This window comes from Lissotriton vulgaris, chromosome 2_1 (assembly GCF_964263255.1).
Source record: "Lissotriton vulgaris chromosome 2_1, aLisVul1.2, whole genome shotgun sequence".
In the NCBI taxonomy this organism is placed as follows: domain Eukaryota; kingdom Metazoa; phylum Chordata; class Amphibia; order Caudata; family Salamandridae; genus Lissotriton; species Lissotriton vulgaris.
This window is the reverse complement of record NC_141687.1, coordinates 677,374,339-677,446,427: the sequence shown is the minus strand read 5'-3', so window position 1 is coordinate 677,446,427 and position 72,089 is coordinate 677,374,339.

Sequence of the window (72,089 nt, the reverse complement as noted above, 5' to 3'; positions counted from 1 at the left end):
GAAATGAAATTGTACATAATATGAAACTGTTATTTTAATGTTTTAATTTTGTTTCATATTTTAATAAATACGGCCGGGAGGGTCACTCCCTCCCGTCTTCCAAAAGTTCAGAACCGTTTCCGGTTTCCCATTCCTTGGGGATTGTGTTGAGAGGGGGTGGCGGGTATCTCAGCCATATGGCCCTAGCGCCACGGCACATGCTTCAGTAATGCAAGCAACTGCCTGATGAAGAGGGCAGGCTCCTCTGCACCTTGTTGAATACATTGTGCTCCATCTTGCCCCATGCTCTGCTATCTCTCTGAGGCCTAAGCTCAGATGTCTCCCTTTAATTTTCCCCTCTCTTGGAACGCTGGTCCAAGGCCCAAAGCAACATTTGCACAGCAGTGGTGCAGTGGGTCCTAATGTAAGCAAGGAAGGAGATTAAAACCATCCTAATTGGGGTTTTGAAGGCACCTCACCCCCCTGGGCCATCTCTATGATACTATCCATGGACAGGGAACTTAAGATGAATCACGCTTCTTACCAGGGTAATTAGGATAAATGGGTGCAATTGGTTAATCGCCAAATGTAAAGGCTACCTGGAACTGAGTAAGGACTTTTATTTATGGATTTACTAGAAGCTTCACGTGACAAAGATGCATTCTTTGTTAGAGATGATATAGGGATGTTAAGTTTTGGAAAGCATCCTCTTAATGGGCTAATAAAAATGGTTGCCCTATGTACAGTGTATTACCCATTACCTAAAGATATTCTTTGAAAGCACTTGTTTTATCTCAAAAACTCAATCCTTTTGAGCAGCCTACCTTATACTCAGTACCAACGGAAATAAGCGATTTTGGGGCTGCAGAATTTTCCACATGACCATGGATTTGCCGCATAATCCACCATCTGCTGTATAATCTACAGATTTTAGCAAAAAATGTGTTTGTAGCTCAAACGGATAAAAAGTTACTTAAAACAAAACTATACATGTTGCTTGCTGCGCAGTAAAACGCCCATTGCAAAGTTTGACTGGTCACCTTGCAGTTGATTATTGTTATATTTGAGTGAGTGCTAAACTGGTACTAATGAGGAAAAACCTTTGCCCAGACAGTGTTAGCATGCATAACACGGACAAAATAATGACGTAATACCATTTCAAAAAGAGCCACATTAAGCACCATGTTTTGCCTTTTTTTGATGAATAATTTATTCAGACATGCTGCATAATTTAGTTCTACTATGCCGCATAATTACAGTGGCCATGCTGAAACTGAATGCAGTACAATTTTTAAATAATGATGTGCATATTCGCAGTGCTTTGTGTGACAAGCTAGGACTTCATAGCATATATACAAACCATTATTACGCACTGCGCTAACCATGATTCAATTGTGTAACTCTCTGGTCATAAAAATTAGGCATCTGCAATGGTCACAATAACCAACTGAGGTTTCACAGAGTAAAATAAAGTGTTCCCAATGATTAGTTTAATTTGCATTTATTTTTAATTTACGGTGTGTGCATTATTTTAGATGCAGTTGGCTAAAGGTAAATAAAAATATTTACATTTTATTCTTTTTAGCCACTTAGCCATATCTTTGACCCTGTCACCAGGGCTCCAAGAATCACAGCTGCCGTACATTTTTATGTACTTCAACTGCTTTATTTCGATTAATAGAGCCTGTAAACGCTAAATAAAGAAAGCAGCGCTTCCAGGCTATCTTCATTTACAAATAGTTACAAAGACACTTGCGCCCCCCTGGGAACACAGCCACGGACCCCCAGGGGGGTGCGCCCCACAGTTTGAAGACATCTGCTCTAAGGGGACTGAATCCATGCACCTGCTTAAAGCTGTCACTGTAGTAGGCTGTGCACTTCTGCCCTACTCTCAAATACATCTTCCCATTGGTCAGGATCCTATTGCTATCTTCACTTCCAAGCCCACTTAGCATTCTGCTATGATCATTCAATGGTTACATATTTCGCTCTTCTCTTGAACATTAACTATATGTTCTTAACTAATCCATTCAAACTCACTTTTTTTTAGAGCAAGACATCCATTGCACTCTGCGCTGTACAAGGGGATCTGGGGATGTCCATGCACATTTAATATTTTCCATGATTGTTTAGTCACCCAATATCTATTCAACATGGAATACTTTCAAGCTCCGATCCTACCTGCTTCCGATTGCCAGAGTTTACTGCTCCTGGGAGTGAAAATAAGGCCCCTCACTATCCCCAACAGTGACGCCCTTTACACTCTCAAAAAGTACCTTTCATAGTGTGCTCAAAGTAAATATTCACCTTGCATGAACTTCTCAAACGTGATTTTATCACCGCGAGTGCATGACATGAGGATATGAGGCAAGCGGTCTTTTACCAACAACCCTAGCCACACCCCTTCGCATGTGCTTTTCCTCTGCAAACAGGAAGTTGGGCCATCAGTTGTGTGTCCTTGACTGTTCCTTAAACATGGGCCTTTTCAAGGTACTACAAAATGACAAAGGGGACAGGCTTCCCATTGCCAAATTCATCCTACCCTACCACCTACTACTTACATAACAACAGCTTCATTCTTGTCTCCTAAATCTAAATTAGGCACAGACAAACGTACGCGCTTACACACACACACACACACACACGGACGCCCGCTCACACTCAAACACAAACACCTACCACCAATAGTGTCCATCCCCAAACCCAGGGAATTGCTCTTCCATTTTTAAAAACATTCCGTTATAATTATCCTGCTTGCCACTTCCATGCGCAGTCATAGTTCAATTACTACCTGAACCTACCAGTAGAGCTAGCATTTCTGTTAATAAAAAAGGAGCTATTTAATCCGCAGGGGATATTCTAATGATTATTCTTTTTTATATATCCTTTGCATTGTAAGCAGTCCCACACCGTGTATTTTCTACCCATGCTGTTTTTCATTAAACCTTTTCTCTCCTAGATCACTAATGTGACATTTTATTATCAGCTGCCTATGGCTTTTGAGTTGTATTTACATATTTATTTCTGGAACTTGTGATAATTAAATATAAGAAAACAACTGAAGCAGTGTGAATATTCAGAGGAATGCAAGGTGTGAAATGTATTCAAGTTCATAAAAAGATGAGAGCATATAAATATTTGGATATTTTTATGTTACGAGAAAGAATGCTTCAATTCATCATTCCCTTTCATACAACATAAAGCAGAAACAACGTATATGCAAAGAAGCGCCGTAAAAACTGACCACGCTGCCTTTTCCATGGGATTTATACTCTTTCAGCTTGTCGCAAGGAACCAACGCAGTAGGGGGGGGGGGGGGCAAGGCATTTTCCTATCTTACGACAAAGCTTGATAACTCGCTGTCTATAGATGTTAGATTCACTGTAAGCCCTGCTGCCTTCTGGAACTTTTTAAAGACCTACACTCTCTCTGTCCTGCTGACTGGGTGCTTGTTTAAGGCTCCTAGCACCAAGATGCCTTTGGCTAGTAGTGCGTTCCTTATGTTTTTTTCAATTCATTTAAGGTATATCTGGGGCATCTAATTTAGATCCAGCAATATTAAATCCATGCATTTGTATGATATCCACATAAGGTTAATGAACATTGCCTTCACTCGAAATCTGTCAGGGATCACGCCCTCTTGGACCCTTTATGGACTCTACTGACATAAAGAGTTCACAGTAAGCATATGCTAGTATATAATGTTATTTGTTGCCAGATTGTGTTGGTGATAAATGTTTTTGTAATGTTCCAGAATAAAACATGTTTTGTAGTTCAAGAAAACTGTACTGCAACTGCAAGTACACATGTTGTCCATTTACTTTCATTACAACCTCAGCCACCACCATGCCAGAAAATTGAACCGACCATTGTTATATAAAAAGCTGGAGTGATGGGTAAAGAAGTTCGTTTTTAAATCTGAGTCAATTGTGAAGTAGGCAACAGTAGAAACATCTTAGCAACTGCTTATTCAACTGGTGCTAGTGTATTAAGTCCCAGTCAAATCTCATCTTTTATATGATGTCCATTTTTGAAAGCCATGTATTCAGCAAGCTAAAGAATTCTTTGAGGCAGTGTGAGCATATGTCCCTTTTTTGAGTGGCCACCCCTGTTTTGCTGCTGAATTTTATTGTTGGTTTTTAGACTCCGTATACTTGTGTGCTTCTGTACAGTGACAATGTTTGTGCTCTTACTCCTAAAAAGTGTACAAATTTGCATATTTGCCTCTCCTATTAGACCATTGTAGGTGGTGTAGAACTACACCAATGGCATGGAATGTCACCTGTAGACTGCAGCACATATTTTGCAATCCACTAGTGTGACAATAAAAACATAGGTACCGGCCTACCAATGTAATCTGACTGTTGCAGTTTAAATCTGCAGTCCAACAAGTCAAAACAATCCATTTGACAGGGTAAAAACCTTCTTTTAAAATATTAATAAGCCAACCCCTTGTAGGCCACAAGGTCGCGTATCTTGTATCTAAAAGTGTGACATTTAATATTGAAATGCTGACATGTTCTATTTTACTCTGAATGGTTTTGGATGTTCTATGAGTAAAACTAGAGTGCAGATTCATATTTTCATTTTACAGTCTTGAATTTGGTACAAGAAAGAGAAATTATTTAATCGCTACTTTCAATATGTATTAAACATCTAATTCAATCTTCAATATTAAGCCAGTTTTTCAATAGGTGTTTAGGAAAAGTAACTTTTAGAAAAATAACTTTTCACTGCGTATGGCTCCTGGAGGCTAATTTGCAGTTGTCCCTGCTGGATCTTAATGAGGTGTGAAAACTGCTCACAGAGCAGGACAATGGCTTAGGCCTATTGAATAGGAAGGGGTGAGATTGATGACATCAGTCAGCCCAGGAAGAGCAGATAGGAGGGCTCAGTGTGTCAATTTATTTTACAATGGGTTAGGATGTGTACACATTCACATTTAAATGTAAGAGACCTGAGGAAGAGAAGGCCTTTCTTCGGTAGGTCCTCTAAAGCCAGTTGGGAACCAGCCACCTCACCACCAGCTGCTCAGAACACTTTCTAGACCTGCAGAAGAATAGAAGAAGGACTAAACCTGTTTTCTGAGACCTCTAAGGAGACCAGAAGATTTGGATCTGCTCCCATGTGTACAGAGGAGAAAAAAAGGGAGCTCCAAGGGTCAGTTGGCTGACCTTTTTGTGGCTACAGAGACATCTAAAGCTGCAAGTGAGCTGGAGTAACCAGTGACCAGTTGTAACTGGAAGAGGACTGGACCCTTATGGTGCCTCTGGTGGGTGATTTCTGACCCCTAAGTGTTATCATTGAGGTCTGGGGAGCCTTAGTGGTGTTCATGGTGACTTATTCTGAAATGGCTGAAAAATCCGGCCGTAGACATTTTTTAGACTTCTAGACCTCTAATGACTGGGACTAATCCCTCAAGGCGTGAACTCACTGAGTAGGAAATCAACTTAGTCCCTTTCAAAGCATTTTGCTACCTACAAATTCAGTTTAGCAGACCCCGTCAGTAAGCCTATCCAACTTAGTGGCAACCTTTCTGGAAATAGCCTGTTGCCTTGCCCTGCTGAAGGAATCCGATCATCAAAAATGCCTTAAGTCTGAAGGAAGAAATCTTGACCGGCTAAGGTGCAAAAAGTAATTGCAGTATTCTCCTATTTCTATTACCTCTTACGTTAACTTGCTCCTAGCTGCTCAGCCTGTGTGAATGTTCTGAGTGGAATGTTGGTGTGTGGGCTGAGTGTGGAATGCTTGGATGACTGGAGCATAGTGACAGTTGGATGGATGGGGCTGAGCAACTAGCAGGCTGCTCCCGGTGGGACTGTTAATGATTACTTGGGACTGTGGAGAGACCCTAATACCTGCTTTACCTACTATTCAATAAAGCTACGTTGACTTCATCATACCTGTGTAGTCCTGATTACTACACATATTTTTGGCGATGATTTGGAGAAGTACCTACGTTCAACAGAGGGTGAACCCGGCCTGAGAAACCTCATCATGCCTTCTACAATATGCTGGAGACTAGATACCACAAGTAACGGATGACTGGTCAAAGCAGAAGGGCCAAGGTGTTTCAGAAATGATGTTCAAGAGGCCTTCCAGGTACCTTTCTTTAAAGAAATTAAGCTTAAAATGAAACAAAAGAAACTAGCACAAAGACACAGGACATTGGGTTTAAGTCCATCTCGTCCACATCCACATATTTGTTGTCCCCTGTTTAGGGTGGCAGCAGGAAATTGGGTATAAGTCCCTCTCATCTACATCCACATATTCGCTGTCCCTATCATCCACATTTTATATACACGTTGGTTGTCCACTGTTCAGACTAGGGGCAGGAATTTGGGTATACAGTCCCTCTTTCCACACCTTTACATGGAGCCTTCCCTACATGGGATTATATACATTTTTGTCATCAATTTATTGCCTTTATTAAGAGAGGGAGATGGGTATTTGGTATTTTATATATTCACCTTTTTCCCTTCTTTTTTTTATTGCGTAGTCGCTATCCCTCTCGTGATGGCGTTTCTGTCATCCCTGGGTTACTGACTGCTACTCATCTTTTGATGTTGTGTTTACAGTCTTAACATGTTTGTTACATGTATATAAACTTATCTTTTGCTGGTATAGTTACAGTTTTAAGATGTTCGGTGTATGTATATAGCTTATACACTTATGCATGTAGTTTTAAGATTTTATTATTTATCTTATCTTCCATTTTTTGGTCTATTGTTTTAAGACGTTTAGTTTCGTCTTTAATTTAAAAGGAAAGAGATATATAGTATTCTCCTATTTCTATTACCTCTTATGTTACTTTGCTCCTAACTGCTCAGCCTGTGTGAATGTTCTGAGTGGACTGTTGGTGTGTGGGCTGAGTGTGGAATTCTTGGATGACTATAGCAAAGTGATAGTTGGATGAATGGGGCTGAGCAGCTCGCAGGCTGCTCCCGGTGGGACTGTTAATGGATACTTGGTACTGTGGAGAGACCTTAATACCTGCTTTACCTCCTCTTCAATAAAGCTACGTTGACTTCATCATACCTGTGTTGTCCTGATTACTACAGTAATCATATGCAATTTTGAAAGGACCTCACCAGATTCTGCCTAGTGCCTTTTCCCTGAAGTATTCTGACTTCCATTTCTGGGACTTAGAGTCTGATTTAGAGTTTGGAGGATGGGTGTCTTCGGTTACATTAGCCAGATGCATGAGATCATTGTTGGCAGAAGCCGGTATTGAAATATCTGCTTTTGGTGCTCATTCCGCCAGGGGAGCCATGGTATCCATGCCACATGCTTTAGGTCCTCACATAGAGGCCATTATGAGAGCTGCAGACTGGTCTTTAGAATCTATATTTCTGAAGTTTTACCATGAGCCTATTGTTTATGTTGCATCTGTAGTGCATCCTAAATTTTTCATTCTATTAAGGACAGGGAGACGAGGATTGACGAGTCATTAGATGCAATTTCTTCAGTTCATTTGTACACTTTGGAAATTGTCTTTTTTTTTCTTTTTTTTTATTGACCAGATAAAGGCACCAAAATGTGAACCAGCAAAATACATACAAACAGATAACCATTTGATATAATATTTTCAAGAAAAAACTTAAAAATAAAAAAGGAGCATAAAAATACAGCTAAATAAAGAGTAAATGGAGAGTTTTTACCTTTTTCTGCCTAATGGTTTTTAGCAGTCTGCATTTTTATTCAAAAGTATGTCCTTATATTGCCATACATTAGGTCATAGACCGAGTCCCTCTCGACCCAGAGAGTTCCATATCGTAAATCTGCCTCACTAAGAGCCACCACTCTGTCACAGTTGGAGGTTTCAGGGATGTCCACCCCCTAGCAATTGTTAATCTTGCTGCTACTAGTAAGATGGTGACCAATATATTACAATTTAAATTTCTATAACTATATCCCAACATAACCTCAGACATCTGTAAAGGTACTCCTAACTCTAATTTTTGGTATGGAATATCCCCAACTTTTTGCCAAAATGTTGTTAATTCTGGACACATCAAAAACCTATGCTTAATATCTGCTGCTTATAACTCGCATTTTGGACATTTAATCCGTTCGTTTTAGGTTAGAATTATTACCCAGTGACCATTTTACAATACTATCCAGAGTATCATATAACAGACAGATCATACGGTGCTGCTGCAATCTCAAATTAGTCTCATGTACAGCCTTATCTATGGTGTTAAGAGCCTGAGAGATCGTACCAGCCGTTCCAGGTGTCCCTAATATCCCACTCCACCTTTCCGCCAATCTATCACAGTCATCGGGTCTCCCAATGCTAAGCCATTTGTAAGCTCTGCTTATCAAAGATTTTGATCCCCCAGCATTGAGAAGGCCCCATATCTCAGAGTCATTTGTATTCTACAACTTTAGGTGTTTCACAAAAAAATCTCGAATCTGATAATACTTAAAAAGCATGAACCCTGGTAGCTTATGTTTTTCCTGTAACCTCTCAAATGAAACAAAACCGTTATAATCATATAGGTCTCCCATACAAGTGACTCCACTGCTATCCAATTTCTTACCAGCCAAATCGTGGAATATCTCGGGTAATCCAGGGTTCTGCCAAAGAGGTAGCTCCTCATGATAACATGAGATATCTTTGCTTAACACAATTGAGCGCCAGGTAAAAACCTCCTCTCATATGGTCTTCAATGTAACCCTTTTAAAGTAGTTGGGATAATTAAGTCTGTACAAAAACATGTGGCTCTCTGCCCGAAAAATAAACTTATGACCAAAAATAGTATTGGCTGGATTAATGAGACTGCGAGTGAAACAGGCTGACCAAAAGTATGTTTTGAAATCCGGGAACTCTAAACCGCCTTGGCTAAAGGGAAGTTTTAGCTGATCTATCGCTCGCCTTTCCTTCCTATATCCCCAAATAAAACTACTTAATACTCCTTCCAATTTTTTGAAGAATGTATTTGGGACGCAGAGAGGAATGGCTCGAAAAAGGTAACGAAATTTAGGCAGAATTTTCATTTTAATAATATTAACTCTACCAATTATCCCAATCGGTAGTGTGTGCAATTTATTTAAAGACCTGCTCGTCTCTTTTAATAATTCATTGTAGTTTAGTGTTAGTATTTGATCAATCCTTGCTGTTATTTTAACCCCTAGATAGGTGACAATCGGGCAAGTGCCATGTACAAGCCTCTCTGGTTTATGGTTAAGGAGAACTTGTTTCTTATTGACGTTTAGTTCGTAGCCAGGTATGAATCCAAACTGTTCCGCCGCTTCTGGTATTATATTTAATGCCTCCCCTGGTTCTGTTGAAAAGACCACAATGTTGTCTGCATAGGTGACTACCCTCAAAGAGTTTGCCCCTGATTGAAAATCCCTTATTCACAAGTCGTTTTGCAACGCAGATATAAAAGGCTCTATGTATAAGGCAAATAATAAGGGTGACAAAGGGCATCCCTGACGGGTGCCACATAATACTGGGAAATTAGATGACTGAAGATCAAGCAAGCCAATTTAGCACAGGGCTTTTCATAAAGTGCTTGTATCTGTAGCAAAAATTGTCCCTTAATTCTAAAAGCTGTCAACGTAGCCCACAGAAATTCCCACCCCACTCGATCGAACGCCTTTTCTGCGTCTAATAAAGACATACCGAGTGGGGTGGGATTCATATTAGCAAGATCAAATGCACTTACTGCCGTGTTTATATGCGAGGTAGTGTCCCTCCCTTGAATGAACCCATGTTGATGGGGGTAGACTAAGTTGGGCATTATTGGGACCAGACGATTGACCATAATTTGAGCGTATATTTTTGCATCCACGTTTATCAGTGAAATTGGTCTAAATGACCCACATTCCTCTGCTGGTTTGCCTTTCTTATGGAAAAATATTATTTTGGTCATATGCCATGAATCAGGCGTTTTCCCTTTAATTCCAATTTCCTTTCTCACTTGGCTAAACAGCTCCATCATAAAATCATTAAATACATATATAGAATTCTAATTGTATAGCATCTTCTCCCACGGCCCTCCCTGAAGGTGGCCCACCCATTGCTAATTCTATCTCACTATCTGAAATATTTTCTTCCAAAAAATCAGATTCCTCACCCCCAGCTTTTTAACAGGTTTATCTTGAATATAATTATAAATATCCTCTTGTGTAGGCTGTATCGTAGAAGTGTAGAGTGTTCTATAGTAAAGAGCAATTTGTTCTAAAATCTGTAGTGGTTGCTTGTATTTTTCACCATCTAGCCTCCTTATTTCTTTAATATAAGCCTTAGCCCGGTCATCTGCAACCTTAAATGCAAGTATTTTGCCTATGCTTTCCCCAATTTCGTACTATGTTACCCGATCTTTATTGTATCTGTTGACACTTTTTTCTCTTTATGTTTTCTTTAAAGCTGATCGTAATTCTATTAGCTTAAAATCTAACTGTTCAATATCCCCTAAGCTGGGTAAATCCTCTAATGACTGCCTTACAAGTATCCCACACCACTATAGGGGCAGCAGTTCCTACATTTTTCCTGAAACAAAGTCTCCATTTGGCCCCTGGCCACATTCACATACTCCTGATCTGTCAGAAGATATCTAGGAAATGAAAATGGTCTCATAATCCTGCTCTCGTCTGAGATTTTAATTATGAGAAGTATGGGGCTATGATCGGAGGTCACCTTTGGGCAGATTTCCATATCACTAGACCATACAATGGAGTCAGAAGCCCAGGCCATATCGATGCAGGATTATAACCTATGTGGAGCTGATTAATAAGTGTTTCCTGGTATAGTAGGGTATAACGCTCTCCAGACATACCTAAGACCCTGCAGCCGCCCTAATTCCCTTATTACCGCTCTCGTCTTTCTCATTCTCTGAAAGGCCCCCATCTCATTGTATCAATATTATAATCCATGATACAAATAAAATCTCCCATCACAACCCTCTTCCCCTCCCAATTTAACATTTCTGCATTTATTGTCTCGAAGATAGAAGGCTCGTCCATGTTTAGGCCCTACACTACACAAAATATGTAACTCCTTCCTTTTATCATCATCTGTGCCATTGCCCACCTACCACCCTTATCTGCCTTTGTATTACCTGTTACCCCCTCCACCCTTTTATAGCTCAGAATAGCAACCCCTCTAATAGAGACACTTTGTGTAGTACTGTAGTGTAGTTCCTAGTTTCCCACTAGGCCCTGCGCATTGGAATAACATAAACAGTAGTATCGACGTGGAACTGCTTATATTCCAGGGCTCCACTGACTATGCTAACCTTAATTGGGTTGTGTTACCAACTAGCTCAGAGGTCACTGGAAACTTTCTTCTCTGCATAGGAAGTGATCAGCTTCCTTGGCACAGACAAGAAGGGATTCAGCTTTCCAACAACCGTGCAACATGACAACTTTGCTCCTCAGATCAAGAGTCGATCTCTAGGGTCGTGTGAAACAATAGACATGTATTTCACTCAGTCAGTCTAGTGCAGTTTACTTTCACGGTATGTAGAGAATAGAGAGACGGGCGTTTGTCAATAAAGGGGTAACATTTATTGAACAGTCTTTCTTCTCGTACAAGAGAAATGTATTGCCACAATTGCAATAATTGTTATTATAAAAAGTACGTACAGTAAGATAAGTATTGCGAAATAGAACTGTAAAAGCATTGATATGGTTTCTTAGCCATACAATGGTTTAAAAGTAATAAAACATATATACAGTCATATATACATTAGGCTAACATACTCAACTGGTGCTTCTAACTAAGCCTACCCCAGTGTGCCTGACCTAAGCCTAACACGTGAAAGGGGAGTAAGTAAGTAGCTTTAAGTTAAGTTGGTTTTGCCAAGGTTTGTTTCAAGAATTCTCATCTAAGGGTTTAGTCAACACCATACCTCTGAATAGAATGATGGAGGATTGGTATCTCCTTCAGGGGTCTCTCTCGATATCCCAGTCACCCGCGAGGGTAAACCGGAAGCGCCGGGACTGGATTTCTCTGCACGAGAAATGCAGCGGCTTCTCTCAGCGCGTCGAGGAAGGAGGGGTGACAGCGTCCGCGGGCAGCTGGGCTGGATGTCTTCGCAGAGGACGGCTGCACGGCTCCTCAAGCGTACTGCACCATAGGTCGCGCTGTAGCGGCGATAATGGTAATCAGCAGCTTCACCACCACAGGATAGCAGGCTGCAGCGACAGAGTGCTAGTTTTTACCAACACAGGGTCATGCAGGCAGCTGGCATCAGCAACAGGGAACAAACTCGCAGTTCGTATCTCTCTCAGCTCACATTGCTTAAGGCAATGTTGGTAATATTTATACCTGACAGGTGCCGGGTTTGACGCAAGTTTGCTGGACATAAGACGTCAATTAAAGATGTCACTAGGAAGTGACAGTTATCAGTTGCTCATTAGAGTTCTATTACTAATCAAAACATAGCAAGCGGGGATTTCCAGGTTTGCTAAGTTTTTATCTTGTTGAAGAACTCGGAGTGTTATCTAGGAATATCAGATAGTGACTGCTGCACTGTCATTGCACTAATTGGTCGCAAAGGAAGTAGCAGAGAGTCATGCTGGAATGTGGCTCTGTTCGTGTGAGGCCAGAGATGACTTTTCAGAAAATCGCACTTGAACGGTTATGCCAATATAGGGAATAAATGGATTTATAGCCGAATAGGGGCATAAGGTCACAGTATCGATCAGGAACCTAGATAAGCACGCAACACCCACTCCACGTTTACATGTCCATCAAAATTACTAAAACTAAGCAATAAGATGCATGTGTAACATTGCCCACCCCAAAATACATAAATGCATTCGAAATAGGCGTACTTGTAATACATGGAATTTAGGTACTGTACGTTTTTTTAAAACATAGTAATCATTCAAAAAATTATTGCATATGAAATCAATGAACGATTATGCAAAAGGAAAGGAATTACACATGAAGTATCTCTGACAGAAGAAATGCGAGATAAATCATCACATAAAAATGCATTGTAATAACATGTGTGCTAGAGGCTGGTGTTATGTTGTTATGTCTCTAGATGTGTTCAGAAATAGAAGTGTGAAGCTTCTGTTCTCTAAGAATAGTTTTTACGTTAAGCAAAGAATTGTTCGTGCCAAAAAGGGTCAATATTAAAAAAATTGTCCAATTCAAAGAAAATAGATTTCCAAAGCTCTTGGCAGTTTTTGTTGATCAAAACTGAAGGCCGAATTCAGAGTTCATGGGAACGCTGTGTGTCGGAAAGCTTCTAAAAGTTATTGTTTCTCTGTGGGTGAGAACATCGTATCAGACAGGCTCTCAAAGAATTGGTCTACAAATTCAGGTGATAGTTCAACCAAATTAGATAGCGCTGTAACTTGGCAAGTGTGAGAATGATTGCTGTCATCGAAGGCAGGACCAGCAATGCTCACAGAACGTTATACCTGGATGATGTTGCTTTTGTCACTCGCTCCACTGTTACCACTTGCTTGTAGCACAGGAGTCTCCACGAATGCCGTCATCAGGATTGGTAGCCGCTGGGGACAACACAATGCGTGAGCCGTTATTGGACTGAGCAAAGTATCGACGTCCATTGGTACTGCTGATGGAAGTGAAAGACAGATGTCCAACACGCATTCATCGCCGCAAAGCATACACCGTAGCACAGGTAAAATGCAATTTTGCCATATCGGTCTGAATGAAAGGAACCAGGTCATGTTTAGATCTCTCAGCCTGGCCAATCCGAGGACGTTAGTTATCCTGTCCCGGTAGCGCATTGCTAGGATTGTCTCTTCCATTCCCATGGGAGCTATGTCTGAGCCGAGGCTTGCCATATCGTAGCAGGATGGTCAAAAATAGAATCCCTGCGATGAGTCCCAAAAATAGTGGTATGCCGCCAAAGATGGAGTGCACAAAATTAGGAAAGATTCCCAAAATTGCCTGGAAGGGTGTTAGCAGTCCCGTAAAGACTGTCTTAAATATGCCTGGGATGCTTGTAGCACTAGACATGTTAAGGAGTTGGCTGAACATTTCTACGAAATGCACGGGGCAATTTGTTGATAAAAGGTCATGGACTTCAGTAGCCGTCCTTGCGACTAGAAGATCATACGTCTCTTTAGATGACGTTATAGGCACTGTTGTCTGTAAAAGCACAGATTTCATTTTGCTTAATGTATCAATTCGTATAGAATAGAGATTCAGACGAGGCCAGAGAGGAGTCACTATGTCTGGAGGCCCGCTCGGGAACAATGCTTGCATACAACATTTGACCATGGACGTTACTTGTACTAGATAACTTTTCCCGGGCGCGAGGCCACAGCACCTGTGATCCGTTCTAAGAATGTAACTCCCGTTTGCGAGTTGCATAAAGAAGGGCTCTATCTGAGTTGCAGGTGTGACTAGCTGGTGGCATGAAAGGTTGTTTGAATTTCCATCACATGCTCCGTGTAAATTAATACCCTGACACAAAAGTATACCGCTTAGTGAGTGTTTACAGTTGTCACCACTAAGAAATACATTTTTGTCGCTGTCACTATAGCAAGAATGAGTGTATGGTAATTTCCATTCGGATTTTACATATCCCTTACCCAATTGTTCATATTGGCCAGCAGGTATGTACTCAAGGCATTTATGAAATCGGAAAGTTGTTATCGGAATTGTGATAATTCCGTGTATTATCCATTCAATGACAGGACTCTCTGACATTGTCAATGATAATCTCTCGAGTTTTTCGATGCTCAGGATTGTATAGTCTGCTCCTTTCTGTGCCAAACTGATCTGTTTATCAGTAAGGTTAAAAATGGAAAATAATGACGTTGTGTTGATTAAACGCCAAGGCACATAGCCTGAACGAAGATTTTGCAGCGTCCAGCCTAATTCTATAATAGAGCGTAATTGAGACTGGCCATGTTGTAACATTAGCAAATCTCTGTCTATCACATCAAAGGCAGAGGATACAATATTGTCCAAAGAATATATTCTGGAAGACAGAGTCATTAACCCATTATCTACCACAGAAAGTGATTTCTCCAAATTAATACGATCAATTTCTCGTATTTTTTCAGCAGTTTCAATTTGCTTTACTTTCCAAGCCTCGTTGTAAGCAGCATAGATACTGGTCGCTATGAAACGCTTTTGACGCTGTTTGCGTGGTCCAAGAATGAAATCGCGCAAATCAGCACCATCTTTTAGTAAAGACAAGTGTTGCTTAATTTCAGCCAGTGTGGATGTAGTTAGCCATTCTAGGCAGAGTTTCCCTACACTGTATGTTGTTATAATCCCTGGATGTTGTCTCTGGGAGTATCTAGGGTCTAATCTGGTCATTTTTAAACCCTGTGTTTTATTCAGGAACCTATCTTGACAGCTATTTGTGTCTGTAGGCCAGATTAACCACTTTTTCCAATCAGGATGTGTTCTGTTGAAATGTAAAATTTGTGACACGTCTAACTCAATATCTGTGGTTGTATTCTCAGCTATTGGCTTTGGTATGGACGGTGTTTTAAGGTCTTTATTCTTAGCTAGGCCAAGACAAGATGTTTGGTGTACAGTGTCATTTAAAAATAAAATTTGTTCAGGTATCATGCAGGTTCTAAATAGTGCTTCTATGCCTTGCACCTGCCAATCTTTTGTACCCCAAATTGTTTTCGTTTCAATATTATTTTTCCAATAATCAAAACCAAATGTCATCATTTTGTCATAAAATGCTTCTGAATATATCAATTTAGAATTTGTCAGCATTGTTTTCATTCCTGTTTTATCTAACAGTTTATAATAAAACGTTTCTGCATCACTGGTGTTAAAACCTGAAAAGTATTTGAATTTCTCAAAAAATGCTTTAGAACTGCTTTTAGGTGGTGTAGCACAATGTTCCCATTGATTATACATAAAAACATTTCTAGGCTGTGCAGATTTATGCAAGTAATGATCCCCATAGTGGGTGTTACAGAATAACTGCTCATAACTAGATGAACCTTGTAAATAATCATGATCTGTGAATCTAGCTGACATTACTAAATCAGACATCATGTCATTAATACTGTTAAAGTCCCAATCATCAGAGAATGTACTTGGTGTCACAAAGTCACTTAAGGAAACCTTTAGTTGATGAGGATACTTCAGGATTTCGACCGGACCATAGATCTCATAGTCTGTTTTCTCCCATACTACCCCACCAGGTATTGGAATTGCTGTGACATTTACTGTTGACAGTTCTCTTTTCTTCACGTGGGATGATCTGTGTGGTTTCAGGACTAGGTTGATGTTCTGACTTGCTGTGTCCATTGTAATATATTTTCCTTCAATGAATTTTCCCAAACACAGTACCATGATGAGCCAAAGCAGGAGGAAAAATACACCTAGACCGAACCAGAACTCTAGCCAAGGGGAAATTAGGTAGATTTCTTTCAGTTGATGAAAGAGTTCCGTTGCTTTTTCTTTAAAAGACTTTTTTGTTTCTGGCATCACTTCGGGGTCATTTAAATCTTCAGAGAAGTTGTCGAAGTTGATGAAATAACCAGAGGCAGTTCTGTCAAATGATGGGATTGTTCTTTCAATCTGTCTCTCGGTAGCACTTTCTGATGCCACATCATTGTAGACTGGTGTTGTTTCATGACGAACTGTTTCAATCTGCGTTTCAAGAGGCACGAGTTCCATGGCATTATTGCATAGTCCTTCATTGTGCACTGCAGGCTGATCGAATGTGATGAGTCTTTCAGTTTGAACCTCTTGGATTGTTGCAAGTTTGGGTATTCTGTTGTTTCTTGGGAGTCCACTGGGCCTACTGTTGATTATAGGCCACATGCTTGTGGTTTTACCAGATCGATAGACACGACTCTGTTCTCCTTTTTACCAGCAAGGGGCGGTAGCACAACTGATCTTGTTCCGGTGACTGCCAAGACAGGTACTGCTTTTCTGTAAGAAGGCCCAAATTCCTTCTTCACCGCGATCTTTTCTCTGACTAGATCCCCAATCTTTGGAATCCAGACAGGCCTTGCTGGGGCTGTTGCGGGTGGTGCCTCGTCAGTGGTACTTGGCTGTTGCTTTAACTTTATGTTGCTTAATGATTTTCTTGTTTCATTCAGTTCCTGTAAAACAGCCAAACGGTCTTTTACATCAAAGTGCGTTTTTTCCTCTTGTACCACTGACATCTGACTATCGAGGTCCTGAACGTTCATTCTAATTCCGAACAATAGTTCGTATGGGCTGAAACCTTTTAGAGAATTTCTTGGCATGTTGTTAAGACTAGTCTGGACATTTATTAAATGTTTGACCCACCCAGCGCCTGAACCTAATACCTTCGCTGTTATAGATTGCTTTATGTCCCGGTTTTTTCTTTCTACCACAATATTCCCTTCGGGGTGCGACGGACAAGAATACCGCAACCCAATTCCCATGCTAGCCATGGCCTCCTTATAGGCTCGAGAGCTGAAAGCAGGACCCTGGTCAGAATGGAACGTGGTAATTGCGTATGTGCCGATATGGACTCGCAAATCTTTTATAACCGTTCTAGCGTCAGCCGAGCGCTGGGGACCTCATTTTTTAAGTGCTTTTCGTCTTAACTATTAACAGGACGCAGGATGGGGTGTAGGCAGCGTTACGCTCTTTCTGATTGGTAGCCGGTAGCAAGGTTCGCTACTGCGATCCCTATTACAGTTTTCACAGTTGTTTGCATATATTTGGTGTTCTACACTCATTCCCGGCCACCAGAATACTGATTGTAATTCAGTCAGTGATTCCTTGATCTCTCTGTGCCTTAGACCCAAACCCATGTGTGCGTCTGCTATTAAAAATATTCTCCTGTTCATGTTTGGGATTACTCTGTCCCCCACTCCAGGGATTCGAGCAAAAGGAACGGAGTTTGCATCGATTATGTATGCATAATTGAGTGGATAGTTTACGGGTAGTGCTGCACAGTCGCCTTTTACGGTCGTTTTTACTGCCAGCATGGTTTCCCCGTCTATGTACTTATCTGTACGCTTTTTTGTGGCTACGGAAGCCGGGTTAGTTGCTTCCGCTGTGGCTGTATTAGCCAATGAATTCCCTGCAACGTGAACGCCATCACGTTGAAGACTCTGTGCGTGAATCACGTGAGTCTTTTGTAGTTCTTTACTTAAAAGAGCTACCTCGTTCCAGAGCAATTTATGCTTTATTGTGGCACCTGTGTCATCTTTGTAGTCGTTTTCGATCCAACTCTGCAGTTTATTGTTGTAAGAGTTGACGCAAAAATGAGAATCGCACACTATAAGTGTCGGGAACTCACGTTCTGCATTTTCGAGCGCCATCTTTAAAGATCTGATTTCAGTTCTTTGAACCGAACAGTTTCTTACAGATTCAGTTTTTGTTACTTTCGGTCTGAATTTACCGCACAGCCAACAACCTTTAATGATCGCACATGCTGCATTGTAGGATTTGCTCTCTACGTTGAAATGCTGTACAAAGCTATCTGTGTAGATTATACAGGCGTATAGTGGGAGAGGCAGAATTTCGATTGGCAGAGGATATTCTTCTTCATATTCTAAATCATTCAGTTCTTCAAATTGCGGGGCGAAATAGTATTTCACATCTTCCGCTCCTAGAGAATCTATGCACTGTACCCATTTTGGATCCAGTGACACTGTAGGCAGGTTTACTGGGCTGAATAGCGCCTCGAAGGCGGATTCCGCTGTAAGGATATTAATCCGTTTGCCGTGTGCTAGTTCTCGTTCATTTGCTAATGCGATTTGCACTGCGTTCACAGTTCTTTCTGTGCGACTGAATGCTTTTTCTGCTTGTGTGTACAAATGAGATTTAATTGAAATTGGTACCTTTTCTCCCTCATTAGAGGTTAGGTACGTGAATCCGCATCTTCCTGGGATGACTCGGATTACAAGATTGATCGTGTTGTCACGCGTATCTAATTTTGTTTTTGCTAACATGTCTGTTTGCAGTGATCTCAAAATTTCTGTGTGTTTTTGAGTCCAATTGATTTGTTTTAAATCAGGTTTAATTAGTTCGTAGAGTGGTTTAACCCTCTCTGCGTAATTTAGAATGTAAGTTCTTCCGAAATTCAGAAAACCTAGTATTGATTGTAAATTCTTCAGCGTTTTTGGAGCTTGGAGTACAGCGCACTTCTCTAAGAAGTTGTCCGCTAGGCTTTTCCCTTCACTTGATAATTCGTACCCTAAAAACAGTACTGTCAGATGGGCAATTCGGGACTTTTTAAAGTTGAATTTGTAACCCTCTGCTGCGAACCCAAGTATAATAGTGTTCACTCTCTTCAAGTGAGTATCCAAGTCGTCGTCTGTGAATTAAATATCATCTACGTAAGATAATGCTTCATCATCATAGATTTGTAGTAACTCTGTTACCCTAGCTGAGAATAGTCCTGGGCTGTTCTTGAACCCCTGTGGGAGTCGACAGAATTTTTTCTGTGACCCAAATGCGGAGAAAGCGGTCAAGTATCTGCTTTCTGGTGCAATGTTTTGACAAAAGAAACCATTAGAAATGTCTAATGTCGTTTTATATTTTTTCCTAACTATGTTATTCATTAGGGCTGCACTATGCGAGTTTTGTACTGCAAAAGTTTTGCAACATGTATTAAGATGTCTGTAGTCCAAAACTAGACGATATGAATTGTCTGGCTTGGAGACAGGAAACAACGGATTGTTCATTTGAGAGGTGCATGTTTCAATCACCCCCTGGTACTCAAGTTGATCTAAGATCTCCCTGACTTGTTTTTTAGCTTCTTGCTTTATGGGATACTGCCGTTGGGCAGTTGGTTCACTTTTTAATTGGATTTTGTGAGGCGGTGAGTCCTCATCCCATCCTACATGATTTTTATACAATGCAGGTGCCTGGGCTACTGCCCATTTCCTTGCATATGTGTATTTTTGTGAATCGGTATGTGATTCGAGAAGGCAGGCATAATCACTTCTTCGCCACGAGGGCACTCCCTGACAAACTCCGGGGGCCAATCTTTTTCAGCTAACAGAATATCATAGCCTTTTGAGAGCTTATCCCAAAATAGACCCTTAATTTTCCTAGTCTTATCACCCTCCATACGCAATGTTATTTCGTATATTTTATGGGGCTCGCTAAGTCTGGCGTCGGCAGTTTCAACCTGAATGTATTCATTCGTGTCCACTGTCTCCAGATGACTCATCAAGATCTTGCGCGCTATACTGATCTCTGCTGCACTGTCCAACATTGTCATTGCCCACTCCCCGTTTTTCAACTGTGTCCTCAGTATTCTCGGCATGGTTGATTACTCTAATACTGGCTACCTTCTTTTTCTGAAATTGAGATTTCTTATTTTGAGCAGGTTTCTTGTCTTTGGACTTGGTGTGCTCTCCTGGGTCTGACCGTCCTCTTCTTTCCGAATTCTGTGGAAGAGATCGAGAGGGACGTGTATCAATACTTTGATATCTATCAGGTTTTTTTATATTATCCCTATTTCTAAGGTTATATCTTTTCTCAGAGGGCTCCCGTTGGGGAGACTGGCGTTCTCGAGTCGGAGTTCTTTCCCTCCGTCGAGGAGACCTTCCTCTGGACTGGAAAACTTTTTCCTTGGGAGTGGATTGTTTATTTCCATCCCAGCTCTTTTTAGGAGTGTTTAAATTATTTTTAATAAATAATTTTTCAGGATTTTCGAGCAGTTGGGGCTTTACTGGTTTCCCACCCAAGCTGTCTCTACCTAATTCTTCATAGCATTTTTCTATGATTTTTGCAAGTTCAACAGGATCTTTTATATCTGTTTCCCTCAACTTCTGGCGAATCGCCACAGATGCTGCTTCTCCTTTAATGTTGGCTAATAATATAGCCGTGACCTGCTTGAAGTCTTTCAGTAATTTCATACCTAGATTTAAAGCGGGCTCTGGACCGAATTCATTTTGAATCTGTTTTAGCACTTCTGGTATTACCGCCATAGACGGAACACCGTGTGTTTTTGTGTAAATGGAAGCAAAGACTGTACCCCAAGTGTCACAGTCCTCCACGTGTGGTGCGATTCCCATAGGAAGGCAGATGGTCAAGATTCTGTGTTTCTCAATAGGGGTAGTATGAGGAAATACTGCCTCTATTTGAGTGATTTTCTGGGCTAACCAGAAAGGAATTTGTTCCCGTTTTGCGGGTGTTTTACCAAGACATGACTGTATGTTCTGTGGTGTAATTTTATTTGTGTTCCCCTGATGAGGGGTCAGCTGGTGTGAATTAACAGCTGGCTGGACTGTTGCAGTCCGTATTACATATTGGACTAATTGCCTATGTATTTTTATTAATGTGTTTAGCTGTGCTAACAGCTCTTCTCTAGACATTCTTGCAATGTCAGGATGTGGTGTGTAGCTGGCTAGAACCGGCCACGTGGCTCCTGGTCTACCTAGTGGACCGAGCCTGGTAATGTGATCATTGTGTTTTAGGGCGCCATTAAACCAGAGCAGGTGCTCTTGAAATTTAAGTGGAATTTCAATCTCCTCGAAAGGAGCGTACTCTTCCGGAGGTTCCTCTATTTTGTAATAGTGAAACTCTTGTGTTATAGCGTTTACCGCTGGAAAGTTTATCCATGAATAGAATACCTCTGTCTGCCGATACTCGTGAGCCTCTATCACGAAAATTACTGTACCACCTTGAGGTGTCAGTCCGTTTTCTATAAGTTTTAAAGTTATAGATCTTCTTAACTGAACCGGGATGATAATAGCATCCGGGTCTGTGTATTCGGGACCTTGCTGAGTCGCATCTGCTGCGGCCCCCGTGGTGCCGTTGTTTTCTACTGACATTGTATAAATGCAGTTTTTGCAGAGTAGGTCTCCAAGGAGACAAAGATTAGGTGCACAATATTTTGGAACACTGTATCCTTCAACGTTGCATAAACCAGAGCTTTACATAGGAATCTCTTCCTACTAAGGTCGGGCGGATTTTAACCTTTCACCCACTCCAGACGTCTATTGGAGTATTTACGGGAGAAAGGGGTGTGAAATATGCACGACTGAGTTACTCTACAAGTCTTGCGTTAGTTTATCGCCTTACCAAACGTTGGGCGCCATGTAGTGTAGTTCCTAGTTTCCCACTAGGCCCTGCGCATTGGAATAACATAAACAGTAGTATCGACGTGGAACTGCTTATATTCCAGGCCTCCACTGACTATGCTAAACTTAATTGGGTTGTGTTACCAACTAGCTCAGAGGTCACTGGAAACTTTCTTCTCTGCATAGGAAGTGATCAGCTTCCTTGGCACAGACAAGAAGGGATTCAGCTTTCCAACAACCGTGCAACATGACAACTTTGCTCCTCAGATCAAGAGTCGATCTCTAGGGTCGTGTGAAACAATAGACATGTATTTCACTCAGTCAGTCTAGTGCAGTTTACTTTCACGGTATGTAGAGAATAGAGAGACGGGCGTTTGTCAATAAAGGGGTAACATTTATTGAACAGTCTTTCTTCTCGTACAAGAGAAATGTATTGCCACAATTGCAATAATTGTTATTATAAAAAGTACGTACAGTAAGATAAGTATTGCGAAATAGAACTGTAAAAGCATTGATATGGTTTCTTAGCCATACAATGGTTTAAAAGTAATAAAACATATATACAGTCATATATACATTAGGCTAACATACTCAACTGGTGCTTCTAACTAAGCCTACCCCAGTGTGCCTGACCTAAGCCTAACACGTGAAAGGGGAGTAAGTAAGTAGCTTTAAGTTAAGTTGGTTTTGCCAAGGTTTGTTTCAAGAATTCTCATCTAAGGGTTTAGTCAACACCATACCTCTGAATAGAATGATGGAGGATTGGTATCTCCTTCAGGGGTCTCTCTCGATATCCCAGTCACCCGCGAGGGTAAACCGGAAGCGCCGGGACTGGATTTCTCTGCACGAGAAATGCAGCGGCTTCTCTCAGCGCGTCGAGGAAGGAGGGGTGACAGCGTCCGCGGGCAGCTGGGCTGGATGTCTTCGCAGAGGACGGCTGCATGGCTCCTCAAGCGTACTGCACCATAGGTCGCGCTGTAGCGGCGATAATGGTAATCAGCAGCTTCACCACCACAGGATAGCAGGCTGCAGCGACAGAGTGCTAGTTTTTACCAACACAGGGTCATGCAGGCAGCTGGCATCAGCAACAGGGAACGAACTCGCAGTTCGTATCTCTCTCAGCTCACATTGCTTAAGGCAATGTTGGTAATATTTATACCTGACAGGTGCCGGGTTTGACGCAAGTTTGCTGGACATAAGACGTCAATTAAAGATGTCACTAGGAAGTGACAGTTATCAGTTGCTCATTAGAGTTCTATTACTAATCAAAACATAGCAAGCGGGGATTTCCAGGTTTGCTAAGTTTTTATCTTGTTGAAGAACTCGGAGTGTTATCTAGGAATATCAGATAGTGACTGCTGCACTGTCATTGCACTAATTGGTCGCAAAGGAAGTAGCAGAGAGTCATGCTGGAATGTGGCTCTGTTCGTGTGAGGCCAGAGATGACTTTTCAGAAAATCGCACTTGAACGGTTATGCCAATATAGGGAATAAATGGATTTATAGCCGAATAGGGGCATAAGGTCACAGTATCGATCAGGAACCTAGATAAGCACGCAACAGTACACACTACCACCTCGTACCCTAAATGTTTAAGTAATCAGCAATCTTTATATGAAAGATGGGTTTCCGTTAACATAACAACAAGAGGATTATACATTTTCAATTCCTCTGCCACCAATTGCCTCTTAATCTTACTGTTCAATCCGGCCACATTACATGCTAAACATTTGAACTTAAGTTGCTCCATAAGAAAAATAAACAGTACTACCAATCAAACCCTCCATTACAATTACTTTATTGTATACCTCCAATATGTTAACCTTTTTGTTCCTTATTACTCTGCCTTTATTTTTTCCATATTTTTGTCCTCTCCCTCCCCTACCCACCACCCTCACGCCCACTGAAACACATCCCACCCCCTACTGCTAGAAGGAGGAATCTTCCTGTTCTTTTGGCTGCCGCTGGTTTTGGCAGCAGAAGTGAGACTGCGGGCACCACAGTGGCCCCTGAAGACTATAACAGTCTATCAATTCTATCTTATTCCTAAACTAGTCATACTGCTGGTAACACAAAAACTGCAAAAGGAAGGAAGAATTCATCTCTATATAAACTGAAGCATCCCAAAACCCAGTGTTGTGCAGCCCTGGGTACTGATCAGGTTCTAAACCCCTTTCCTTATCCCATCCCCTCCCTCCTGCCATCTAGACAATGCCTCCCTTGCCTGGAGTTCAGATGTTAAAACATATAAGTGCCCTCCTCGTATTACTTTCAGACGCGCCAGCTCTTGCAGGTACGCCTGTACCCCAGTTAATTTTAGTGGATCAATCAGCAGTCTGAGCTGCCAGCGCCTTTCCATTGTCTCTCTACAAAAACCTGACCTAAAAAAATAGAATAAGATTCTATTGATATAGGTGCTTTAGGTTTGGCTTTCAGTGCCACAGCTTGCCTTAGCAAAAAATTCCCAAAATGAATAAGAAAGAGTCAAGGGTATTTAGTATCTTGCTTTCACTGTACTAATGGTAGTCTGTTTGCTCTCTGTATCTGGCAATCCCAGTCCCAGTCCACTAAGTCTGGAAAAGCCTTCTGCATTACATGAACAACAAAACCCCTCAGATTGGTTCCTTCCTGTCCCTCTGGGATTCCAAACAATTTCAGGCTATTCCGCCATTGGCGATTTTCCATATCTTTGATTTTCAACTGCATTGAAGTCAATAGATCCTGATGTTGTTTCACAGAAGCAGACACTTGTGAAGCTACTTCCTCATTATCAGCAACCCTTGCCTGAAGTTCCACCAAGTCGTTAGTAATAGTTCCAACCTTCGAGTTGACTTCTTTCAATGACTGCTGAATATCCTGATTATCAGCTCCAACTTGAGAGAACAGCTCCAATGTTTCCTTCCTTTGGTCTTCTAGGGACTGTAATATAAGTGAAAGTAGTGACATCTCTCCTGATGAAGCATCCCCACCTGTTGAATTCCTTCCAGGGCCCATTTCCCCCACATCCTCTGACACAGATGCAACGCAGATATCTTGCAGGCAATGGGCCATTTCCGGTGACCCTTCGGGAGTTTCTCCGGGTGATAGCCCTAGTGCCCCACAAATATAATCTACTATCCCTGCGTCCGACAATCTGGATATCAGGGTTATAACTCCTCCTTTTGACTGAACCCACCTCCGTATGGGGCTTACTGCTTCTGTGTTCTTCCCTTGCTTCAATTTGACTTACCAATCGTGTGACTCACTGAAGGCTTTCTTCTACTTTCTTGCACTTCCTTGGTGTTGTAACTCTAGGGTCTTTCTTTTTATCTACCCGTGGGGTTCGCTTCTGCTTTTCCTTAGATTTTTGCTTAGTGTCTCCTAAATTCTGTGTTAAGTCCCCCATCGGGTCCTTATTACTCTGTGTCTAGCTCCAACCCTCTGGTTGTGTGCTCCGACCAGCCAGAACAGTATCAATACTGCCATAAGCTAAGGCACTCTGCTGTACAGTGTCCTCTGCCACATTGCCGTCTTCAGCTGTGTCTAAGGCAATCTGCCTTGGACCATCTTCCTCCACACTGCCTTTCACTACGGTGTCGCTAATTAACTTATCCCCTTGCATTATCTCCTGCTGATTATCCTTAAGCCCAAACTGTATCCTCTCGGGCTCTGCATGCTGACAGCCAGAAATAGTTGTTTCTCCCCAAAATCGGCTTTGGTGTCAAAACTCGCTTTATGCTCACCATATTCAGTATTTTCAGTATTTGATCTCCAGCCTTCAGCATTACGTTGCCGTGTAGTTTTAGAGTATTGCTCTTACAGTCTGCGGCTGCATTGGCAGTTTTACATTTGCGCCTCTACCGCGTGAATAACCATAGATGCTAATTTTGGTCTGTCGATTTGCTCCGATCCTGCTATGGGAGAGAAGAGTCCAGCTGAGGCACCTGACTTCAGAAGGCTCAGTACCGGCCTCCCTAGCTTCCTACTAACTAGTTGTCTCTTCTGTGTTTCCACCCTTTGCTCCCCTTCAATACCGCCGTCAGTGCCTACCAGTAGTTGACTTGTTGCTCGAGTACTCCTCAATGTACCCTTCGGCGGAGCCATACTTTGCGAGCCGCAACATGCCCCTGTAAGTTGCCAGCACTGCTCGGCCAAAAGATACAGTCCCAGCCATAATGATGAAAACAGAGCCGCCAAAAACTCTGGTGGACGGCAGGAGCCTCAATCCAATCACCTGCATACAGCTGAAGCACGTCAGAGCCCACTCAGGCAAGCGACTCCAAACAAAATCCAAGTACGTTCTTTTTTTGCTCTGGAGCAATATTTCCCGTCTTTGAGTTTAAAATACGGGTTTTTCCTTCCCTTGGCTGCCTATTCCTCATCGCTACTCTCTTGTGTAGTTACTTCATGTTCGTTCATTTACTCAGCCTCGGGGCTCCACTGTGTACCTCTGCTCACTGACAGCGTCAATCCGCCATCTTGTCTTCCCCCCCCAGACCAGCACCACATCATCATACTGCCCACACTTTGGAAATTGTCATAACAATGTGTTAATGTAAAATTGTGGTGCTTTCTTCTCCTGCTCGGTAATTGCTTGCAGTATTCTGTAGTACTGACTTCTCATGGCAGACTTTATTTTGGTTTGTTGTATTTCAGGAAATGATCAGAAGAACAGTTAAGACGTCAATCCCGGTCAGGTTGATTACATTCCCCTGAAAGGAGACGTGTATGGTTTGTTGCTTTGCTTCGCTCGTGGAGGTCCAGTTCCGAGTTCTGCCACAGGACCTGGTTGGTTGTTGCTGGACATGCCTGTTGGATCACCTGGAAGATGTTGAGTCCACGTTTGGAATAATTTGAACTTTGGTGACTATTACCCTGTTTCCCGCTGGAGTCTTCTGTATTTATGGTCTTATCCTACAAAGAAAGGGGACACAAAATGGTGGCATCTATATTTATATAGGTTGCTGGCATATTATAGAAGCATGTGCTATGGTAGGTACAGGGAAACATGGGTAATGCAGTTCGTTTTATTTTAAAGTACTTGGCTGCTGAAATGTGTAGTAAATTAATCAGAAGCATAATCGGAGCCTCCGGTCCTGTCATAGAATTAAGGCCTCCATTACACTCTGGGCCTTTCCAGAAGGGCTCGCCCTTTCCAATTCTCATGAGAATTGGGAGCCTAGCGGCCATCTTAGATGCCTTTCAGTTGTAATCTACTTGGCTTCAGATGCTTAGAGAGAGAGCATCCCTTTTCCAGCCAGCGGTCCTGGGACCTAAACCAGCAACCCAGCAATGCTCAACAACCAGAGACTTTCCTGCTTCTCTGCGAATCTGGGCTTCACTTCGTTTTCTGCCCTGCTTCTTCCCGCCACTGAAACAAGACCTGAAAGAAAGTCAGTGACAATATTTGTTTTGCATGGTAAGATGTATTGCTCTGTGAACACATGCACCACAAGGAAACCTGCAAAGAAAAAATAGGTTAGTGGCAAATCAAAGATTCATTTGTTGAAAGAATTGGCTAATCTTGAAAAACATTTGGTGCGAGACTTTTGCAACTACAAACTGCTTGTGAGATACGATTGTTGGGTGGCTTAATTGCACAGGAGAAACATCAAGAACACTGATTTCTCATCTGTAAACTCTAACGTCTTCTTTTAAAACTATAATCACATATGCTATACCAAAGAATGAAGGGGCATATTATCAAGGGAGTTTATCTCCACTTTTTTGGCTTTAAAAGCCAAGAAAGCGGAGATAAAATTATCTCCCTATTACCAAGCTGTCGCTAACACCAGTTAGCGACAGCTAGTAGGAGATAGCGACCATCTTGGGCCCCACTTTGCATGTCAGTGATATTTATCACTAATGAGATGCAAAGTGGGCGTGCCAAGATGTTAGAGACTGAAAACAGTCGCTAACATCGCTATCTCCTATTACCAACTTTTGGAGATATTCGCGCTAAGCGGGAATATCTCCAAAAGCTAACACCTGCCCTGAGCAGTTCTTAGCCATGTTATCCAATGGGAGGTGGATAACATGGCTAAGAGCATTTGCTCGATAATGCATGAATATCGCTGACTTTTCAGCGATATTCATGCATTTCGGCCGTTTTTTATCGCATTTGCGATAAACCTTGTTAATAGCAAGGTTTATCTGCGATAAAAATCGCCGATGTGCGGCGATAATTTTTGTCTCTAAACAAGTTAGAGACAAAAATTATGGCTAGTTGTTGGTAATATGCCCCGAAATTCCTTACAAAAATGGAAAGGCAGAGTCAAGTGGGGAAGACCTAAAAAATGCTGGTATAGTAGTGAATGGTAGCCTTCTTTAATTCACTTTAGTATTCTGTGGGATAATGACACCTTGGTAGAAAGGGTCACACATCGCCAGAGATCGCCTGAGGAAGCAGGGGATTAGGAATAGTTAGTTAAGAAAGGTAAACGTAAGATGTCTTAGTACATGGATAGAGGAGGAGCTGGGGATGTACATTACGTGGGCTCAACTGTGAATGGAAAGGGGCGACCATTCGGTCCCCCCGAACGTATGGTGGAGTACCACGATCCCCCCGGGAAGCCATCTTGGGCGGGAGGCGAGTCTCGGCTGGTATGCCCGAAGCGGCGTAGCCGGGGCGCGCCTTTGCCCGCCCTGGAGTGGGCTGTCCTAGACACTGACGCGACCGACCACGCCCTCGGAGGCAGGCGGGGGCGGGTTTACGCCCGCCCTGAAGACGGATAAAAGGAGCAACAAGCCAAGAAAGCATCCTCTTGTTCCTGTGCTCCTAAGCTGCACCTCCTCGCTGCACGTGAGCTCGAGACGGAACGAAGAGCAATTTTGAGCGTTGTAATCTTTCTTTTTGTCTTACAGAGACTCTGTTGAGAATGCCCAAGAAAGTCGGAAAGCGGGTCAGCACCGATCAGATGCTCCGCATGCTCATGAAGGAAGTAACCGATTTGAAGAAGCAGATGGCGGCTAAGGACGGGGAGGGAGGACCGAAACGGCCTTTGCCGGGAGCAGTCCCGGGTGGGAAAGGCAAGAGGTCCAGAAGAGGGGCAGTCGGGGGGGAGACCCCGGTCCCCGAGAGCCCACTTGAGGAGCCAACCCCGGTGCCGAGAGAGGGGAATCCGATCCCCGTGGTGGTCACCCCCGTGAGCGGGGAAGATATGCGGCCCGAGTTAGCGGCACAATTGGCAGCGTGGTTGGGAAAAGATAACGAGGGCACCACGGCTGACGACGCCAGGGCAGTGATGAGAAAAATGCGGGAAGCTAGGGAGGCTGCGAAGGCATCGTCTCCTGTTACCCCGCCAGTTCCGTCGGGGGAAAACGCGTCTGGTTCAGGTAAGCGGCCACTGCCGATCGCGGGGGAGGGGTCTGTACCTTCGCGGAGGGAAAAAGTGGCTCAGCATGTCCCAATGGAAATTAAGGAAAATATTTGGGCGAATAAGTATGTGAACATTTTTTCCTTGCTTACCGATCATTATGAGATGGAGCATGTTAAGAGCCAAAAGGAGCTCATGCATCCGAGTGTTTGGCGCGCAAAAATGGCCGCCTTTAAGATTGACGAAAACATTGGTACTTGGGGCAGAGCGTGGGGCATTTTTACCTCCATTATGGGCGAGCGCAGGCCCGAGTTGCTGACCGAGTTGCCTATTTATCAATCACGTATCATGGAGTATTCCGGGGCATATGGGGGTAATCAGTGGTTTTGCTATGACAACTTGTTCAGGAAAGCTAAAGAACACGACCCAATGTTGACCTGGGATTGTTATGATTCCGTGTCTTGGCAAAAGATGGAGAGTACAGGAATGTTGAAAGTACCATTGATAGGGAGTAACGGGGTGAATCTTCCCGCCAATACTCGGGGACGCCCTTTCGGACGGGCACAGGTAACGAGTACCACTCGAAGCCGAGTGGCAACACAGGTAAAAAGGGGATTTGTTGGAATTTCAACAGAGGAAAATGTACGAGGCCTCAGGGGTCATGCAAATTCAGACATGAGTGTGGGGGGTGTGGCAGCCATCCCATCCTGAGTCCATGTGCAGAGCCAAAACGGGTGATAACGGTGGTAAAGGAGGCGCCAAACAGGTCTGATATAGTCCGAGGGGCGCCTTTACCTACCCCGATTGATACCATGGCAATGATTGCTTGGCTCAACGAATACCCGGATCATGCTTCCGCTGGGGTGTTGCGGAACGGGTTTTCATATGGTTTCCGCATCCCAGTGGGGGATTTTCAGGGTGTAGCAAACTGTAAGAATCAACTGTCGGTCTTGCAGCATGCGGCAGTGGTACAGGTGAAGATTGGAAAAGAGGTGACTCGAGGTCGTGTCGCCGGCCCATTTGATTTGCCACCGGTTGCTAACTTTGTTTGTTCCCCTTTAGGGGTGGTCCCCAAGAAGGACCCGGGTGAGTTTCGGCTGATACATAACTTGTCGGCCCCACGTGGTCTTTCCGTGAATGATGCGATAGACCCGGAAGTGTGTTCGGTACGGTACGCATCCTTCGATGAGGCCGTCGCCATGTTGAATCGCCTGGGGCCCGGGGCGCTGATGGCAAAATCAGACATCGAGTCAGCGTTCCGTTTGCTCCCGGTACACCCAGACGATCAGCGTCTCCTTGGTTTCATGTTTCAGGGTCGATATTACATGGATAGATGTATGCCAATGGGATGCTTTATATCTTGTGCTTATTTTGAAAAGTTCAGTTGTTTTCTGCAATGGGTCTTCACAAGGAAGACGGGTTTTCAACATGTTATGCATTATCTCGATGACTTTCTGTTCCTGGGGGCAGCCGGGGATCCGGAATTTGGACAGGCCTTAAATGAATTTTGTGTCTTAATGAACCATTTTGGGGTGCCATTGGCGCCAGGTAAGACTGTGGGTCCCTCGACTTGCCTCGAGTTTCTGGGGATCGAGCTAGACTCGGAGGAAGGTTGTTTTCGATTACCGAGAGAAAAGGTATTAAAATTCAGGGCATCCCTCGAAACATGTATTAAGGAGACCAAGGTAAAACTGCATCAATTGCAACAAATGGTGGGCCAGTTGAATTTTGCCCTGAGAGTAATGCCGATGGCCCGCCCCTTTTCCCGCTCGATTGCTCAAGCCATGGTCGGCCTGAAGGAGGGTCATCACCGCACGAGGCTCTCGGTAGAGGTTCGCCAGGACATGCGCATTTGGTTGGCATTTCTGGCGGATTTCAATGGTCGAGTTGTCTGGAGCAAGCCAGCGGTGTCCTCCGAGGAGCTGGGGCTGTGGACCGATTCGGCAGGGAGTATTGGTTTCGGGGCCATATTTGGCACACAATGGTCGGCCCAAAGATGGCCGTCTTGGTGGCACGAGGACGGGCTGACGAGTAACATTGCTTTTCTCGAACTTTTCCCTATTCTGGTGGCCCTGAAAACTTGGCCTGAGGGGTTCCGGGATCACTCTGTGGTGTTCTGGTCTGATAACATGACCGTGGTTGAGTGTATCAATAGTCAGGCAGCACGGTGCAAATGGATGTTGAGACTGCTCAAAGAAATTGTGTTATTGTGTATGCAATTGAATGTGCTATTTAAGGCAAGACATGTGCCGGGGGTAATGAACCAAGCGGCTGATGCGCTTTCTCGTTTCCGAATGCAGGCCTTCTGGGGTTTTCTGCCCACAGCGGACCCGGTGGCGGCACCCTTTCCCGAAGCTCTCTGGTCTCTCGGTGCCCCGAACTACAAAACCTCGTGGGAGAGAGTTTAGCGCCCAGGACGAGGAAGGCATATGAAGGGGCGTTCCGTTCCTATTGGGCCTTTTTGGGGGCTGCTAGGGGGGAGCTTTGGGGCCAGGAAGAGTTTGTAGTAAAATATCTGCTGTTTTTACATCAGGCGGGCAAATCAGTAGCTACGGCCCAGAGGCATCGGGCCGCCATTTCCTTTATGGCAAGGGCTCATGGGATCCAGGACCCAACAGCGTCTTTCGTGGTGCAAAAAGCGCTACGTGGGTGGCAACGCCTTGAGGGTCGAAGAACAGATGTGAGGCACCCGATAGGTCTGGATAGGTTGGCCCTGTTATTATCCGTACTCCCTGCAACATGTTCATCCCAGTATGAAACAGTGTTATTCCGAGCCGCTTTAGCGCTAGCATTCCATGGGGCTATGCGGGTGAGCGGACTGGTGGCGAAGAACAAGCAGGATACGATGGGGGGACTGTGCCGAGAGCACATTCAGGTCAAAGGGGAGACGATATCTGTCTCGTTTGTCAAGTCCAAAACCGATCAGTGTGCGATTGGGGACTGCATAATCATACAGAGGATTCCCGGGTCTTCCATGTGCCCGGTTCTTTGCGTGCAGGAATATTTAGCACTGAGGGTGGCATCATGGGGGGGGACCTTGTTGAGACACGCTGATACCACCCCACTGACGAGGTTTCAGTTCCAGCGGGTGCTTGCGATGTCGATTTCGGCCGCGGGCCTGAACCCCGGCGAGTTTGGGACCCATTCCTTTCGGATAGGGGCTGCCACAGAGGCTACAGCCAGGGGTCTGAGTGTAGAAGAGGTAAAACGTGTGGGGCGTTGGTCCTCGAACTGTTATAAAAGGTATGTGCGGTTGCACATGTTGTGAAGCTGTAATGATGTACTCACGCTTCTTGTTTTTGTTTGGTTTTCAGTTGCGCAAGCCTACGAGGCGGGGCGGACTGTGCAGTCGACCCGACACCTGGGGACCAGCGGTCAGACATCACCGGCTGTGAAAAAGGAGGTGTGGGTCGTGGGCCACTCATACGTGAGGCGTGCCGCGGACGTATTCAAAGCAGGTGACATGATTCACGTGGCTGGGGAATACGGGTACAGTGTGTCCTTCTACGGAAAGGGCGGGCTCTGTATTGACCAGTTTCAATCCTTTTTCGAGGGTTTGTTAGGGCGGACAAGGTCACCGCCGTCTATAATCATAGTTCATCTTGGGGGTAACGATTTGGTGGCCACTGGTAGACGACTTCTTCTTGAGGCAATGCTTTCCACAGTAAGTTGGTTGGCAAGAAGAGTTCCAGGGTGCACAATTGCATGGTCCCATATGATCCCACGAAAAGTGTGGCGGGGGGCTATTTCGGTTTCTGCTCTGAATCATTCAGTGAGGAAAATAAATAACAAAGTGAGTAGATTGTTTCGTTCAAGTACACTGCATTCTGTTTCGCATGGTTGTATCAAAGGGGACAGTATGTATTTGGGGGATGGTGTTCATCTGTCCCGGGTGGGGAATGAGCTACTCATAGGAGACCTCATGGCGTGGTTAAAGAGTTTAAAACATGACCTTTAGGCAGGAGTTGTTGTGGGGGGTCCGGATAGCCGGTCAACTATCCGGCCTGTGGCGGTAAGGTCATGATCGGTGAGCAGTAATTGGAAGATCCCTATGGGGGGGGCGTCACCCATTACGGATGGGAGCGCTCGGGGGAGGTGGCCATTGGCCCCTCAACGGGGAGGCGGTCCCGTCTAAGGATAGGCCGCCGGAAGGAAAGGAAAGGTGGTCAAGGCCCCTTCCTGGATAGGAGGGGCTACGGGCCCTCCTTGGGAATTTCCTGGGGCCAGGACATCTGCGACGGCAGATGTGTAAGTTGTGTGGGGTTCGGGAGGGGGTTTACGCTACCTTTTAGACACCTCACACGAGTCCTCGGACGACCGGTAAATGGCGTTGAGTTCATTGAGGCCCCCGTCAAGTCCAAGGGAAATTGGTAAGATGCACTTGAGGTACGCCTCTGTGCGGTTGGTCCCCTCACAAGTGAGGGTGGTATTTCTGGTTTAGGGATCTGACACCGGTTATGACCTTGCCGTTGGCCCTTAACGTTAGGATGTACAATTTCAAGTCAAATGTTTTTGTAGGATGTTAGTTCGGCTAGGAGATCCTTTGTATTAGAGATCTGTTAAGTTTAGCCAAACATCGTAATGTGGAAATGAAACTGTACATAATATGAAACTGTTATTTTAATGTTTTGATTTTGTTTCATATTTTAATAAATACGGCCGGGAGGGTCACTCCCTCCCGCCTTCCAAAAGTTCAGAACCGTTTCCGGTTTCCCATCCTTGGGGATTGTGTTGAGAGGGGGTGGCGGGTATCTCAGCCATATGGAAAGGGGCGACCATTCGGTCCCCCAGAACGTATGGTGGAGTACCACGATCCCCCCGGGAAGCCATCTTGGGCGGGAGGCGAGTCTCGGCTGGTATGCCCGAAGCGGCGTAGCCGGGGCGCGCCTTTGCCCGCCCTGGAGTGGGCTGTCCTAGACACTGACGCGACCGACCACGCCCTCGGAGGCAGGCGGGGGCGGGTTTACGCCCGCCCTGAAGACGGATAAAAGGAGCAACAAGCCAAGAAAGCATCCTCTTGTTCCTGTGCTCTGAAGCTGCACCTCCTCGCTGCACGTGAGCTCGAGACGGAACGAAGAGCAATTTTGACCCACCCACCAGCCCCTGAGGACAGCTAATTGTTTTGAATAAAGTTTTGATGTGGTAACTCTATTTCTTGCAGGTTGTGATAATTGTCGTAATAATTTGGAATGCAATAAAGATGGTCACTTTCAGTATGTTTTTCAAATAAAGTGTTTTGCATTAATGTTGATCAGTAATCATGCTTGTAGTAAGTCATAATTGTTTTTTAGTGATTTAGGTAGATTTGTCGTATTTATTGTCGGGCGGTAAGGTCATGATCGGTGAGCAGTAATTGGAAGATCCCTATGGGGGGGGCGTCACCCATTACGGATGGGAGCGCTCGGGGGAGGTGGCCATTGGCCCCTCAACGGGGAGGCGGTCCCGTCTAAGGATAGGCCGCCGGAAGGAAAGGAAAGGTGGTCAAGGCCCCTTCCTGGATAGGAGGGGCTACGGGCCCTCCTGGGGAATTTCCTGGGGCCAGGACATCTGCGACGGCAGATGTGTAAGTTGTGTGGGGTTCGGGAGGGGGTTTACGCTACCTTTTAGACACCTCACACGAGTCCTCGGACGACCGTTAAATGGCGTTGAGTTCATTGGGGCCCCCGTCAAGTCCAAGGGAAATTGGTAAGATGCACTTGAGGTACGCCTCTGTGCGGTTGGTCCCCTCACAAGTGAGGGTGGTATTTCTGGTTTAGGGATCTGACACCGGTTATGACCTTGCCGTTGGCCCTTAACGTTAGGATGTACAATTTCAAGTCAAATGTTTTTGTAGGATGTTAGTTCGGCTAGGAGAACCTTTGTATTAGAGATCTGTTAAGGTTAGCCAAACATCGTAATGTGGAAATGAAATTGTACATAATATGAAACTGTTATTTTAATGTTTTGATTTTGTTTCATATTTTAATAAATACGGCCGGGAGGGTCACTCCCTCCCGCCTTCCAAAAGTTCAGAACCGTTTCCGGTTTCCCATCCTTGGGGATTGTGTTGAGAGGGGGTGGCGGGTATCTCAGCCATATAACTCATCATCTGTTTCTCGCACAAGGGCCTCCTTTGCATTTACACAACTGAGGACATCCAACAAAGATCCGCTGTAGAAGGCACAACAAGGCTGTGACATTCCCCAGTGCTTCAGAGAACTCACTCTCATCACAATCCCATTTCCCTCAGAGTCTATTACCAGCATGCTGTGTTCTTGTTTTGTGAGTTGAGTGATCAGTCTTCAGGGGGGGGGGGGGGGGGAGGGGAAGGGTCCTTGCTGCACTTCTACAGAATCCTTAGACATTAGGGTCAGTGGTTGCATCCCTTGACAATTTCGAGAACAAACATTTTTTGGGGGTGAAAATTAACCCTTAAAGTAATACAGATATTGCTTTGCACATCTATGTACTGCCTTGCACTATTTTACACCTCAAGTTGTTCCATGGGTGGTACATGAACATTTCCACCCTACCACTCATGATTTTTGACACAAAGCCCTATCTGCTAAAATTGGTAAACAGTGCTTTGCCCCCAAAAATAATGCCTTCTATAGGCAGGTGCAGAGAAAGAGGAATCTTTTAATTTTGCTTAACTTCTCACACAATGCATGGGTGCACCACTGCACAGCATACATGCAATGTGTGTAAAATGTAAACATTTTATAGGCATAGATTTTAGCACCGGAAGGTAATCCTTTCAGTACAAAATCTATGCTACCCATCACACACACACCGACTATGGTGCAAATGAGTGTGTGGTGCTAGGCTGCCTGTTTGTGCACTCGCACTAAAGGAAGGAGCAGCTGTGCCATACCTTAGTAGAGGCTTTGGGCTGCTCTTTCCCCAATTGCAACACTGCACAGCAACTTTGGTTGCTGCACAGCGTTGCAATCTTTTTTTTTTAGTTAATCTATCCCTAATAGTCTGGGTCTATGTTTACAAGATGCTGCAACAGTGACACTGTTCTCTCATTATAGAAAGTACATGGGGTAATGGCATAATCATTGCACTTTTGTTTGATGCAAAAGCATTATATTTTTGTGAAAACTGGATTGACAGTTCCTCAATTACTCCTTCGATTGAATGAACAGGAATCACACTAAGATTTTGTATTGCCATGGATACTAAAGTGTGATGTCAGAGCTGAGTTATTTTTATTGTGCGAGCTTGGGTGAGATGTCATGCACCAGAAATTGAACACTATGTAGTATTGTACCGAAGTTAATAATGGGGTCGGTCGGAAAGGAATCTGAACCGGATATTCGAATGGCCTCCGGCGGGCTTGGAGAGCACATCTGCCATTTGGAAAATCTCCAGTGATCCCTTGCGCGGCTCTTTCTGCCTGAGGGGTTACGATGGCAGATTCCAACAGCCTTTCTGTGCTGGCCTTTCCGACACAGAAAGGCTGCGGGAATCTGACTTTGGGGGCCCCCAGCAGAGTCACCATGGGTGCATAACCTCCAGATGGTGGTCTTGGAGACACCTATGGTGCCCCATGTTGATCTCTGCACGCGTTGGCAGGCACCTTGAGGTGCCTGCCAAGGGGTGCAGGGATGAACTGCATCTCAGCTCTTTAGAATGAGAGCATGCATTCTGGTTAGAATGCATGCTCCCATTGTGAAGAATAGGAATGCGACCGAACAGTGTTCAATTGCATCCTAATTGTTGGGTTGGGACCAACGACACAAGGTTGTTCGGTCCCTGTTTCCATACGATGTCGGACGAACTCAGGTCCATCTGACATCATAATCGGGTCCTTAGTGTCCTAAATAAAAGAGGAAGATTAGTTGTCACAAGTCCACAACCTTTTTTGTTTGTTGGTTATATCCTCACATGCCTTATTGGTGTAATGTTGAATTATTGAAATATTCTTGATTCTAACTCTAACACAGTCAGGATATGTGAAATACACACACATATATAGCATGCAAAGGCTGGATCACCTGTGCCCACAACGAACTCAACCTGGGCCCTGTGCGAAAGAACATAATAGACTTGCATGGGTCAGGTTTTTTTATCTATTCCAGTGGATGTAAACCAACATAGGCGTGCCACTTAAAGAGGACATAGATTCTTGTTGTCTAGTAATCTGTAATAATGAACATGCCAAAGTATAGCAAATCCATATATACAGAGAAAGACATGACATATAATCACATGCAGAGATGTCTTATCTTTTTATGTGTATTTGCTAGTCTGTATTGCACCAAAACGCCTACCCTGAATTTTCAGGATGTTATGCTACATGGGAGACAAGAGGGACCTATCCCGGTAGTCACACTCTGTGTAGATTGCGCCAGCCAATGCCCATACTTTTAGTTGTCTCATGTTAAGCCCCACTACTTCCTTTGTCAAGGGTGTCCTTTCATCTTTAGCAACTATTTAGGCCTCCTCTCCTTCCCGCTGGTAGATGGGAAATGATAAAGTAGGTTGATATTATTTCCAGGCTACTCGCCATGACATGATCTAGGCACGTAGTTATGCCACGTCATTAGGATGCTTGACATCATCAGAAATGTAATCCCAAAGGCGTGCAATATAGAGCATTAAAGGTATGAGCATCCAGAGGAGTCCACGTGCACCCAAAAAGATCATTATTAAATCCCTGTTGTTGAGGGGCCTTATATTTTTACTGTTTCACATGTTTCTTGTTATTTGTTTAATTTTAGTTTTTTATACTAACCAAAGACATAATGAACCATCTGGTCTTTGAAGCTGATGTGAAGAGTGTTGAAAATATATTTAACTATGTGGTAAATGTATTTAGAAATTATGGGCAATGTAATCCCAGGCAATATTTCCTGGCATTATGAGCAATGTAGTCCCAGACCATGATCCATCATATGGCAATATTCTATCAAATGTTGTGTTCAGTTAATACAAACCAAATGAATTGTTTTATAAGTTCTATTGTAAGTTTCAGGACTTTTTATATATATATATATATATATATATATATATATATATATATATATATATATTCACTGAAAAAACCATAGGTTTCACACCAGTTATAGTTAGGAATTAGCATTTAAAAAACCTATGAAATTCACTGAAAAAAACATAGGTTTCACACCAGTTATAGTTAGGAATTAACATTTAAAAAACCTATGAAATTCACTGAAAAAAACCATAGGTTTCAGACCAGTTATAGTTAGGAATTAGCATTTAAAAAACCTATTAAATTCACTGAAAAAACCATAGGTTTCACACCAGTTATAGTTAGCTGGAAATTTTACTGACACAAAACCAGTGAAATTCCACGTTATAGTTAGTTGGGCTCACTATAACTTGCGCGCCTGCAATGCACTGCTGATGACGTCACCTATTACATCACTCATGACATGGTCAGTGACATCACTCATGACATCACTGATGACACCATCCAGTGAATGTGTGTCTTTCTAAAAAATAAATATGTTTTATATATGTATTTCTAAAGGACGATGGAAGAATAAATGGTTAAATAAGTGTGTAAATGGATGTTTTTTTTAAGAATTGATTGATAACTGCCTTATTAAGTGTATCTTAGTGAATACATATATTAGGTAGTAACTTTTAAATATTGTAATATATGTATCAGTGTTTCACTTTTTGTATAAGTGGCTGCATGTGTTGGTGACTGACTCACTGTTTGTATGTGTTTTGAAGACAGCATATGTGCAGCACTGTATGGGTGGATGAGTGTGTATATATGTGTGTGTTAGTGAGTGAATGACTGTCTCACTAGTGTCTTTATCAGTAACAACATATGTTTTAATCTAGTATTTGTGAGTATTGATATATATAAGTGAGTATATGTGAGAGTGAGAGATTGTAAGAGTTCCTGTTTAAATAAGTATGTGTTTCTATAAGTGATTGTTTAAGAGAGTAAGTATGTGTAAGTTTCCTTAGAAGTAAAGTGGTAGTGTGTGTATAGCTGTATATGCAAATAAATGGATGTTCAATAGTTTTTTTGCATCCAAGTAAAGGGTAACAGGAAGCCACAACGCATGTCTTTTCGGGGCCAGGGTGATGGGATAAATAAATGCAGTATCTAATCTATGATTAAAACATACATTGAACCACCAAGCTTTAAACGTAATACCCTCAGAATTCTTCCAGTTAACAGTAATCTGTTGAAACGCAACAGCTAATAGCAAATCAATAATATGAACATTCATTTCAACTTCAGTCCAGGAAGAGGACAGTGAACCGAGGAATATGTCAGTGATAGAAAAGGGGATAGAGGTGTGAAAGATAGTATTGATTTGATCCCATACTTTGATCCAGAATGCTTGCGTGTGAGGGCAGAGGAAAAGCATGTGAAAAAGCGTGGCACTGGGGGTGGAGCAAGACCAACAAAGGTCTGGAGTTGTAGGGAACCGTTTGTGAAGAAGAGAAGGCGTGTAAAGGAGTCGATTGTAAAGAAAGAAAAGTGTTTGTGTAAGAGAAGCAGCTCTGGAAGACTTGCGAAGCTTGATCCAAATTTTATCCCATAAGGTGGTAGGCCAAGAGACTTCGAGTTCAGATTCCCATTGCGCCTCCACCGCAGTTTTAGGCCGGGGTAATGGAGGGTTGTGGAAGGAGTGATAAATGGAAGATGCTGAGGGGTTTGAGCGCAATTGAGAGTGTAAAGAGGAAGTCAGTGAAGTAGAATTCGTATTTGGAGGAGAATGAGAAAGGGAATCGTATGCGGACATGACCGCAGTCTTGAGTAATATATATTTGTGGGCAAAAGAGGATGGCAGAGAGAAAGTTTGGCTTAGAATAGGGAACGGTGTGAAGACAGAACCAGTAAAAAGTTGGGAAACCCATATTAAACCACGTTGTCTCCAAGATTTCCAGTAGAAGGGTTTGAAGTTGATAAGAATACTGCTATTATACCAAATCGTAGAGGTGAGAAGGTCAGCGATAGAGGAGGGAGGAGGTGGGGTGATGGCTAAAAGTAGTTTCGCGGTGTATTTGTGGATTGGAGTGGATACAAATTGGGGTTTGCGAGAAAAGGAGAGATATTCGGCAAAGGAGAAGGGAGAGAGAGAAAGGTGCTCAAGGTTAGCCCAAAGGGGAAGAGGTTCGATAGGATCTTTAAGCCAGATAGCGGCCTGTTTTAGAAGGAAGGCCTTATGATAAGCAGGAAAGTTTGGAAAATTAACCCCGCCTTCCACTTTGGGGAGACGCAATCTTGATAAGGACATGCGCGATTTTTTCCCAGACCATAAAAAGGAGGATAAGGTGGTGTTGATTTTGGCAAAAAATTTGGCAGGAATGGAAACGGGAATATTCGAAATGGTGTAAAGGACGATTGGGGATAGCATCATCTTAATAGTGTCAAGTCGGCCCCACCAGGAAAGGTATAAGGGATGCCACCTGGAAGTGAGGTCGGATAACTTCTGAGTGCATTTAGTAAGACATAAAGAGATAGTATCCGAGACAGAAGGGGTAATATGCAAACCGAGGTATTTTATAGAGGATGGGCTCCATTTGAAGTTAGAAGCCGCAAAATCAGGTTTAAAAGTGAATTTGGTGAGGGGTAAAATTTCGCATTTGTCGTTGTTTAATTTATAACCGGAGAGGTGAGAATATACATTAACTTCAGCAAGAAAAGCTGGGATGGAAACCGATGGGTTTGAAATGAAAAGTAAAATGTCATCAGCATAGGCAGCTAACTTGATTTGCGAATGGGATAGAGGGAAACCGTGAATGTTTGGATTCTGACGTAATTTAGATAGGAAAGGTTCAAGAGCAAGGTTGAAAAGAAAGGGGGATAGGGGACATCCCTGTCGTACTCCTCTGCCAAGGTTGAAAAAGGAGGAGATTAAACCATTAGCACAGACCGCTGCTCTAGGGTTTGCGTAAAGAAAGGAGATGAGTGAAATAAAATTAGGGCCAAACCCAAACCATTTTAATGCAGAGAACAGGAATGACCACTCTACTCTATCAAACGCCTTCTCGGCGTCAAGAGCAATTGCGGCTAGGGAATTACTGAAGCGTGATGATTTAGATAATACATTAAAAAGGAGTCTAGTGTTGTCTGATATGAAGCGTCCTTTAACAAATCCAGATTGCTCAGGGCCTAGGAGTTCTGGGAGAAAGGAATCCAATCTGATGGCTAAAGATTTGGCATATATCTTGTAGTCAATGTTGACCAATGATATCGGTCTATAATTCTTACAGTGTTGAGTGTCTTTCCCCTCTTTTGGTATAATACAAATATAAGCGTCAGAAAAAGTGCCTGAAGAAGCTCCGTTAGTTTTAAAAGACTCCAAAAGGTGAAATAATTTGGGCAGCAAAAGGGTAGCAAAGTGTTGATAAAATTCGACAGTGAAACCATCGGGACCAGGGGCTTTGTCTTTCTTAAGAGATTGAAGTGCTGTGTGTAATTCCCGAACGGTGAGGGGAGTTTCAAGGGAGGTGAGGTCAACGGGAAAGTTAGAGGGAGGTTGAATGCTTGTGAAGAAAGTGGAAAGAGAGTGCTCAGAAGGTTGCGTGCCAGAAGAGTACAGTGTGGAGTAAAAACGGGAAAATTCCTCTAAAATATCCGCATCTTTGTGTTGCAGAACTAAATTAGCATCAAAAACAGATTCAATATTCAGCTTATTTTGTTTAACCTTCAAATAGTTAGCGAGAACTTTCCCCGCCTTATTCTTCCCACCATAAAATTTCGAGCTGGATTTCAATAAATACAATGATGCGTCATCAGTAGACTGTTTGTTGTAGATCATTTTCGCATTAACAAGAGCTGTCAAACTTTCCTGGGTGTGAGAGGTATAAAAGGCATGTTCCAGGGCTTTGATCTGAGATAAAAGATCACTGGTACGTTTACGGGCAAGGTTACGCTTTGCAGCAACATGTCTGAGGATAAAGTCTCTGGCTGCAGCTTTATAAGCGTCCCATATAGTGTGGGTAGCTAAGGTAGGGGTGTCATTTATAACAAAAAATTCGGTGGTGAACTCAATAAAGGAGGCCGTAAATTTGGGATCAAGAAGAAGGGTATTATTGAAACGCCACCGTTTGGGACCAGTGGATTTGGGTAAGATGTCAATGTTAATCAGAACCGGGGCATGATCTGAAAACACAATGGGGCCTATTTCAGCTTGGGTGAGGGATTGGGATAAATGGTGAGAGAGAAAAATATAATCAATACGTGATTGGGATTGGTGAACAGGGGAATAGAATGTAAATTCTTTGCTGGTTGGATTACAGAGTCGCCAGGCGTTTATTAGTTTGTGTTGAGAAATGACATGTGTGAAGAGCTTATGGGATTTATTAGGGACAAAAAAAACTTTGGAGTTCCTGTCTAAGAAGGGATCCAACGGCAGGTTGCAGCCCCCTGCTAGAATAAAGTTGTCTTCAATACATTGAGTAATGCGAGAGGCAAACGCACTCCAAAAAGTAGGGTTTCCACCTGTGGGGGCATAAACATTAAGCAAGGATAAAGGGACACCTTTAGAGGAAAGTTTGACATGTAACCATCTGCCATCGGGATCAGATTCAGAATGCAATACAGAGTGAGAAAAGGACTTTCGAACTAGCAAAACAACACCATTTCTTTTGCCATCCCCGGGAGCTGAGAAAACCTTTCCCACCCAACCTCTTTGAAGCTTAGCAGCGTCAGTATCAGATAAATGGGTTTCTTGAAGAAAGGCTATATCTACATTCAGTTTAGCTAAATGGGAAAGGATCTTTTGTCTCTTGATGGGTGAGTTTAAACCTTTAACGTTCCAAGAAACAATGCATACTGAACTCAACGCTCATCTCACCTTCCCCCATCGCAGCAAGAGGTCTTGAAACCCCCATGACTTGCCTTTTGTTCCCTCTTTTTCTTTAATACTCAGCTTCCCGCTTATATTTGCACTGTCTCCTGAAGTACAAAGCCTCATCGAGTATACACCTTGTATCCCAAGCCTCATTTACTATTTTTTGATTACCCTTCCCCTCCTTTTCTCCTTCACTTTCTATTTTTGATGTAATTTAATAATGTTATCCTAGCTTATTACTCCTATCGCTACTGTTGTATTGCATATTACTTTTTGTAATGACAATTTTGTTCACCCTAATAAAATTTTATTTGAACTTAAAATAGTTTTTTTGCATGTGTAAATATGTGTGTGAGTAACTTTTGGATGACTGTCGGTGTGTAACAGGATGTATAGGTCTATCACTACATATGATGAGTGAATATATGTATAAGTGACTATATTGAACTGTTGGTGAATGAGTGGATGTGTATTAGATGGTGGTATTACTGATTTGGTTGTTGTAACTGGTATGGGTATCTCCACTTTTTTGAAAATGTTAGTTACTATTTTTGAATATGTGTTTCAAGGGTTACGTTACAGTGAAAGGTGGTCTGTCACTCTGTCACAAGGATGGTGTCATCAGTGATGTCATGAGTGATGTCACTGACCATGTCATGAGTGATGTAATATGTGACGTCATCAGCAGTGCATTGCAGGTGCGCAAGTTATAGTGAGTCCAACTAACTATAACGTGGAATTTCATTGGTTTTATGTCAGTAAAATTTCCAGCTAACTATAACTGGTGTGAAACCTATGGGTTTTTCAGTGAATTTAATAGGTTTTTTAAATGCTAATTCCTAACTATAACTGGTGTGAAACCTATGTTTTTTTCAGTGAATTTCATAGGTTTTTTAAATGCTAATTCCTAGCTATAACTGGTGTGAAACCTATGGTTTTTCCAGTGAATTTCATAGTTTTTTTTAATGCTAATTCCTAACAATAAGTCTCACTTTATAAGTAAGACTGTTAGCGCTCTAGTTGTTCTTTAGAACACTCTGGTACATTCTGTCATTGGGCTACAGTTGGGCTACATCTGGCTGAAATTTGGGCTACATTTGTTTTTTTTTGTCTCTGGTGGCCATCTTTGGACTACATTGGGCTACATTGGGCTACATTGGGCTACATTTGGGCTACATTTGGGCTCTAACATATATATAGCCCAATGTAGCACAATATATATTTTTTTCAAAGTTAATTTTCGTAAAAACCACTTGAGAGTAGCAAAGGCACATCGGGCTACCAGTCCCTACAATTTTTTCCCAATTTTTATTTATTTATTTTTTTGTATTTTTTTTTGCTTTGGAGCGCTCCCGGTGTGCGCCCCGGGGTGCGCCCCAAAAAGCGTACTTTTATAAGCGCCCCGGGGCGCGCTCCGGGGAGCGTCCCGTAAGCGACAATATCGCAAACGAAAACATGATCGTGACGTATCGCATAGCCGCGTCCGCGTGATACGCATGGCGTAAGCGCACCCGGAAGCACTCGAGCGAATACGATCGCGCAACGTAAACATCCAACGCGCTTACACGACGCGACCCGGGGCGCGCCCCCGGGCACGTAGCGTAAGCGCGTCGGGTCATGTGACCTGAAAATAAAACTTTTTATTGGTTCATAACAGTTTTGGTTTCATAATGATGAAGCCCCTGGTCATGTGACCTGAAAATAACACTTTTCATTGGTTCAATACATTTTTTTTTCAAAAGGATGAAAGATCCCACCTTTTTTCCTTATTCTGACTTTGTCTTTTGACTTAGGAAGACCTGTTTGTAGCTCTCTCTACCTTTTTGCTCAATATAATGGCTTCAGTAGTAGCAGCAGCTGGTGCATCTGAACCACCACCACCACCACAACCACCAAAAGGACCTCCTCAAGATATCATTGGTGGTCTTTAAGGAGAGGAAGAAGAGGAGGAGGAAGAGGGGAGTTCAAGATGGCTGGAAGAACACAATACCCCATACCAGCCAAGACCACACATTATTTGGGAGTTTTTTTCTCTCCCAGAGGGGAAGAAAAAAGTAAATGCAGCCAAGGTCAGTTGCAAAATCTGTGGCATGGAACTTTCCAGGGGAAACCCAAATAAAAAATAATCATTTGGGAACCACACAATGATACACCACATGAAGCGCAAACATCCTATAAACTATTCTGCTGCAGAGATGAGGGAACTGGCCAGTAACCCTCCCCAATCATCAAGAACCAGCTCAAAAAGGAAGCAACCCACTGCGTCTGCACCAGAGGATAGTGAGACGATGCTGTGCATTCAGCCCCGATTTGCAGTTTTCAGAATTATCTTTAAATATTGTGGGAACACCATCTCCTACAGAGAACAGAGCGTAAAGCTCATCGTCCTTGCTGGGGACAACCATAAATGCCCCAATCAACCCTAATTTTTTCTTTTCTTTTTGCTTTTTGCTCCAGTTGAGCCATTTTCAATTCCCTGTTTTTTCGTTTTTCCCCATGAAAAATACAAAAAAAATCTAAAACTGTTCAGAAAACCCCAAAAAAGTACAAAATGTTCAAAAAAACAATAAAAAAATATAAAACAACGAAAAGAAGAAAAAAAACAGTTCTTTTTAGAACTACCTCCAATTTCTAAAAAAAGGCTAAATTTTTAAAAAACTCTATCATTCATTTTTCCCCATGGGATGCTCCCCGGTCCGCTCCCCGTACCGTACCGGGCACTCCCCCCGCGCCAAACAAAAAAAAAATTTTTTTTAAAGCCCCCACATCAAACCTAGGGGGTCAGGGGGGTCTACCCTGCCCCCTTATGGTCATTTCCCCCTTTGTTTTGGCCACCTCTTGTGTCTCGATACTACCGAGACAGAAGATGGCGGCCGCACTGGACTGTTTCGAATGTTTACAGACACCCAAGAGCCAATCAGATTTCCGTGCGCACCTAGCGTGTCGCGCCCGGAGCGCGTACCGGGGCGCTGCGATAGATATATATATTTTTTTTAACCTAAATTACTCAAAATCCACTGGAGCACATATCTTGAGACATAGCAAAGGCACATCGGGCAAACGGTCCCTACAATTTTGCCAAGTTTGGTGTAAATCCATTCAGCCGTTCGGGCTAAAAGTGAAATCGACCGCCCTATGGAAATTAACATGGAGAAAACGCGTTTTGGGACCCCTCTTTTATCTCGGCCCCCGCTTGACGAATCCCCCCCAAACTTTCAGGGAAGGACCGGAGCGCCGCAAGGCCATTTTGAGGATATTTTCAGGCATATTCGTCAACCGGCGCCAAAGTTATTCCAAATAAAATTACATTGAAAAAAATCCTAACTATAACTACCTACTGGCGACCGCCAGTAGGTAATTATTATATATATATATATATATATATATATATATATATATATATATATATATATATATATATATATATATATATATATATGTATGTATATATATATGTGTGTATCTGTTTCACTTCCTCCGATGGAACCGGGACACTTGGACTACGGTGCAATGTAGGGTCAGAGGATCCCTGCCAATAACACTCTGTTTCACCAAACGCTCCAAAAGTAGCGTAAATGCACCCCAGTCCAGCATTAATCACCACTCCATTAGACCAGATGAGCGTAGTTCATGATTTTCAGTTTATTTCCAGCATGACAAACAGTGCATGGAACCAACCCCATGCACTGTTTGTCACCGAAATACCGAAATTGTACCTTTTAGATATATTGCATAATGACAGAAAAATCTTATCTGAACATTGTCCTACATGTCATGTTACATATATTTTTGGATAGACCGAATTACATACGTTGAACGCCTATGTACTAGTCCCTGTACCGACAAAGAGAAGAAAGAAAATAGAAAGTGCACTAGGTAGAGTGAATTCTTTATCTAGAAAAAGTAAATTCTTATCTGAAAAACAGGACCCTTGGGAGAAAGGGGTAGGTTATCAAGAACGGATGAGACAGTCCGCAGCACAGGTAACCTGTCCTTTCTTCCTATAAGTAAAATCAAACAGAAAACCAAAATTAACCCCTATGTGGAATGAATAAATCCAAAGTTAGGTGTTGTGTTTTTAGTCATGATAATAATTTTCCAAAAAAGCACTAAAACATGGTTGCAGAATAATACAATGTACAAGCAGATACGAATCAATGACCCATTATTAACAAGACAAAAAATCAGTCCTTTAAATGATAAGCAAGTTCTTCATCAAGATTATGGCCTTTGGGATATTTGGTCTCGAGATTAATTATCCACTTTGATTCTCGTTTTCGGAGGGCAAGGGTTCGATTCCCACCCCTGGGACCAATATGAACTTGTTCCAATGCAAAAAAGCTTAACAAATTGCTATTGTACTGCTGAAAAAGTTCAAAGTGTCTTGCTATTGGGTAATGGGGGTCCTTGTTGTTTATGGCCCGCATATGTTCGAGTACTCCCTTTTTGGTGGTTAATGTAGTACTTCCCACATACTTCATCTTACATGGGCACATCAATACATATGCACAAAAGGTGGAACTACATGTCAGAAATTGGTCAATCGATTTGGGAGAATCAAAACCTGGGATTGCAACAGATTTCACCATGTTGCTATTACGACAGGCTTTACAGTGCCCGCAGGGGTAGAAGCCCTTCAAAAGATGATCATTGACTGTTCTTATGGGTCTAACATCATTGCGAACAATCATGTCTCTGATACTTCTCCCTTTTCTGTACGTTATTTTTGGTCTGCGTGGCATACTGGGACTGATGATGGGGTCACTAGTTAATACATCCCATTTATCAGCTAGTATCTTTAATATTTGGGTTGAATTACTACTGTAGGTAAATATTGCCTTCATAGTAGCTTCTGACTCCTTGATGTCATCTTGTGTGATAGTCTGTTCATTAGGACTGAGCAATGAGTTTCGATCTACATTCCTAACTTGTTCTTTGGCTTTATTTAGTACCCAATCGGGATAACCTCTGTCCCTGAATCTGTTAATCATAATATCCATCTCTTGTTCAAAAGCAGAGATAGTACTACAATTTCTTCTTGCCCTCAGCAGCTCACCGTAGGGAATACTCCACTTGAGAGTATCCGGGTGGCTGCTGAGGGCATTAAAAAGAGTATTCCCCGCTGTGAAGAAAATTGCTGTGGTTTATATGATTCCCGAGAGACCTGCTCGGTTCTTACTCGCCATCTGTGCATGGGCCGCGGACATCGTGCAAACGGGTCTTTGGTGGTATAATATATATACATATATATATATGCACTAACTATAGATCGCGCACCCGCAATCCACTGCTGATCATGTCACATATTACATAATTCATGACATGGTCAGTGACATCACTGATGACATCTCAAATGACATCACTGATGACATCACTGATGACAACATCCAGTGACTGTATGTTTCTGTAAAGTTAAAATATGTCTTATATTGAAGAATGAGTGGATGTATAAGTGTCTGGATGAAGGATTTAGTAGGTGCATGACTGACTGTATGAGTGAGTGATTAAATGTGTCTCACTGAGTGCATGGGTTAGTGACTAAACTGTCTTAATTTGTGCATCATTATGTCTGTTGTTCTGTAAACTGCTGCATGTGTTGATCAGTAGCTATATGAGTAACTATATGGGTTATTGATTGGTTGCCCAAGTATTTGTATGGGAGACTGAGTGTGTGTGTGGGTGGCTGGGAGGTGTATGACTCTGTGCATAGATGTGTGAGCAGTTGATTCACTAGATGTATGGGTTCAAAAGTGCATGTGGAAACAGCTGTATGGGCGGTTGACTGTGTGCATGAGTGTATTGGTGAGTGAATGGATATCTCAGTGCTACATGTCAAAGTAAGTACATATGTAAAACACAGTACATGTGAGAGTTGACATATATAAATAACTGTGCATAAGAGCCAGTGAATGTGTGAGTGGCTGTATGGATCATTGTGAACTTGTATCAGGGATTGTATAAGAGAGTAAATATGTGTTAGTATATGTTTGAATAAGTAAGGTGTGTATAACTGTATAGTTGAGGAAATGGAGGTGTGATTGATTCTTTGCATGACTGACTAGGTGTGTGAGTAACTCCATGGATGAGTGACAGTCTGTGAGTGTCTGTTTACACTGAGTGTATCTAAGGTTATATTAGAGTCTGAAGAGGTTCATCGTATTATCACATGAATGATGTCATCAGTGATGTGATCAGTAATGTCAAATGAGATGTCATCAGTGATGTCATCAGTGATGTCATTTTGTTCCTTTTCAAATTAAATGTATTAAGTGTTACAACTTTATTCCAATCAAGATGACTTCAGGTGTGCCATACTTTTGTCATAAGTAAGACTGTTAGCGCTCTAGTTGTTCTTTAGAACACTCTGGGACATTCTGTCACTGGGCTATAGTTGGGCTACATCTGGCTGATATTTGGGCTACATTTGTTTTTTTTGTCTCTGGTGGCCATCTTTGGGCTACATTGGGCTACATTGGGCTACATTGGGCTAAATTGGGCTACATTTGGGCTCTAACATATATATAGCCCAATGTAGCCCAATATATATTTTTCAAAGTTAATTTTTGTAAAAACCACTGGAGCATATATCTTGAGAAATAGCAAAGGCACATCGGGCTACCAGTCCCTACAATTTTGCCAAGTTTTGTGGAAATCCATTTAGCCGTTCGAGCTAAAAGTGATTCCAACCGCCCTATGGAAAACTCAATGTTAAAAACATGTTTTGGGACCCCACTTTTTTCTCGGCCCCCGCTTGACGAAACCCCCCCAAACTGTCAGGCGATGCTCAGAAACAAAATGTGCCATTTTCCTGAAAATTTCAGCCAATTCCGTCCATCAACGCCAAAGTTATTCAACATAGAATTTTCAGAGATCCCAGTAGGTAATATATATATATATATATATATATATATATATATATATATATATATATATATATATATATATATATATATATATATATATATATATATATATATATATATATATATATATATATATATATATATATATATATATATATATATACACACACACACATTGGAGGCTCATTTCACTAGCAGACCAAGACTGACACCAGGCTGATGTACTCCTTGGATTAAATGAATTAACACGCTGTGGTGTGGCTTCACCGTTTGTGGGCAACTCGTGTCTGGGATCTACAACGGCAAGCCCGGCCGTGGTGAGGCCCCACTGCGTACATGCAGGTCTGTAGTGCAGGATACTAAGAGGCACTACAAGGAACAGTGTGTTCGTTCTGAGGAGGATGTAAATAATATCAAGCCTTGCTGCAACACATACCCACTGGGGTAAGACTGTTTTTGTTTATTTTGCAGGGGACCCACATCGCCCACTGGGGTTGTATTGAAGAACAGACCACATTTACCAGAAACCTTCACAGCACACGCCCACATGGGCGGGACATTCAATTGTGCTCAGGTGGCCTGCTCGAGTTGTGGGGTCTCCTATGCCAGTGATCAAGGGCGCTGTGATGCCCGAAACGCGTTTGGCAATATTTGTGTGCTGAAACCAGGCTGATGTACTCCTTGGATTAAATGAATTAACACGCTGTGGTGTGGCTTCACCGTTTGTGGGCAACTCGTGTTTGGAATCTACAACGGCAAGCCCGGCCGTGGTGAGGCCCCACTGTGTACATGCAGGTCCGTAGTGCAGGATACTAAGAGGCACTACAAGGAACAGTGTGTTCGTTCTGAGGAGGATGTAAATAATATCAAGCCTTGCTGCAACACATACCCACTGGGGCAAGACTGTTTTTGTTTATTTTGCAGGGGACCCACATCGCCCACTGGGGTTGTATTGAAGAACAGACCGCATTTACCAGAAACCTTCACAGCACACGCCCACATGGGCGGGACATTCAATTGTGCTCAGGTGGCCTGCTCGAGTTGTGGGGTCTCCTATGCCAGTGATCAAGGGCGCTGTGACGCCCGAAATGCGTTTGGCAATATTTGTGTGCTGAAACCAGGCTGATGTACTCCTTGGATTAAATGAATTAACACGCTGTGGTGTGGCTTCACCGTTTGTGGGCAACTCGTGTTTGGAATCTACAACGGCAAGCCCGGCCGTGGTGAGGCCCCACTGCGTACATGCAGGTCCATAGTGCAGGATACTAAGAGGCACTACAAGGAACAGTGTGTTCGTTCTGAGGAGGATGTAAATAATATCAAGCCTTGCTGCAACACATACCCACTGGGGTAAGACTGTTTTTGTTTATTTTGCAGGGGACCCACATCGCTCACTGGGGTTGTATGGAAGAACAGACCACATTTACCAGAAACCTTCACAGCACACGCCCACATGGGCGGGACATTCAATTGTGCTCAGGTGGCCTGCTCGAGTTGTGGGGTCTCCTATGCCAGTGATCAAGGGTGCTGTGACGCCCGAAACGCGTTTGGCAATATTTGTGTGCTGAAACCAGGCTGATGTACTCCTTGGATTAAATGAATTAACACGCTGTGGAGTGGCTTCACCGTTTGTGGGCAACTCGTGTTTGGAATATATATATATATATATATATATATATATATATATATATATATATATATATATATATATATATATATATATATATACACACACACACATTGGAGGCTCATTTCACTAGCAGACCAAGACAAATAGAATGGGTGGATCACAAAAGAATGTGAATTATTAATCATATCAAAACCTAGTACACTATAATTTTACACACTATCAAAGATCCATAAACAACTTCTCTTATGTTTGCTGATGCAATCTGCACAGTGTGTGCCTACAGGAACATGTCCCTCACTCCTCCCATGTAGCATAACATCCTGAAAATTCAGGGTATGTGTTTTGGTGTAGAAAATTGCTGAACTACATGCCAGGGTTTTTGTTCCTCGCAGATTACCAAATACATATAAGAAGATAACACATTCTCTTCATATGAATATCTGTCATGTCTGTCTCTAGATATATGGATTGACTATACTTTGGCACATTAGATAACAAGACAACAAGAATATAGTATTTCCATTTAAATTACACCTTACTCACTGATTTAGGTGATGGTGGTCTGGAATGTGTAAATACCTAACCCAGCACAAGTCCATTACATTCTTTCTTATAGAGGCCAAGATGAGTACATCCTGGGAAAGGGCTATCCAGCCTTCTTTGCATGCTAGATTCGTTTGCATAACAACTATGCCCTGACTGATATTTCACATTGACGTTACAAAGAGGCATTGAATTTATTTTGTCCTGATAAAAGCCCTGGAACCTTTGGCCTTATTTCTTAGGGTGGAAACTCTTATGTAAAGGTTAGGGCCATTACCTCCACAGGCACCATTTCCCTACAATTTAAAATCCTACCACAAACACCAAGAACAAAGGGTACCTAGGTTTTTCGAGGCATTTTTATGGTAGAGACTCCGGCAGGAAAATATCCAAAGTGCTCGCTGGAATATGGTTGAGCCTATCCTCGTTTTTAGGGACCAGGATGAGATCCGAAGATGAAGCATGACACCAATAGATTGTGTGAGGATCTAATAAACAAACAAAAAAGGTTATGGACTTGTTACAAATAATATTCCTCTATTATGTAGGATACATTATTGTGATATTTGGTATAATGATTGCGACAACAATATTTCAAGTGTTGTAGATGACACACTTCTTAACTCCTTCGCTGCTAGGCCTTTTACCCCCCTGTGCTAAGCCTTTTTTTTGGCAATTTGGGGTAGTTCGTGCTTGGGCCGTTGTAACATCATGTGGATTCTAAAGGTACCCAGGGTTTGTGATTTCCCTGGAGGGGACCTAGAAATCAGCCAAAATACAGCAACATTTTTGTTTTTTGGGGAAAAATGAGTAAAAAAGACTACATTTGAAAGCGTCTGGTCTGTCCCCTGCAAACTGTATTAACAAAGGGGTTGTGGTGCTGAAATCAGCATCTTCCCAGCTTCCAGGGACAAGCAGACTTTTATCAGAAAACAAACATTTTTTACACAGTTTTGGCATTTTTTTGGGACATAGCCTATTTTTTTCAATTTTTTGTGCTTTCAACCTCCTGGTAGCAATGGTTATGAAAGCAATAATGGATCCTGGAAAGCTATGACAAGATTCTGATTTCAGCAAGGGGCCATTGTTTGAATCCTTCAAGGTTTTATATGAACCGACAGTTAAATATTGGAAAAATTGAAAATTATTTGAAAAAATCAGCAATTTGTGGCAACATTTTCCCCTGTAACTTCTTCTAATTGAGACAGCTGTTTGAATTCAATATACTGTTACATCTGCTGGACAATTCTGGTTGCGGCAATATATAGTACTTGTAGGTTCACCAAGAATCCGACGAACCCAGAACCAATAAGTGAGCAGTGTCTTGCAATGTTTTTTTATTATGTACCGGGTAGATAGCAATTATTCTGCGAAAATGTATACACGGAAAAATCAGTATGAAAGACACCTATGTGTTTCTGAAATGGGAACAAAGCTTAGAGTTTAGAAACAGTAGATATTTGCACATTTCCCAAATTGGGAGTACCCATACTAGCATGAGAATTATAGGTCATTTTTCAAAATCACTTCTTATTTACACATTGTCTTTCATTTGGAAGGCACACATGCATTGAAAGTCAAAAGGTAATAACAGTTGCTCTACAATTCTGTGTTACCATAAGTCTCTCAATAGAAATGGTACCTCACTTGTGTGGGTAGGCCTAGTGCCCATGACAGAAAATGGCTCAAAATGCAACATGGACAAAACACATTTTCACAATGAAAAATGACCCTTTTTTCGCAAAGTGCCTAGCTGGAGTTTTTCAACCCTAGCTCTGCCGGCCCCTAGGGAAACCTTGCAAACCTATCCATTTTTGGAAACTATACACCCAGAGATATCAAGGATGGGGTGACTTGACTGGCTCTCACCAGGTTCTGTTAACCAGAATGACTTGCAAACCTAAAAAATTATCCAAAAAAGCAAATCTTCCTGACATTTTTGTGGTGGAAAGTTCTGGAATCTTTGTGGATTCGAAAACGTTCATAAACCCCACGTTTTCCAAAGTCTCCCGAGAAAAATGGTACCTCTCTTGTGGGGGTAGGCCTAGTGCCCGTGACAGGAAACGGCCCAAAACACAACGTGGACACACCACATTTTAAAAGTGAAAAATGACAATTGTTTTCCAAAGTGCCTAGCTGTAGTTTTTTAACCCTAGCTCTCCCAGCACCTAGGGAAACCTAGCAAACCTAAACATTTTTGAAAACTAGACACAGAGAGAAATCCAGGCTGGGGTGACTTGACTTGCTGTCACCAGATTCTGTTACCCAGAATCCCTTGCAAACCTAAATTTGTTTCAAACAAAAAAACATTTGGCTCACATTTCTGTGGTGGAAAGTTCTGGAATCTGCGTGGATCCAATAAATTCCACCCACCCAGCGTTCCACAAAGTCTTCTGTGAAAAATGGTACCTACTTGTGTGGGTAGGCCTAGTGACCACAACAGGAAATGGTGCAAAACACAACATGGACACACAACATTTTCACAGTGAAAAATTACCCTTTTTTTGCAAAGTGCCTAGCTGTAGTTTTTTAACCCTAGGTCTGCTGGTACCCAGGGAAACCTAGCAAACATATACATTTTTGAAAACTAGACACCCAGGGAAATGCCGGGTTGGGTTGACTTGCCTGGCTCTCACCAGGTTCTGTTACCTAGAATCCTTTGCAAACCTAAAAATTTGTTCCAAAAACACATTTTCCTAACATTTCTGTTCTGGAAAGTTCTGGAATCTGGGCGATCCACAAAATTCCACCCACCCTGCGGTCCCCAAAGTCTTCCCCAAAAAATTGTACCTCCCTTGTGTGGGTAGGCCTAATGCCTGCGATGGGAAATGGCACAAAACACAACATGGACACACCACATTTTCACTGTGAAGAATGACCCTTTTTGTGCAAAGTGCCTATCTGTAGTTTTTGAACCATAACTCTGCCGGAACCTAGGGAAACCTAGCAAACCAATACATTTTAGAAAACTAGATACCCAGGAAAATCCAGGATGGGGTGACGTGACTGGCTCTCACCAGGTTCTGTTACCCAGAATCCCTTGCAAAACAAACATTTGTCAAATAAAAGACATTATCCTCATATTTCTGCGGTGAAACGTTCTGGAAACTGCATGGATCCACATTATTCCATCCACCCTGCATTCCCCAAAGTCTTCTGAGAAAAATGGTACTTTATTTGTGTGGGTAGGTCTAGTGCCCTGGACAGGAAAAGTCCCAGAACGAAATGTGGACACACAACATTTTCACAGTTAAAAATGACACTTTTTTTGCAAAGTGCCTAGCTTTAGTTTTTGAACCATAGCTCTCCCGGCACCTAGGGAAACGTAGGAAACCTATACATTTTCAAAAACTAGACACCCAGAGGAATCCAGGGTAGGATGACTTGACTGGCTTTCACCAGGATCTGTTACCCAGAATCACTTGCAAACCTAAATATTTTTTTAAAAAACACATTTTTCTCACATTTCTGTGGCGGAAATGTCTGGAATCTGCGTGGAAGCACAACATTCTACCCACCCCACGGTACTCAAAATCTTCCTAGAAAAATGGTACCTCAATTGTGTGGGTAGGTCTAGTGCCCGCAATAAGAAACGGCCCAAAACGCACGTGGACGCACCACATTTTCACAGTGAAAATGACCTTTATTTTGCAAAGTGCCTAGCTGTAGTTTTTGAACCATAGCTCTGCCGGCACCTAGGGAAACCTAGAAAACCTATGCATTTTTTAAAACTAGACACCGAAGGTAATCCAGAATGCGGTGACTTGACTGGCTCTCACCAGGTTCTGTTACCCAGAATCCCTTGCAAACCTAAAGAATTGTTCTAAAGAAAACAAATTTCCCCATACATTTCTGTGGTGGAAAGTTCTCGAATCTGCTTGGAGCCACAAAATTCTACACACCCCCCTTGCACAAAGTCTTTAGAGAAAAATAGTACCTCACTTGTGTGGGTAGGCCCTGTGCTTGTGACAGGAAATGGCCCAAAACGCAACGTGGACACACCACATTTTCACAGTGAAAAATGACCCTTTTTTTGCAAAGTGCCTAGCTCTAGTTTTTTAACCCTAGCGCTGCCGGCACCTAGGGAAATCTAGCAAACCTATACATTTTTGAAAACTAGACACCCAGGGGAATCCAGTATGGGGTGACATTACTGGCTTTCACCAGGTTCTGTTACCCAGAATCCCTTGCAAACCAAAACAATTGTCCCGAAAAACCCAAATTTTCCTTACATTTCTGTGCTGGAAAGTTCTGGAATCTGCGTGGATCCACAAAATTCCACCTACCTCGCATTCCCGAAAGTCTTGAAAGAAAAATGGTGCCTCACATGCATGGGTAGGCCTAGTGACCGTGACAGGAAACAACCCAAAATGCAACGTGGACACACCACATTTTCACAGCAAAAAATGACCCTTTTTTAGCAAAGTGCCTAGCTGTAGTTTTTGAACCCTAGCTCTGCCGGCACCTAGGGTAACCTAGCAAACCTATATATTTTCAAAAACTAGACAACAAGGGGAATACAAGCTAGGGTGACTTGACTGGCTTTCTCCAGGTTCTGTTACCCAGAATCCCTTGCAAACCTAAAAAATGGTTTAAAAAAAAAAAACATTTTCCTCACATTTCTGTGGTGGACTTTCTGGAATCTGCTTGCATCCACAACATTCCATCCACATCACATTCCCCAATGTCTTCCAAGAAAAATGGTACCTCACTTGTATGGGTAGGCCTGGTGGCCGCGATAGGAAACGCAACGCGGCCACACCACATTTTCACCGTGAAAAATGACCTTTTTTTTGCTTAGTGCCTAGCTGTAATCTTTTAACCATAGCTCTGCCGGCACCTAGGGAAACCTAGCAAACCTATACATTTTTAAAAATTAGACACCCAGGGAAATCCAGGATGGGGTGACTTGACAGGCTCTCACCAGGTTCTGTTACCCAGAATCCCTTGCAAACCTAAAAAATTGTCCAACAAAACCCACATTAGCCTCACGTTTCTGTGGTGGTAAGTTCTGTGATATGCGTGGATCCACAAAATTACACCCACCCCGCGTTCGCCATCGTCTTTTTTTTTTTTTTTTTTTAATTTTTTTATTGAAATATTTTACATTTATATACAAGGCACGGCATCATTAATACAAACCAAAGATTGAAGGAGAAAAAGTATATACCAATAGTTCATAGATCAAAATAAAAGATAATCACTAAATCATCAGCAGGCGAGGGTGATATTACCAGAAACAAATTAAAGCACAAGTTAAAGCACAAAAATAGCATAAATAGAAGCAGAATATACTTTCATATTGTAAAACATCAATATTGTAATTGCACCGAGTTAGTATTTCTTATCTTTAGGGAATCCAACATTTCACACTATTATTCCTCCTTCCATCGTGTTATAGGATCCCATATTATATTACCTAGCTTCCTTCCCCTTTTTCCTTTCCTTGCATATATCTCTTTCTCCATTTTATGCGTTATTAGTAACTTAGCCAGCCATTTATGGAAGGTAGGTGGTACAGGATCTATCCATGCAGAGGCTATACATAATCTCATGATAGACATAGCTACAAACAAAAATTCCCTCCCACGAAAAGAGCGTACATCCTCAACATTAACTCCTAATAGAATGGTTCCTGGGGTTAGGACAATTTCGCTTTCTAAAATGTTACTTATAAAACATTCGATTTCCTTTTTAAATAAATCTAAGCGGGGGCATAAAGCAAATACATGTTCCAGATCAGCATCCGAGCTTCCACACCTATAGCATGTAATACCCGCTAAACCTCCCCATTGTGCTATTTTAGCCGGTGTATAATACAGGTGATAAAGTGTTTTGTAGTGTTGAGCCTGTAATGGTGCTGCACATAGTAATGAGTTCCCCATTTCTAGGGAGATACCAAAGCTTTCAGAGCTGATTGTAAGATTATCCTTCCATTTTTCACTCCACTTTTGGTGATCATCTTGTTTTATTTTAATCAATTCAGCATACAATCTTTTAATTGTGCAATCCTGCCCCCTTTGAATAATTTCCATAATAGCATTACGCCTAAATCCCAGAACACCACCTTTTTTTTCCCAGGAGGAAACTCCTAATCTGGAGGAATTTAAAAAATTGCCTAGCTTCTAGGTTATATCTGTCTTGCAGATCTTTAAATTGGAAAAAACACTGTTCCCCCCTAATATCTCCAATGGTTCTGATTCCCCTATTCTCCCACTCTGCCATTATAGGTCCCGAGAAGATATCTTGTGGGAGGGTTGGATTATGTAATAATCTTGTATAAGAATTAAATTTTCCTAAGCCAATTTTTTTTAGCAAAGCTTTTCCAAATTTCGAATGCTGCTATTATTATCTTGAACTTTGTCCTCTTGTAATAACTAGCCTCTGTAAATTTCAGGAGAATGTCCTTCACTTCCATTCCCAGAGTTAGGCCATAGATTGCTAATGATCCGAATTTACTCCAAATTCGCCATCGTCTTTAAGGAAAAATAGTACCTCACTTGTGTGGGTAGGCCTAGTGCCCGCAACAGGAAACGGCACAAAAAGCAACATGGACACACCTCATTTTCAAAGAGAAAAATTCCATCCACCTCACATTCCCCAATGTCTTCCAAGAAAAAATGGTAGATCACTTGTAAGGGTAGGCCTAGTGGCCGCAATAGGAATTGCAACTTGGCCCCTTTTTTTGCAAAGTGCCTGGCTGTAGTTTTTGAACCCTAGCTCTGCCGGCACCTGCGTAAACCTAGCAATCCTATACATTTTTGAAAACTAGACACCAATGGGAAATCGAGGATGGGGTGAATTGACTGGCTCTCAACAGGTTCTGTTACCCAGAATCCCTTGCAAACCTCAAAATTTGTCCCCAAAAAAACACATTTTCCTCACATTTCTGTGGTGGAAAGTTCTGGAATCTGTGTAGATCCACAAAATTTCACCCACCTGCGTTCCCCAACATCTTTTGAGAAAAATGGTACCTCACTTGTGTGGGTAGGCCTAGTGGCCGTGACAGGAAATGGCCCAAAATGCAATGTGGACACAACACATTTTCAAGGTGAAGAATGACCCTTTTTTTGCAAAGTGCCTAGTTGTAGTTTTTGAACTCTAGCTCTGTCGGCACCTGGGAAAACCTAGCAAACTTATACATTTCTGAAAACTAAACACCCAGGTAAATCCAGGATGGGGTGACTTGAATGGCTCTCACCAGTTTCTGTTCCCAGAATCGCTTGCAAACCTAAAAAATAATAAAAGACCACATTTTCCTCACATTTCTGTGGTGGAAAGTTCTGGAATCTGTGTGGATCCACAAAATTACACCCACCCCACGTTCCTCAAAGCCTTCTGAGAAAAATGGTACTTCACTTGTGTGGGCAGGCCTAGTGCCCGTAACAGGAAACAGCACAAAACACAATGCAGACACAACATTTTCACAGTGAAAAATGACTCTTTTTTTGCAAAGTGCATAGCTGTAGTTTTATAACCATAGCTCTGCTGGCACCTAGGGAAACCTAGCAAACCTATACATTCTTGAAAACTAGACATTCTCAGAAACATAGGATGGGGTGACCTGACTGGCTCTCACCGGTTCTGCTACCCAGAATTCCTTGCAAACCTAAAAAATTGCCAAAAATAAAACATTTTCCTCACATTTCTGTGGTGTTAAGTTCTGGAACCTGCGTGAATCCACATAATTACACCCACCCTGTATTCCACAAAGTCTTCCAAGAAGAATGATACCTCACTTGTGTGGGTAGGCCAAGTGCCTGCAACACGAAACAGCACAAAACGCAACGTGGACACACCACATTTTCACAGTGAAAAATTATCTTTTTTTTGCAAAATGCCTAGCTGTAGTTTTTGAACCAAAGCTCTGTCTGCACCTAGGGTAACCTAGCAAACCTATACATTTCTGAAAACTAGATACCAAGGGAAATACAGTACAGGGTGGCTTGACTGGCTCTCACCAGGTTCTGCCACCCAGAATTCCTGGCAAACCTTAAAATCTGTCAAAAAAACACTTTTTCCTCAAGTTTCTGTGGTGGAAAGTTCTGGAATCTGCATTGATCCAAGAATTTTCACCCACCCTGCATTTTCCATAGTGTTTCAAGAAAAATGATACCTCACTTGTGTGGGTAAGTGTAGTGCCCGCAACAGAAAACGGGCCAAAACGCAACGTGGACACATCACATTTTCACAGTGAAAAATGACCCTTTTTTGCAAAGTGCCTGTCTGTAGTTTTTGAACACTTGCTCTGACGGCACTTAGGGAAACCTAGCAAACCTATACATTTTTGAAAGCTAGAAACCCAGGGGAATCCAGGATGGAGTGATTTGACTGGCTATCACCAGGTTCTGTTACCCAGAACCCCTTGCAAACCTAAACAATTGTCCCAAAAAATACATTTCCCTCAGATTTCCGTGATGGAAAGTTCTGGAATCTGCATGGATCCTCAAAATTCCACCACCCCGCATTCTCCAAATTCTTCAGTGACAAATGGTACCTCACTTGTGTGGATGGGCTCAGTGCCTGCAACAGGAAATGGCACAAAACGCAATGTGGACACACCACATTTTCACAGTGAATAGTTACCCTTTTTAGGAAAAGTGCCTCCCTGTACTTTTTGAACCATAATTCTGTTGGCACCTAGGGAAATCTAACAAACCTATATATTTTTGAAAACTAGATACCCAGGGGAATCCAAGATAGGGTGACTTAACTGGATATGACCAGGTTCTGTTACCCAGAATCCCTTGCAAACCTAACAAATTGTCTAAAAAAACAAATTTTCCTCACATTTCTGTGGTGAAAAGTTCTGGAATCTGCGTGGATCCACAAAATTCCACCTACCCCACGTTCCCCAAAGTCTTCCAAGAAAAATGGTACCTTACTTGCGTGGTTGGGTCAAGTACCCGCGACAGGCAAGGCCTAAAACCTATTGAGGCAACATCAAAATTACCTATCACAAACCAACCTGGTTTTGCAAGGTGGGTCCCATGATATTTTCGCCTGGGGCTCGGCGGCCATGTAGGGAAACCTACCAAACCCACACATTTCTCGAAACAAGACACTCAGGGGAGTGCAACGAGGTATGGCTTGCGTGGGTTCCCCAAAATTCTCCTACCCAGAATCCCCTGCAAACCTCAAATTTTCCTGAACAAATACATTTTTTCTCAAACTTCTGTGTGGAAAAGTTCTGGAACGTACATGGATCCACAAATTTCCTCCTACCCAGCATTCCCCTAGGTCTCCGGATAAAAATGGTACCTCACTTATGTGGGTAGGCAGAGCCGCTGCAACAGGAATTTGCCCAAATCATACTGTGGAGACTTCAAAATTACCTATATCAAAACTACCTGGTTTCAGGGGGGGCAACTGGGGTTTAGGCCCCGGACTCGGTGGCCATCTTGGAAAAGTACCAAACCCAAACATTTCTGAAAACTAGACTCCCGGGGAGTCCAATGAGGTATGGCTTGTGTGGATCCCCCAACGTTTTCTTACCCAGAGTGCCAGGCAAACCTCAAATTTAGCTGAAAAAAAATGTGTGGAAATTGTGTTTTTTTCAGCTAAATTTGAGGTTTGCCTGGCATTCTGTGTAGGAAAACGTTGGTGGATCCCCTCAAGCCATACATCTTTAGACTCACCGGTTGTCTAGTTTTCAGAAATGTTTGGGGTTGGTACTTTCCCAAAATGGCGGCCGAGCCCGGGGCCAAAACCCCAGGTGCCCACCCCAAACCAGGTACTTTTGTTATAGGTAATTATGAAGTCTCCACAGTACGATTTGGGCCATTTCCTGTTGTAGCCACTATTCCTACCCACACTAGTGAGGTAACATATTTATCAGGAGACCTGGGGGAACGCTGGGTAGGAGGAAATGTGTAGATCCACACAGATCCTAGAACTTTCCCATACAGAAATTTGAGAAAAAAGTGATTTTTATTGGCAAAATTGGAGGTTTGCAGGGGGTTCTGGGTAGAAGAATGTTGGGGGACCAACGTAAGCCATACCTCACTGGACTCCCCTGGGTGTCTACTTTCTATAAATGTGTGAGTTTGGTAGGTTTCACTAGATGGCTGCGGTGCCCCGGGCCATAAACTCAAGGGACCTCCTTGCAAACCCAGGTTGGTTTGTGATAGGTAATTTTGATGTCACCTCAATAGCTTTTTGGGCCCTTCCCTGCTGTATGTACTTGTCCCACCAACACAAGTGAGGTACTATTTCTATTGGGATACTTGGAGAAATGCCAGGGGGTTGGAAATTTGTTGTTACTTTCTGTAGCGTGAAACTTTAGGCACAATAATGCAAGGGAAATGTGACAGTCACATTTTGAGGTTTGCAGAACATTGTGGGTAAGATAACTTGATGGGATCCACAAAAGAGACATCACCATGTACACCCATGGGTGTTTAGATTACGAAAATATCAACAGTTGGTAGATTTTTCTTAGATGAAATGTTCACCTTGGCAGAGAGACAAAAAAGACAAAGATAACTGCACAGTCATCTATTCCTCAAGCACACAAACACATACTGGTTGGATTTGGCACAAGGGCAAATGATGGTTCAGTATAAAAAATGTTATTAACAAGAGATGATTCAGAAAGGGGGGTGGTGATGAACAGAGTGTCTGAATTAAGCAGACCACTCTTACCCAGTCCAAAGATCAGGGCTTGATCCATCACCGTTATTTAGCTCACTGCACCATCCCAGCTCAGAACCTGGCTATATGCGAATTAGTCTGTCCCTGGCCCAGTGCATCATGGGAACAGGGCAGACCAAACTACCAAGCCAATTCTTCACCAGAAAGGAGACAAGCTTCCGAGTCTCCTTCCGCGTACCTCTTCGCCAACAGACTCAATATCTCCTACTGGGAAAGTCTTTGGAGGGTGTGGGAGGAATGTGATCAGAAATGTGGCAATCTTGTATTCTAGTTACATCCTTCACAACTCTAGGAACACTTGCCTGTTCCACTACAACAAGGCTGCCTATTACAGACTCCTGAAACTTAGCAAAAGTCGTCTTTGACTCAGTACAAGAATCCTTGAATACAAAAAAAGCATTAAAGGTTGCCAAGTGGAAAAGATGGATAGCCAACTGCTTATACCAAATGTAAGCCTTACGAAGAGCAGTGTAAGGTTCCAACCTCTGATCTACTCTATCAACACCACCCATGTGCCTATTATATTCTAAAATGCACACAGGTTTGTGCGCTTCAGCAACCTGACCCCCAAACAGTAACAGGTTAAGTGCTTTCATCGTGGATGGTAGTCAGCATGTAGACATTCCTCCTGTCTGAAAATTTCACAGCTAGAGGTTCTTCGCAACGCTATGCACTGCACTGTGCCCGCACAAACTTTTGACAAACAAGTGTTTTTGGGAAACCTTTATGGTGAGAACGGATTGTGCCACAAGCAACAGTGTCCACTTTGGGCAATTCCCTGAACAACTGCACACCAGTGTAGAAGTTATCTACATATAAATGGTGGCCTTTGTTAAAAAGTCCTCTATCAAGTTCCCTCACAATTTTCTCAGTCACTCCAGAAGTGGACAAACAGCCAGGGGGATTAATCCTGGATTCCCTACCAGTGTACACTCTGAAATTAGAGACATATTCAGTCCTACTGTCACACAGTATATACAGCTTAATTCCATAGTGTGCCCTCTTACTAGGAATGTATTGCCTAAAATCCAAGCGGCCTTTGAACAAGACCAAAGACTCATCCACTGCTATTTCTTTCCCTGGAGCATAGATCTCAGAAAATCGATCAACAAAGGGATCAATGACAGGCCGAATCTTAAAATGACGGTCACAATCAGGGTGATCTCGTGCCAACGATAAACCATTTTCAAATATATGCAGCATCCGAAGCAGAAGCAAATATCTATCACGACTCAAGACTGCCGAAATATAGCTGTTGCCATCAAGGGACTAGTAGACCAATATGAAGACATTGATGGCTTCCTTAGCAAGCCTAGCAAAAAAGTTAAACCCAAGAACTTCTTCATCTCTTCTGGATTTGTGGGAGTCCACCGGGTAGCTCTAGAGTGTGATCTAAGGCTGGCACTGTTGTCCCTCAAAAATTGTTCGGCATACAAATTAGTCTGCTCAACAATCTCTGGCAAAAACACATCGTGCATAAGCAACAGAAAAAATGTATCGGCAAAAAGTGTTCTGTACTCACTCTACACCCTGGAACACCAGTAAAGTCTGGCAGTGCCGGCTGCACCATGCCTGGGGCAACCCAGAGGTCATCACTTCCAACTGGAAGCCTTACAGCCCCAGGCTGCAGCCCAGATGCCTCTTGCTGCACTATCGGCACATAAATGTCCTCCTCTAAAACAGGCAGTTCATCCGCACTAAGAGTAGCTTCATCCGCACTGAGAGTAGCTTCATCGTCCGATGATTCCATGTGCAGAGAAAACCCACTGCCTGAATCTTCAACTCCCTCCTTTGCCTCAGATGCATAGTCTGTCTCTGAACCATGGTCAGAGGAAGACCCAAAAAGCATACCAAAAACCTTCTGAGCAGTAATCCTGTTGGCAGCCATTATCCTTACCAACAAAGGAGACTACACAAACAAGTCAACAACAACCAACACTGCTCAAAATAAGTAAGTAAAATAAATGTGTGCCTTTATCACAAAGATCTATATACTCAAAAACTATACGATTCACTTGCAAGACACAGCTACACTTACCAGCACCTACTCTGCAGAGAAACAGCAAAAACCAAAGATATCCCACTAGAAAGAAAAAAATAAAACCAATTACTCACAAGACAACAAAGTACACATCATGCACAAACGCAAAATGTTTTTGACACTCGAAAAACAGAAGCCAAACATACTACTATAATTACACCATTTCCAAAAAAATACATTCATGCAGAGAAATGAAAAACATTGTACAAAATAAGTCTCTTACCAAACACATGCAACTACACAAACAGCAGAACCACCAGTAACGAAACCGCAACCTGGAACAGCCTAAAGAGGAAAAGCCTTGAACTAAAAAAAAGCGAAACATAAAGCATTACAATTGCAATTCACAAGAAATAAAACAATTAACATTATAACACACTATGTCACTACCTAAATGTTCAATCTGTCACATGGGCCTTCAAATAGGACTGAGAAAAATGGGGGGTGACCTTGCACAAGTGATCGGGTGATGTCTGCCAGGCCGATCTGTTCCCCAGGTGGGTCAGAAAATAGCAGACAGAAATGTTCCCCCCTTTATAAAGAAATAACGCCTGGTGCCTAGAAGGGTTTTCTGACTCCCCCCTCCCGCCTAGGGAAGAAAGGCACAAAAAGGGACAGATCTGACCCCAAGAGGGGCAGAAAAACAATAACAATATTGTACCCCCTTGGATACAACCATGTCACTTCCATTACACACAAAAAAGATCCCTGGTGTCTAGTGGATTTTTTGCCCTTCCTCCCCCTGGGGGCAAAAAGACCATTAAAAAATCTGCCCCCTGGAAGCGACCCTTTCCCAAGGGGTCGCTTCCATTTTAATTTGAAAGAAGTCCCTAATGTCTAGTGGGGTTTTCTGCCCCAGCCTGGGACCTTTGCCCAAGGGGTTGTTTCCAATTTATTTATTTTTAAATCCCTGGCTCTAGTCGGATATTCTTCCCCCCCCCCTCACCCGGGGCCAGAAACCCCCAAAAATGCAGGCGATCTATCCCCAGTCAGGGCAGAAAAGTCTTAAAAATTTATTTAGGCCAAGAAGGAAGCGACCCTCGCCAAAGGGGTCGCTTCCAAATGGTTTTCAGTCGTCCAGGGGGTGGCAGCAGGAGCTCTTCTGCTGCCATTCCCCTTTGTTTCCCATTGGGGGAGCGCCAGCACTTCCCCCATGGGTGGGTGCCATGACAGAGCAGTTCTGTCATGAGTACTCACCCACCGTGGCTCATAATGGAATCGCTCCGTCATGAGCACCAAAGGGGTTAAGAGAGCCCACTGCCACTACAACCATGCTTTTTATCCCTTTAACATGTTTGAGAAATATGCAGGCTTAAATTTTAATTAGACTGAGGGCCCGATTACAATGTCGTTAGGAAACGTTCCCAAACAAATCAGGTCTGGAATAGTTTCCAAACTAATCGGGCCCTGTGAGTCCAGATGACTAATTATGATGCTTCCAAACATTGTGCCATTGGATTCACACAATATAACAAGAAAGGGCCTGACTCTAATCAGTAAGGCTGAGTCCACTAAACCAACAACCAAACAAAATGCCAATACTGATGAATTTTTTTAACAACTGAGTAGTTAGTGCAAGGATAGCCAAGCCAAGCACCAATGCGCTCATGAATTGCTTTTATTTTCAATATTCAAAAGATTATTCTTTTTTTGAAAAACATGTAGGGGATGTACATACAAAGAATGCAAGACAAATGCATATTTACTACATACTGTTACTTCCAATCATAACCCATTCAAATGTTCAAACATACACTCGCAAATATTCCAACTCCACTCAAACGGTCACCACACTAAACAAACACCACACAGTCCTAGTAGGTCAATCTAAATTTTTTGGACAAAGGCCAAACCACTAGTCAAACAAAGTGCTATTTGGGATATTAAAAATGTGCACCAATTTTTCTAAATAGAACAATTTTTAACAGTGCACAAACAATGTTATTCAAAATACATGACCAATTGTTTGATAGAGGAAAAACAGAATGGTCTACGCGTTTCAAACCCCATCCACTTTGGGGGTTCTTATCAGGACCAGAAACCACTGTGGAGACAAAAAGCAAAAACGAATAATCAAGACCTTGCTCAAGATGGATTTCGCATGCGCTCTTTAGCACCCACCCTGGACCACTGCTTACCAAGTTGGTTACAGGCAGAAAGTTGCTTGATTCTCACCCTTATTTCATCAATTGTTCAGGTGCCCGCCCATTGGTACAAAGAGCGAGTGGTTGGGAATGTATGAAGATTTTTACCTTCATCAGCAACATTTTTTGAGGAAGTTAGTGACCAACAACAGCAAAAAGGACATGTTTGTTATATGATTTTGAGTGTTCTTGACTACAGGACGTTTTTTGTCTGTTCCCTCTGTTTTTAGATTCACATCATAAATCAAGAATCTAGGAAGTCCACGGCGGTGACACAGTATTATAAATTGGTAAGCAGTGGTCCAGGGTGGGCGCTAAAGAGCGCATGCGAAATCCATCTTGAGCAAAGTCTTGATTATTTGTTTTTGCTTTTTGTCTCCACAGTGGTTTCTGGTCCTGATGAGAACCCCCAAAGTGGGTGGGATTTGAAACGCGTAGACCATTCTGTTTTTTATCCACTATCACACAATTGGTCATGTATTTTTATTAACACTGTTGGTGCACAGTTCAAAATTGTTTTATCTAGAAAAATTGGTGCACATTTTCAATATCCCCAATAGCACTTTGTTTGACTAGTGGTTTGGCCTTTCTTCAAAAAATGTAGATTGACCTACTAGGACTGTGTGGTGTTTGTTTAGTGTGGTGACCGTTTGATGGAGTTGGAATGTTTGCAAGTGTATGTTTGAACATTTGAATGGGTTATGATTGGAAGTAACAGTATGTAGTAAATATACATTTGTCTTGCATTCTTTGTATGTACATCCCCTACATGTTTTTCAAAAAAAGAAAAATCTTTTGAATATTGAAAATAAAAGCAATTCATAAGCCCATTGGTGCTTGGCTTAGCTATCCTTGCACTACCTACTCAGTTGTTAAAAACTTTTTTCATCAGTATTGGCATTTTGTTTGGTTGTTGGTTAGATTCACACAGACTTCAATGGAAGCCTGTGTTTCGAACGAGAACACAGGCTACCATTGATAAAAGGGGTAGTTGGGTGCCTGCCACATTGGACATGTTTGGGAAGAGGAGTCCCTTGGGTACCCCAACAGGCTACATTTGTAAGTCTCGGTGTGAAGGGGGGCCCGCAATGGGCACCCAAAGAAAGATTCCGGCAGACGTTTCGTTTCGGTCAAACTGAATCAGGACAGTGGAGATAAATGACTGGATTATTACATCATAGCAAGATCCATCATTTACAACTGATCATCAATCAATAGGGAAGAAGGGCTATTTGTAGGCACTGTACAATGGCAAAACATTGATAACTAGCTTGACTCTTCAAGGCAATAATTTGGACTTGAGAAATAATTTGGGAGGGGGAGATATATTCACTAAGGAGATTCCTTCAAGAGAAGTATACTCTTCTCTGATCTCTGGGGACAAAAGGGTTTTAAGACATGGGATACCATAGGAATCCCTTCACTAGAAGATGTTTGGGTGAAAAAGGTTTTAATTATTTTCTCAGAATGGTTATGAATTGAGTCAGATTATCTCATTTGCAACCTTCCCTTCTGGCATTCACTGATATAATATGTTTACCTAAGGGGTCTTTGAATAATAAAAGGTACATATCTCCTTATGATAAATTGTAGGAAAAAGTACAAAAATTCTTTAGACACGATAAACATTGCAAAATAAATGTGTATGTTAAATATTCATGTACATTATTGTTATATATTCATTTTAAATGCAGAAAAAAATATAAAAAAATCAACTGCCCAATTAGCTTAATTTCGAAATAAACATTTAATTAATTGAATATATTGAATTAAATTAACATTATTTTTAAGATGTATTAAAACAATCCCACTTGAAGTAAAATGCTTTTAATTATTTAATAATAGTTAAAAAATGCTATGTATAATCAATTATATTATTCTTTAAAAAAAATTAATTAATTTTATATATTATTTAAAAAGTCGAAGTAAACTAAGTTAATTTAACATTATTTCCTATGCAGTTCTATTTTAAATCCCTACCTCATGTCCACGGTCATGTCCAGGGAGATAAGTAACTCTACATTTTTGAGTAACTTTAAACTTGTATATGGTCAATAGCCAAAAGAAGCAACATTACGCGTAAGTGAATGAATAACTGTACACATGTAACTTACTCACAGTGTAAGTTACCTTTGGGAATAGGCCCCACTGTGTGCAGATTGAATGTCGACGACCCACTCAACATTTTGCAAGGCAACTAATCTACCATTCAACTACACTATAAAAGGATTCTTCTTCGGAGGTTAAAAAATCAAGGGCTGGATGTAGGTAATTTTGATTTACCGATTCGAAAATACCGAATGTTACCGATTCAGTATTTTCGAATTGGTAAATGCAATGTAGGTAATTAATCGTTAAAAAATACTGAATCGTTAAGATTCTGTATTTACCAAATCGGTAATTACCGATTCGGTATTTGCCATTCATTCCTATGGGCCTGGAGGCCCATAGGAATGAATGTCAATTACCGAATCGGTAATTACCGATTCGGTAAAATTGGGAAAAAGTCAAGGGTGGTAGGGTGTCACTTTGACACCCTGTTGCACCCCTGATTAGTGCTTGTGTGCACATGTGGCATACATACATGCCCTAAGGGCATGTATGTCTGTCACATGGCACAGGTGTAAATGCACATTTATGCATTTACATAGGAATTCCTTATTTACCACCAACTAATAGTTGGTGGTAAATAACGAATTCTTAAAGCCCAGAAGCACTGTTTACAGTGCTTCCTACATCTCATTTACCGATTCGTTATTTACCGAATCGGTAAAAAAGCCTCCTACATTGGAAAAGGCTTTTACCGGTCGGTAGCGGCCGATTTCTGCCGTTACCGACCCGTAAAAGCCTACCTACATCTGACCCCATGTGCCTTATGAAAATTATTAAGGCAGGATGCATTAGGCATCTTGTAAATTGTTGTGAATACCTGACAATAGGGCTGCAAGAGAGAGTGGACCGTTAACCCATGAACTCACGTTACATTCTTCAATATATGTATGTCCCCTTAAATAGAAAGGTGGCACTCTAAAAAGGTTTAAGGCAGTGAGCGTATTGGGAGGAACATTCTGTGATCCCTGACCATTTCTGGTCCCCACAAGCCCACCCAACAAGATTCTCAAAGGAGACATTTTCCTATGGGTACTGCTACCCCTTTGCTAGTCAGTTACGGCCCGAGTCACTTGCTTTGAGTTCATCAATGACTTGCAACTTCATTTCTAGGTTTAAACAAATATTACATATTTTTACGAACTACAAATAGGGTGGTGCGCCTCTTTTCTTGCCCTCTCCTATTTGTGAAGCTGAGTATTGAAAAAGCTCTTTTTAAGGTTTAAATACATTATGAAAAGTTACTTGGAGTTGCAAACCTTGTGAATTTGTGGCTCAAATGCTTTTTGACCACAAAATAGAGACCTGCAAATCTTTCTGAGAAAGATTAGACTTAAATTCTTTTTTCTGGGTAAAGAAATTCATACTGGAGAGGTAAACCGTTCAGGACTACAACCTAAATCGGTTTTCACTCCCACGATTGGCCAAGTTCCGCCACAGGTGGCAGTCTTTGAACAGGTTATAAATGACAAGCTGGCAAACATCACGACATTTGTACCTAGAACACCTTTTAACCTGACATATAATCAACATAAGGCCCTTGAGAGTATCAAAACCAACACAAACATCACAGTAAAAACATGTGATAATGGGGGCGGAATTGTGGTGTATGACACCCAAAAATATGTGAGAAAAATGGATGAAATGTTAAGTGACTCACGCTTCTATGTCCGTATAACCAGGGACTCCACAGCACAAACCAGAGCAAAAATGCAAAAATTGACCGATAAAGCTTTGAGAGAAGGTGAGATTTGCAATAAGGAGTGGCAATATCTCAATGTAGACAATCCTAAACTGGCGAGTATTTATGGCATACCGAAGGTGCATAAAGATGTGAATGATCCACCTTTAAGGCCAATAGTAACAACCATTGGCTCAATAACTGAACCTTTGGCGAAATATATTCATGCCATCTTATGCCCTCATATCATTCGAACACCAGGCCATGTAAAAGACACAAGACAGATCGTTAACCTAGTAGAAAACACAAAATTTTGCAATACATCACAAATCCTAGTCACAATGGACATAGAGGCTCTGTGCAGCAACATTCCTATCCTAGGTGCACTAGAAGCCACGCATTGGTTTATGCAAAAGTACCAAATTGCTTGTCCTACCATTTTTATATTGGAATGCCTTAAAATTGTACTAACAGATAACATCTTTGAATTCAATGGCACCATCTATAGACAGCAGCAAGGAGTCAGCATGGGTGCTTCTTGTGCCCCGACTATAGCCAATATATACATGTCTAGGTTCAAGGATAAGTATGTATTTAATGAAATAGCGCCATTCTATGAGTCTGTGACAAAGTGGTCAAGATACATAGATGACGTTTTTTTCATTTGGACTGCAAACGAAGATAACTTGGAAGAATTCTTCGCTTGGATTAACGAATGTGACAATAACATCAAATTCACCAGCCATGCAGACAGGTCACAAGTTGAATACTTAGATGTGGTCATAAAACATCAGAGAGGGGCCCTTGTTGTTGATCTTTTTGTAAAGCCAACAGCAAGGAATATCCTCCTACACTATGACAGTTATCATCCTGCGGTGCAAAAAAATAGTGTACCATTTGGCGAATTTTTGCGCCTATGCCGCAATTGTACAAGCATCTCAGACTACGATGAAAAATCTATAATGATGAAGGCGAAATTCTTAACAAGAGGGTATCCAAACAAAATTGTAAGGGACTCGTACAAGCGGGCTCGCTTCTACGATCATCAATGTCTCCTTGAACCCAAACCAAGTAAATGCGCTCCCAATCTGATTTTTATAACCAAACACTCAACCTTGAATGACAGAATAAAACAGGCGATATATGCAAACTGGCATATATTAAATGTAAATTTACCCAAAGCTGACCAATTACCCAAACCAATCTTTGCCTACAAAAAAAACTAATCTCTGAAAGACCATATTGTAAGGTCAAGAATGCCAACGTACAAATCCATGACACATCAAACGTCATTGTACAAGGAACCTGTAGCAGGAACCTATGCGTGCTCGAACTGCAAGTCCTGCGAAACTGTATTACAAGGTCCTACTATAACATTTAATAAACAATTGGTGAAGCCGAAAGAACTTAACAATTGCAAGACTACGAATGTAAT